This window comes from Lissotriton vulgaris, unplaced genomic scaffold (assembly GCF_964263255.1).
Source record: "Lissotriton vulgaris unplaced genomic scaffold, aLisVul1.2 SCAFFOLD_1554, whole genome shotgun sequence".
Lineage (NCBI taxonomy): Eukaryota > Metazoa > Chordata > Amphibia > Caudata > Salamandridae > Lissotriton > Lissotriton vulgaris.
Window position 1 is genome coordinate 219,938 of NW_028245966.1, and position 72,089 is coordinate 292,026.

A 72,089-nucleotide genomic window follows, 5' to 3' on the forward strand; every position below is an offset into this window, starting at 1 on the left:
GCTGGGTACCCCGCCCGAGCAAGAAAGTGGAGAAGGTGGAGCCCACGACACGTATAGACGCTGTAAGATCAGTGTAGTGCAGGGACCGGTAGGACAGGAAGCGCGGACCAAGATTTCATCTACGTAACAGCACAATAGATAAACCCAGCTTAGGGAGTCAAACACCCTGTCCATGTCCGCGAATAGGAGGGCTGGCTGCTTATCAAGCCCCCGGATAGCTGCCACAGCAACCTGTACGCGGCGAATCTCTTGATCTTTTGGGAACTATGCAAACTAAGTGGACATATTTTACCTTGTGTTTGGCCAGTATACAAAGACTGTTTATTTGTTACAGTTTTGTAAATATATACCCCTTGATTTCTATTTGGGAATTCCTTCCCCTTTTTTGAATGTCTGTTCAATTCATTATACTCTTGAGCACTCTTCTTGCAAGTTCCACTGGAGCAACCCTCTCTCTTTTCTCTGACTCTATTATGCTTCCAAATGTAGTTTTTTTATAACAAAATAAACTACATAATGTTTTTGAAATTATTGGTTGTTGCACATCATGAATCCACAAATGAAAAAAGTTTCATGTAACCGTGAGCTGATCTTTTGTATGCTCCAAAATGTTTAGTGATTAGTGGTTAAAAAGTAACTAGCTTTGAGAGATTGGTCTCGGACCATTGTTTTTGTATCGATTGACACCCAGGTCCAAGGATTCTTTGTTGGGTTACCCCATTGATTATAATGGTTACCTTGTGCAGGGAACCCCTGCAAGGGTTTTTTTGTTTGTCAATTGTCTTAATTTGTATAATTTATGTTCTTCTTCGTCAGGAAGCGCTTTATGTTTATTTATGTTTTAAGCACATTTTTATATTTTGTATTTGCATTAATCTGAGATATGTCTGAAAAGGAAACATTGACTTATAGTGAAGAATACGTAGACTGGTTGCTACAGGCCCTGGGAGGCATTGACTTCCTAGGGAGAACTATGCCTAGTATTGACCTTTCATTGAATGAAAAGATAAACAGACTAGAAAGATTAGAAAATAAATGTATCCGGAAAAGGCTACATGGACATGTTTTAACCAAGTATTTACAGTCCAATGTCATTCCTGTGCGATTACAAGTGAGAAATGAACCCGCTAGCTTTGTCGATAATCTCAAATTCAAGGAGAATTTCAGCTTTGTCTCCAATAATTGCTCCAGGCTCTGGATGGTGCTGGAGATAGAGACATGCTGGAGATAGAGACAGCTCTTGAGGAGGTAGAGCGTTTGATGAAGGAGATTGCTGAATTGAAAAAATAAGTATCCCACGATAAAGCACTCACTAATGCCAAAGAGGCATTAGATAGGCTTCAGAGAACAAATAAGGACTTTGACTTATACATGCAAACCACTAAGCTTGAAATATTAGCCAAAGATATCAAGTTTTATGACAAAAAGCCCACCTACTTGCAGGAAGGTTATTAGTTGAAGGAGTCACAAGGGAGATTTTCAACCAGAGGAAGGGGTGGTTTTAGAAAATACACTACCTTTTCTGACTCCTCAGCTGCAAGTGGGTCTGACAATGAGGCAGAAAGACCTGGCATCAGCACAAGCACAAGTAACCCAGGCAAGGCATACTCAGATTAACAACCCCCTTTTTTAATGGACCACGGTGGGAATACAGAGGGAGAGGCCAGTCGTGGGGCAGACAGAGGGCAATGAGAGAACCTACCTGGAACAGAGGCAGAGGGAGGGCGAAGAAACAGGTACACTACCAACAGTAAACACACAGGGAAATACAGACCCACCAACAACACTACAGGTGGTAGTGAGTACATCAGCCACACCAAGAAACCCCATTGTGAACCAATCCACATACACTTTGAAACCAGATGAACAAAATGTTTTAGAAAAGGGTTTGTCTTTTGTTCGGACTTCATTGCCTAACACCTTCAATCTCAAAAACGAACTGCATCAGTTTTTTAGGAAAATAAGTCTAAACACTATTTCCATAAAGTCCCTTTCCAACTCACTTATTTCCTGCACAGGTCTCTGACCTTCATCTAAATGTATCCCTCCTACTCACCTAATGTCACATAGGATTCTGGCACACGAACAGGTGGTAATGCAGGATGTTACCAAATCTCTTTCCCAAAGGCAGTATGTCAGGTACAATGTCACCAAATCAGAATGTCTGGCTTTAATAACACTTAGTAACAATGCCAATATAGTCATAAAGCCCGCTGATAAGGGGGTGGGTCTATTGTTATTCAAATACACAGTGGATTATAAAAAAGAGATCCTATCCCAGCTGGGGGTACAGGGCCATTACGAGAAACTCAGATCAGACCCTACTAAAGAAATTACTGAGGTCATCAAGCATTTTACCCTTGAAGGTCTAGAGTAAGGCGTTTTGAGCAAACACAAATTTGACTATCTCAGTAATAAACACCTGAGGACACCTACCATTTATACCCTCCCCAAAATTCATAAACGGATGCATGATCCACCTGGGAGACCAATAATCTCTGGATGTGGCTCCATTTTAGAGCCACTATGTAAATACATTGATGTATTTCTCAAGCCAATTGCGGAGAATACCATCACTTACTTGAGAGATACGATGCAAATGATTCAATTGGTGGACAATCATCCATAAAATGGCAATTGTAATCTTCTTGACACCATGGATATTACATCGCTTTATATGAATATCCCTCAGGGAGAGACACATACAGTCGTGAGAAGAGCTTTGGAAAAACGCCCCAGACCACATAGGGTTCCAACTGAATTTATCATTGAACTTCTAGAGATTGCTATGACCAGGAACTTCTTCAGCTTTCAGGGAGACCTCTTTTTACACACAGAAGGAGTCACAATGGGGGAAAGTTTTGTGCCAAATCTAGCTATTATATATATGGACGATTTCTAACACACTTATGTCCTTAACGAAGAGAACCCCTACGGTCAATGTACTGAACTATGTTGTTGGTACATTGACAATGTTTTACTGATATGGCAAGGGAGTGAACATCAACTGAAATAGTTCTATACTTGGCTTAATAACTGCTCGGACGATATAACATTTTCATTAGATTTTAGCAAATCGTCAGTCAACTTCCTGGATATAACGATAAAAGTGGAGCAGACAATCTATACACCAGCTTATAATGAAAAGAAAGTCAACGTAATACCCTTTTACGTTATTCTAGCCATCATCCATGCAACCTTAGGGACAATTTACCATTTGGCCAATTCATAGGGTTGCGTTGGAATAGTTCCAAGAAAGAATTCTATTTTCTGGAATCAACAAAGCTGATATCCTGCCTGACGGATAAGGCCTACCCTCTAAGACTCCTAAAAAAGGCACATAAACGTGCGTGGTTCAACCACAGAGAGTCTCTTTGGGAACCCAAAGAGAGAGATGCCACTGACCAGGATCGGTTAGTATGCGTACCCACCTTTTGTACCAAAAGATATATAATCAAGAAATCATAAATAGCCCCTGGCATTTAGTGGCAGATGAGTTCGGTGGAGTACCACCTCCAATGCATGCTTTTGGAAAAGGCAAAAATGTGAGGGAGTATTTAGTCAAATCTCTTTCACCTATGGAACCCAGGACCCTACAAACGACCTTATGGAATATTTCGCATGTTAAAGGACATTTTAAATGTGGACAATGCACGGCGTGTCCCATGACTAATGAACTTAAAACATTCACATGTAGCAACTATACACATCCACTTCAAGATCACACAAATTGCAATTCGGCTGGACTGATCTATGCCAAATCTTGCCTCTGTGCCTTTTTGTACATCGGCCAAACCATACAAAAGGTTAAGACACATATCCTGCAACACTGCAGTTGTATACGTTGCCAGGTACAGGGAGAACGACACGTCGAGCACTTTAGAACCTTGAGACACACACCTGAGAACCTACGTTGGTGGGTACTAATAAAAGGTCCAAGTTAACCCACGGGGAGGTGATTTTTCCAGGGTTCTAAATTTCTGCGAGTGCAGATGGATACAGCTTTTTGACACGATAGCAAGAAGATTAAATGAGTATGAGGAAATTACCAGGCAGGTATCAGTACTCAATAATGGTTGACAATTTAGTCATTTACCCCTTGACTTGACTCTCTCCTAGCACCGACTGCCGCTCAAGCATCACACACATGGGGTTATGTGCATTCATTTAGTACCCCCGGGTTTGAGGTCAACATTATCTAAATTGCTCAACAAGTCTATTGATATTGTTCCCTCTTTCTGACCTAGGTCTAATGCCATCATTGATCACAATCAATTATTGTACAATGTGGTTTCTTTATTTTAGTATGTTTATCATTGGCCATTTGCCCTCAGGTGAGGTGTCGTATTCGCAATTACATACATAAATGTTTCCATCTTATTCATTGGGAATCCACTGTCCAGGAATATATGTCTAGACACCAATACTTGTCAGTGCACTTTTCCATTATTGTGTGGCTCAAAATTCCTTCATTGTTGTCCTATATATGTTCCAATGCGTCTGTTTTCCGTTTTGTAACTACACGTTCTAAAATGGATGACAATAATGTCTCTGGAGTTATTAATTCAAACTGATGGTCCCCATTAATGTTATGAGTTTCGCAAATATGGACCCGCATCAAGAGGGGCTTGTCACGGCTGGTAGGAGGGTGTGACAATGTGCCTTGATTTTTAGGGATTTCGAGACTGTTGCACAGTGAAGGGCCGCTATCTGAAACTCTATCGTGGCTAAATCACACGGCTTCTGCTAGACTCAATTTTGAGTCCTACGGCTGTACCCGTGGGCACTTTGCCAGGAATGCGCTCGGTGTAGATATGCATTATTTTTCTATTAGTTTCAGTGTGGCTTTAGGGCCTAGAAGTAATTGTCTAGATACCTACACCAATGTCGGTGCACATTTTCAAATATTGTTTGGCTTAAAAACCTCCTTATTGTTATATTATATATGTTGTATTTACGCATTTTTAGAGTGTATGATAACAATTTCACATTGGTTGTTCAAAATGAATAATTTTCTAAACCGCCCGCCCCCCTTTTTGAAATCTTATCTAATCAACCTGTGTGAACATGCACCGTGACGGTTGTAGAATGCGAGCCCATTATATATTATGGGCCGCGATCTGGAATTCTGCCGTGATTCACCTACACACCCTTCGTTATACTCATTTGGAGTCTTTTTTCCATACCCGTGAATTCTTACGGGCGCCTTACTTAGAATATTCATGTGAAACGTCACCGTGTCTGTAAGCTTTTTTAACTCTCCGCAGGTCTGACTCAAGTTGGCTGTTACAGCGATGAAAAAGAGGGAGTCAACACTGCGCTCCTAGGTAAGTGGAACCTCCAAGTTTGTATTAGTTCTACTATTCACTTAAGATCATTTAGGATGAACTGCTAACAAGGTTTCCCTTCCTTTCAGCTAATTAGTTGTTGCTGTGGCCTGAACTAAATTCTTCAGTCTCCACAATATTTGAATTATTGAGCCTTGGCTTTGATTACTCAATTCACTCACTGCAACATTAATGCAGGTAAGTTGTCAGGCTAATACTTGATTCATGATAGCTTTCTAGATGCAGTCCTCGTATTGGTATTAATATTATGGTTACCATTATTGATTTTAAAGGAACTCAATCCATTTATTAATATCGAGTACTTGAGTGTCAAACCACTATACTGAGGTGGGTGAGTGTTCTCATTTAATTATCTTCTCTATTGTCCTGAATATTAGTTCAATCTTCCTCCTGATGTGCGATTCCTTTCGCCCTACATGTAGGTGGTCACACCGGACTTGAATCATACCCGCAATCTTCTGAGATGGGTAAGATAGACATGGTGTTGATATTATTCAAACATTGAGACCTCTTAGGTTTTAGTAATTTGTAACAATTTGCATTCTCATTCTATAGGGTTGCCCTTATCTAGTTTCCCGTCCTGAGGAAGATCTGCGTGGCTGAGGTTGAAGTTTCCCTCTTTTGCCATCAAGTCAGATCGAAACACCAACACTATTCCCCATCAAACCTGGACCATCAACCCCCTGCTGCCCCTCTTCCAACTACAGGAGATATATCTCTCGCTGGCCCATGCATCAAGCAAAATAGTCCTCGCTAAATTAGCGAATCCACAAAATAGGCCGTTAGCGAGTGCCAAACAACATATTCCAATGCATCAACCCCAATAGCGAAAAAACTAAAGAATCGCTAAAAAAAAAAGGTAAATAACTGAATTGCAAAATAAATAATCGGAAACAGCGAAAGTAACAATCGCTATTTAGCATGAGCAGAATAAGGGGAATCTCAACCAGGAAGTAAAGTTGCTGAAACACACAAAAAAAAAAGAATCAACATTTTTCACAAGTGTAATGAATCAGAAACCCTTCTAAGATGGCACTGGAGACCCCGTAATTTTACAAAATGGCAGCCCTCTACATGTTTGCATGGAGAATGAGAATAAATGCAGCAGCACAGTGCAGGAGGAGGATCCAGGAGAGGGTATTCAGAGTGCGCATTACATTGCTGGGCCAAAATGAGGATGAAGTAAATGACAAGAACTGTCTGAATCGTGCCATGATAATGCGCCTAATTGCTGACCTGTAACCACTACTGCAGCACCAGACCCGTAGGACCAATGCCATTCTTGCGCACATCCAGGTCCTAAGCAGCCTGCACCTACTGGCGTCTGGAAGTTTCCAGCGGGTCGTAGCGGTAGCGGGAGGCATCTCACAAAGCGCACTTTCACGCTTCCATAAATTCATTGATGCCATGCTGACAATGATACATACCCACATCACCTTCCCCACAACCTCACAGCAGTTGAACCAGACCAAACAAGACTTTTACCAGGTGGTCCAATTCCCCCATGTCATAGGATGCATTGACTACACGCATGTCCCCATCTGTCCTCACTCAGCCAACGAGTACATCTTCTGTAACAGGAAGTCCTATCACTTGATCAACATACAAGTTATGTTCAATGCCAAGCACATAATTACGGACATAGTGGCACAATTTTCAGGGAGCACACACAACTCATATATATTCCGACACAGTGGTATCAACAGGCGTATGCTCAATAGAGAATTCGGAGTGGACACCTACTTGGTACATACATATACCTATTCATTACATCATTATCACATATGTATCTGCATTACTGCTGCTAAGCCTTTGCTTCCCCCTGTAGGTGGCAGCTCATACGCCTTGCGGGAATATATCCTCACCCCCTACCTCAACCCAGCAACACCACAAGAGCAACGCTACAACGCGGCACACATTAGCACCAGAAATGTGGTTGAGAGAACATTTGGGATCCTGAAAAGTCATTTCAGGATCTTACATAAGACTGGTGGTGCATTGCAATATAACCCTGAGACCTGCTGCAGGATTGTAGCAGTATGTGCCATGCTGCACAACATTGCAACCAGAAGGGGGATACCCATTGAGGTGGATGAAAATGACAACAATCTGGATGATCAACCACCCGCACAACACCGACAGTCACACGTGCCAAACACAGCTGAAGGTTAGAGGAGGCGGACATACATCACACAACATCACTTCAGAGCCAGGTAAGAATGAGCTATCACAAAATGTTGTTGGCTGCAAATGTTTAATTCACATGAACACTTGTCAAAGTAAATATTCATATTTAGTAAACATGACAGTGATTGAATCCTTTGTGAAAAGAAATATATCCGTTAACAGCATGGGAGTTGCAAACGCAATATTTCAGTGGCCCATGGTTACACCACCTTGGACAAATAGGCACAACTGCATGTCTAGCGCCTCTTGCCACATATCCCCAGCCTCCTATTGCATGGCTCCTCAACATCACCACGATGTTTGCCTTTGGCTGTTGAACTGCGTGAACTGCGCCTCCTGCTACTGGTCTCCGGCACGGACATGCAATTCACGCTCGATGCCGCCTCACTGCCCTCCTCCACTCCCAAGTTGGTAGCACTGAGTGTCCCAGACTGTAGATGTTCCACAGCAGTGGTCACTTGGTCTAAGGCTACATCCCCACAGTAATGTCCTAGGTCTAGCTGCAGTGACACAGAGCGGCTTGACAAAACAGCAGTGCTGTTGCAGAGCTTGGTGATGGCCCTAGTAGACACAGAAGAACAAAGCAAGCTCTGCCGATGCCTCATGCGCTCACTGTGTTGTCCTGCTAGGACAGCACGGGTGAAATCCTATAAGGTCTTGTTGATTTCTTGGTTCCCCTCAGCTACAACTGTGGTTAGGTGACGTACAGCGTCTGTCATCGTGTTCAAGTGTTTGGCCAGTTTTGAGATATTGAGGTTCATGGTGCCCATTTGTCTCCCTTGCAGGCGCTGAACACGCAGCATCTGGGACTCTACACCACCGTAGACATTTGGAGCCTGTTCGGATACCGCCACAATCCTGCCCATGGACCTGCGCCACTGTCTGCCTCGGCCACGTGCTGGTGTTGGAGCTGGCGGAGTAACGCGCGTCTGGCTGGGAACTCTTGTGGGTGCTGGGCTTGGCTCTGTTTCCATCATCTGCAGGGCGGGACATGTGCCCTGCGTCTTGCTGGTGGTGGTGGTGTTGGTGGTTGTGGTGGTGGTGGTGTTGTCGGTGGTGGTGGTGTTGTCTGTGGGGGTGGTGGTGGTGGTATGGATTGACGGTCCTGTGGAGTCTCTCCATCTGTCTCTGCCGGTGTCTCCGAAATGATGAGGCGCTCACTGTCATCTGAGTCCACCGGAGATGCATCCGTGTGTGAAACAGTGCATTTTTATATTATTTTGTTGCTCTATCTGTTTATCATTTAGCCTAATTTTCACATAATAAATAACATATTTAGACACACTGTTGGACCTGTACTGCTGGTCTCATTTCTTGTGCATTGGTGATTATACATGCTGGTTAACATGACTACAACTCCCATGATGCAATTTGTATTTGAGGGTATATGTGTAATGCACCTCTTCTTGCACACTGTGATCAGCCTGAGGGGATGTGCATGGGTATACAATACGCAGCGTATTAGCCCAGGCATGCATCTTACCTTGTTGTGTGGTTGCTGTGCCGAAAGTGTCCATTTGGGTGACTCCCACTACTGCCTGTGGCTCAATAACCTCCTCAATGAGGTCCTCCATGGCTGTGTTGGTGGGTACTCTGGATGGCCCCCCTCCTGTGCCAGCTGCTTTCTTCACCCTCTCTGCTATGTGCTCCTTCGCACGTTTTCTGAGCTCATACCACCTCTTCTTCAGGTTGTCAATGCTGCGGTGCGTGACTCCTATAGTATTTACCCTCTCCTTTATGCGCAGCCATATCTTGCGCTTCTCAGCTTCTGGCACCTTGAGAGACTATTTTCCAAACAGCTTATCATGGTTGCTGCTCACCCCCTCTATCAAGTGTTCCAGTTTGCTATCAGAAAACTGTCTCTTCCTCTTCCTGGGCGTGGCAGAGGTATTTGCAGCATTGTTGTCCATCCTAGATAGGTGTAGTGTAGCTGGGTTGTGAGGGTGTAGTCACTCAGGTCAGCTTCTGTGCTCTGCCTCCTCCTCTGAGCTCCTCAGGGCACTGAATGAAGCAATGGCTGGATGACTTCTTGGTTGTGATGTCATCAGTCTACTTCCGGAATGACCAGTTTTTTGCGATTTGGCTATTACCGAAATCGCTATTTCCAAAATCGCTAATACCGAATTCGGTAATAGCTAGTTTTTAATTTAAGGAATCGCTATCGTGTATTCTGATGTTTTTTAGCGATTTTTACTGAATCGCTAAAAAATACCGAATCTGTACATGCAACCCTTGGAAAACGAATCCTTATTTGGGATTCCTTATTTATCGCTAATAAGAACTCGCTTTACCGATTTTTGATGCATGTGCACCTTGATCTTTTTAGAACTATGCAAATTAAGTGTACATATTTTACATTGTGTTTGGCCAGGATATAAAGACTGTTTATATGTTATCATTCCCACATACAGTTTTGTAAATATATGCCCCTTGATTTCTATTTGGTTATTCCTTCCTCTTTTTGAATTTCTGTTCAACTCCTTACACTCTTGAGCACCCTTTTTGCAAGTTCCCCTGGAGCAACCATCTTTTTTCTGACTCTATTAGGCTTCCAAATGTAGTGTTTTTATAACAAACTAAAACACATAATATTTTTTAAATCAGTGGTTGTTGCACATCATGTTTCCCCAAATGAAAATGGTTTCATGTAACCGTGAGCTCATCTTTTGTATGCTCCAAAATGTTTCGTGATTAGTGGTTAAAAAGTAACTATCTTTGGGAGATTGGTCTAGGACCAATCAGAGTGAGTCACAATTTATGAATATTATTGAGGTAGGTTGAACTACAACCCACTCCGTTTCTGAATGTTATGAACCAACCTATTAGTACATAATTCAGTTCAAAAAATGGTTTAAAAAAGACTGATCACAAATTGTGCCCACTTTTTGCAAGAAGAACACGCAGCATCTGGTTCCCCTCAGCTACAACTGTGGTTAGGTGACGTACAGCGTCTGTCATCGTGTTCAAGTGTTTGGCCAGTTTTGAGATATTGAGGTTCATGGTGCCCATTTGTCTCCCTTGCAGGCGCTGAACACGCAGCATCTGGGACTCTACACCACCGTAGACATTTGGAGCCTGTTCGGATACCGCCACAATCCTGCCCATGGACCTGCGCCACTGTCTGCCTCGGCCACGTGCTGGTGTTGGAGCTGGCGGAGTAACGCGCGTCTGGCTGGGAACTCTTGTGGGTGCTGGGCTTGGCTCTGTTTCCATCATCTGCAGGGCGGGACATGTGCCCTGCGTCTTGCTGGTGGTGGTGGTGTTGGTGGTTGTGGTGGTGGTGGTGTTGTCGGTGGTGGTGGTGTTGTCTGTGGGGGTGGTGGTGGTGGTATGGATTGACGGTCCTGTGGAGTCTCTCCATCTGTCTCTGCCGGTGTCTCCGAAATGATGAGGCGCTCACTGTCATCTGAGTCCACCGGAGATGCATCCGTGTGTGAAACAGTGCATTTTTATATTATTTTGTTGCTCTATCTGTTTATCATTTAGCCTAATTTTCACATAATAAATAACATATTTAGACACACTGTTGGACCTGTACTGCTGGTCTCATTTCTTGTGCATTGGTGATTATACATGCTGGTTAACATGACTACAACTCCCATGATGCAATTTGTATTTGAGGGTATATGTGTAATGCACCTCTTCTTGCACACTGTGATCAGCCTGAGGGGATGTGCATGGGTATACAATACGCAGCGTATTAGCCCAGGCATGCATCTTACCTTGTTGTGTGGTTGCTGTGCCGAAAGTGTCCATTTGGGTGACTCCCACTACTGCCTGTGGCTCAATAACCTCCTCAATGAGGTCCTCCATGGCTGTGTTGGTGGGTACTCTGGATGGCCCCCCTCCTGTGCCAGCTGCTTTCTTCACCCTCTCTGCTATGTGCTCCTTCGCACGTTTTCTGAGCTCATACCACCTCTTCTTCAGGTTGTCAATGCTGCGGTGCGTGACTCCTATAGTATTTACCCTCTCCTTTATGCGCAGCCATATCTTGCGCTTCTCAGCTTCTGGCACCTTGAGAGACTATTTTCCAAACAGCTTATCATGGTTGCTGCTCACCCCCTCTATCAAGTGTTCCAGTTTGCTATCAGAAAACTGTCTCTTCCTCTTCCTGGGCGTGGCAGAGGTATTTGCAGCATTGTTGTCCATCCTAGATAGGTGTAGTGTAGCTGGGTTGTGAGGGTGTAGTCACTCAGGTCAGCTTCTGTGCTCTGCCTCCTCCTCTGAGCTCCTCAGGGCACTGAATGAAGCAATGGCTGGATGACTTCTTGGTTGTGATGTCATCAGTCTACTTCCGGAATGACCAGTTTTTTGCGATTTGGCTATTACCGAAATCGCTATTTCCAAAATCGCTAATACCGAATTCGGTAATAGCTAGTTTTTAATTTAAGGAATCGCTATCGTGTATTCTGATGTTTTTTAGCGATTTTTACTGAATCGCTAAAAAATACCGAATCTGTACATGCATCCCGGAAAACGAATCCTTATTTGGGATTCCTTATTTATCGCTAATAAGAACTCGCTTTACCGATTTTTGATGCATGTGCACCTTGATCTTTTTAGAACTATGCAAATTAAGTGTACATATTTTACATTGTGTTTGGCCAGGATATAAAGACTGTTTATATGTTATCATTCCCACATACAGTTTTGTAAATATATGCCCCTTGATTTCTATTTGGTTATTCCTTCCTCTTTTTGAATTTCTGTTCAACTCCTTACACTCTTGAGCACCCTTTTTGCAAGTTCCCCTGGAGCAACCATCTTTTTTCTGACTCTATTAGGCTTCCAAATGTAGTGTTTTTATAACAAACTAAAACACATAATATTTTTTAAATCAGTGGTTGTTGCACATCATGTTTCCCCAAATGAAAATGGTTTCATGTAACCGTGAGCTCATCTTTTGTATGCTCCAAAATGTTTCGTGATTAGTGGTTAAAAAGTAACTATCTTTGGGAGATTGGTCTAGGACCAATCAGAGTGAGTCACAATTTATGAATATTATTGAGGTAGGTTGAACTACAACCCACTCCGTTTCTGAATGTTATGAACCAACCTATTAGTACATAATTCAGTTCAAAAAATGGTTTAAAAAAGACTGATCACAAATTGTGCCCACTTTTTGCAAGAAGTCCATGGATAAATCTTGCCCCAAGGGCTCAAGAACGTCTGTGTTGTCAAGAGTCAGTTTTCTTACTTTACAAAAAAATTATGGATTGTACTCCTGTAGTTTCTTTTTTCTTTTTGAACTAAATAGTAATTACAGCTTAAAATGACTTATTATTTCCTTTTCCAAGAATAGTGAATATTGTCAAATCTTTCTGTTTTGCTCCTTCTATCACATTTGCAATTACTTTCAAGCATTGATGTTTTGCCACTTTTTATCCAAGCCTCCCCTTTTTCTAAGAACATTCTAAAACCCTGTCACAATCTCTTCTCCAAGTCACAAGCCAGTCAATGACCCAAACTCAGGACTTAGAAAATGGGTGGGAAGACATCTCTTTGAGGTGCTTTGGATGCCACTGGTCTCCCGCCTTAGGCTCCTCTTCAGATTCCACAGGGTCCAGTTTGTAGGAAGCTGGGTCTGTATATACTATACCAAAGTAAGGTATAGTTTGCACAGAGTCCAGTGGATCCCCAAAGTAGGCAGAGATAAAAGTAGATAATACCTTACTGTCTATTTGTGGTACTGTGGGTGAGCAGTAAGGCTTTATCAGAGGGTAATGAAGCATTTATTGTACACACTCAGGCAACAATGATGTCACACACTCAAACACTTAACTTTGACAAATTGGTTTGTATAAAACATAATATTTAGATATATTTTATTTTCTAGAACCAAGCCAGTCCTGGTGCAGGTAAGTTGTAGTAGTTTTGCATGAATAATGCGATTGATTACAGTTGAAATGCAGTAGAATGCAATGGTTCTGTTACAGAGTAATTACTCGGTGCTCATAAATATTGGGAATTACTTTTTAGTTACTTTCTTACACAACCAGGTATCTCTATATACTAGGCCGGTACATTTCCTAGGAGAAAGTAAAAAGAGGTAATGTGTTTTGCAATATCAGTCCAGGTTTGCAGTATTACCATACACACTTAGTCCTGGGAAAACAGAACTGGGTTTATTGGGTCTGTGGGGAGGATTCAGTCAGATTGGCATTCGAGTCCCACCATCAGTGGCACAGAGGCGGCCGAGTTCAGAGTCAAAGACCACACGTTAGCCAACGGACTAAGCACAGTTGTGGGCTTGGGGACTGCAGCGAGCTGGCCACTAGTGAAGGACGGGGCACTCTAAGGCCAAGTGGGTTCTTACGACCACCTGCTATGCCTTCCCAAAATGAAGAGTCGGTCAGACAGTAGAGAATGAAAACTTACATTTATTTGGGTATGTACTCTGCGGAGGAGCCCAGTCAGACCTTTAGCCTAAAATCTCTGTCAAGGGGGTCTGACTCCCCAGGGTATGAACATGCATAAACCTTTCTGTAGACAGGGTATTAACATACATAAACTTTTCTGCAGACTTCGGCCATGCCTCTGGAGGAAAATTACCAGCTTGAGCCAGGAATGAACAAAGGAGGTACACAGGGATGAGCTAGCACCTGCCAGAGAGGTGCCCTATCAGTATTTCTAGGCCACTTTGCCGCGACTAAGCATCTCCCAACGTGGGAGAAGAACTACATGAAGAGATTGGAATGTGCAAACAGAATAACAGTTCATTGGCAAGTCGAGTTACAGCCTTGAACAGAAGAAAATAATAACCAAGTACAGTTTTCTGCTGAGGCAAGCGTGTTATGGAAGTAAGGCCCAATGTGAGCACAGCCTAAGCAGTCTTTTAGTGTGATTACAAAATACAAAACAGAGTCACACGGGCTAATTAAGGCCAACATTCAGCAACAATAATTCAGCAGGTTACATGACGTGAATACAAATGGCGCCTATCTTAGCCACACATTGCTAACCTAACATGGCATAACAGGTGCACTGTGGGAAAGGGAATTTTACCCTAACAGACCCTCCTTTTAACATAGGTGGCTAAAGGCTTTATTTCTATCCAGCAGGGACTTAACAATTCTAGCTGGGGAGAGAGATACTACCCAGCAAATGAGAGCATCAAATGAATGTTAGTCAATATTCAAATATCCCCTCATCTATTAACAATATTGACTGTATTTCTTGGGAGAACACTTATTGTCACGCTTAGGCAATGGAACACTAGGAGCGAGTTTGCTTATGCAATAGGTGCAGCAGGCTGGGAAACAATTTATGTATAGACAACATGTAAGGTGACCCCTGCAATGGTTACCAGGACAAGAAGTATCTTCCAACCCCATGACGTCAATAGACCCCAGAGCCATACCGAGGGGGACCATGTACCATTATCTTTGAGAATATTGGAAGCTAGTCTGTGCAATTTCTGTATTGCAGAATATACAGTCAGGGCACTGTCAGGTATGTACACACAGCGACTGCTGCTGTTGACACGGCAGGCTCCACCCCAGTCAGCTAAGATGACATCTGAAACCATCCGGTTTTGAAGCGAGACAAGTCTTGTAGCCTGGAGCTCGACTGTAATATTGGTCAGTATACCTGCAGTGGTTTTAATGACTCCCTCAACTACCCGGGCCAAACGACGAATATTGTGGGCATTGAACACGGGACCCCGGAATGGTATGAAATCCTACATTATATCAGTAAACTGCTGCAAGGAAGTATCTGTTTGGACAATATAGTCTGGATCTATAACCCTTTTTTACACAGAAAACTGGGGGATACCTACGCTGCAGGCCATGTGTTCTGTGGTAGTTGGAAAGAGCTATATAAACTCGATGAAGGAAGTAAGAAAGGTAGAATTAGCCGGACCATTCTTCAGGCAGCCACACATAACCACTATCACCACAAACAAAATAAATATTGGGTGGTAGGATCAATGGTGGGCTCTTGGGTATTCACAATATGAAGTGGTGTTGCATGTTCTTTTCTCTACCTCTATGTCTCCCGTCCCCTGAACCCAAAAGGGGACCAGCACGTCCAACAGTGCCAGGGGTATGGGCTTATCATCAGTGACATTGCAGGCTTGGACAGATTGGAAATATTCAGATATATTGAACTGCAAAAACCTATCTTTGCCCACCCCTGTTCTGCATGCCTTCTTACCTCCATTTGCCGCTCTGAGGCAAGAACACAAGAATACTCTATCAAACCCTCTATATTTCCGGGGAAAAACCATATGGGGATCTATGCTGCGGATACACATGTATTGTCAGAGAACAGGAACTTGTGCTTTTCTTTTCCAAAGAGTCAGGCTGGGAGTGAGCGGATCAAACTAAGCAACGTGAACCAACCATCACAGCTATCAACATAGGACAGAGGCATAGGCAGCAAATTCTCACTTTGATGTGTAACCGAAGGTAACAATCCACACACCCAACATTTCGTTGAGCTATAAACAGCATGTGTTTGATGTAACGTCTGAGTAATAATATTATCTTTATAGGATTTCCAGTGCTCTTCTTTGTGAGGTTGTTAAGTGCCAATAATATGTTCAGAAGGTGTTGGTGTGGTACTTTTCTAAGCATGCACAGGATATTTCTCTTCTAGGAAGAGCAGCACCCCAAATCCAAATAGCAGAGAAAGCAAAATTATTATCATAAATACTATTTTAGTCATGGGGGATCAAAAGGGACCATGTGAAGCGGGACGCAGAGCTGCAAAGGACTGCTCCTCATCAGGAATGGGGTGACCTAAGGGATACATTTTCAGAAAACACTTTTGAGAATTGGACACGCAACACAAATGCCCAGAAGGGTGTTCTTCTTTCCTGTGTCCATTATGAGCCTCACAGGCAGGCTCCTATCATTTACCAAACACTCCTACGGTGGAGCTGCACAATTGCAGCCCTTGCTGGGAAACAACTGCGGCCCTTAATGAGAAACAAATCCTTCTTCTTTCAGGATAGGGCAACCTCCCTCCAGGGCGAATGCCCTCAGTGATCCCGTCCAGTGTCCACGGCAGCACACCAGTGTTCATCACTCTAATCTAAAGCAGGCACCAGAGGCACAGCCCCTACTACTTAAACACAAGTCCTTCCCTAACTCCTAGATTGCACTGCCGGTGCACTGTCTTTCCGTCAGGGCTGCATATTGTACCTGGTGCACCTAGGCTCTTCCTCGTTAACGAACAGGGGCAAAAACATCGATTCAGTTGGGTATCGGAACACAGGGGTTTGCACGCCAGGAGCTTGAGTATCCGGGGCAGCCCTTATCTCAGGGACTACCGCCTTGAATTAGGCCTCATCACTCTCCTTGCTTGTTCGCTCCCCTCTCAGCCTGGAATTTTAGAAAGGGATGAAACGGGGAACCAGATCCCCCTTCCAGATCAGCGATCCCATCTTGCATACAGGCATCATATCGAAGCGTAAGGGTCACCCTGCAGTGTGAGTGGCCAAAAGCACCTGAGCAGGCCCCTTCCACCTCGGCTCCAAACAGGTTTTGCACTGAAATTGCAGAACCATAACAAAATCCCCGGGCTGGATCTGGGCCAGGATCCCTCTGGCACTGGTTTTAGAGCGGCTTAGATCTGTTGATGGAGAGAACGGAGATCTTTAGACATGGCATACAAATAGTGAATCAAAATAGGGCACTCTATCTCAGAAAAACGCTTGGGTCTTGGGACACCCCACACATTGGCAGGCCGTCCGAAGACAACCTCATAGGGTGACAGCAGTGTTATGGAGTGTGCTGTCACCATTGTGGACAATAACGCTAAGGGCAACACATCTGGCCATTGCAATCCTGTGCTTTCATGTATTTTCGCTAGCTTCAGTTTGAGAGTACCATTGTACTTCTCAACAAGACCTGCTGACTGGGGGTGATTTGCTGCATGACATTTCTGCATAATTTGTAAGCCCTTACATGCCTGTTCAATGACTTTTGCATTGAAGTGGCTCCCATTGTCACTCCAGATCACGCGTGGTAATCCGTAGTGTGGGAAGCACTCTTTTCTTTGCAGTTGCCATGGCTGTATTCTCTTTGGTTGGGTAGGCCTTGATCCCCTTACTGAATGCACAAACTACCCCTAGTACATATTTCAGATTATTCACTCATTCCATTTCGATGTAATCCATTTGGAGAACCTAAAAAGGGAAGGACGGCGGTGCAAAATTACCAGCAGGTGTAGCAGTGCCCTTCCCAGGATTGTGCTTTAGGTAAACAATACAGTGCTTTACCAAATGTGCGGCAACCTTAGGGATATTATCGTTCTGCCATACTGGGTCTAATAGTTTACATATCCCTTTGGCACTAATGTGCGCCAGGCCATGAGCCATGGCGATTACAGGGAGGATGAATGTGAGGAAATATAAATTTTATGGTCAAGTAATGTTCCCTAGCGTGTACCCCACCGACTCCATGTACCAGCTTAAAGTGCATGTAACTTCCCTCCTGTGCCAGCTATGAAGACGCAAATACATTTGCGTCCACCGTTAACATGTCCTCTTTCAGACCCACTCTGAATGGGTTAAATAGTCCGTTCCTAAGTATGCCATGCCAACGTCTTTTTGTAGTGTACTTTACACGTTTTTCAGCTCTGGCAAAGTAGGCCCTGAATTTCTGCCATCGAGCCTTTTTTTCGTTGCTTTCTGACTCAGAAAAGCATCAGCCCAGGCAGCCTCTGTATTCACGACCTCTGTCCTACTCCCTGTGCGGCCCACGGCGTTTAGCTCAGCCTGCTGCCTGCCAAGACTGACTACAACCTTCGAATTATCTGTTCCGCTCCTCGAAAATACATTCCTGCCTACTAGTTTAAGTAAACATTCTCCCAGCTGCAGAGCACGAGGGCTGGCCTACTGTCTCCATGCAAGTAATTCATAGCCTCTGTTACCATGCTCCCAGAGAAGGCCCATGCCCCCACGCTTCTCATGCAGACACTTAGGCGCTTATACACGCACTCTCAGTCAGTATAGAATAGCTTCTGCCCCAGAGACCTTTCCCTCTAGATAATATGGTTCCCAAACATCAGATATCAGATATGATAGAAGTACGAGTTGATCTGACATGTCAGACTTCTGTCTCTGTCCGCCAGTGTAAATGTCAAGTCCCCTGCACCCTCCAGTTTCCACGTCAATCACACGTCATGCAGCTGCGCGCGCATCCAAGCTCCAGATTTCAGCTGACATTGCAACATTCTGCTTTGTGCCACCTCCTTTGTGACACCTACCTATGACGTTTCTAGCGCACACCTCTAGTTCACGCCTAGTCCACGCCTTCTGATTACGTACTAGCAACACGTGAATGCTGTTATCTTGTTTCTCTCAGCTGTTACGCCTACTATATTGCTTTCTATGACATGAATTAAGTATATAAGCTATGTATTGTCAATAAAATATTGCTCTATCCCTTCCTGGACCCTGTGTGGTGCCAGGAATCTGATATCCAGTTCCGGAACGATTCCTTTTTAAGGAATAAAACCCCTAAGAACTCTAACACCACGGACTCTGTTTTCTTTCTTTCCGATTGAGTTATTATTGATTAAGTACTTACCTGCATAGAAATTAAGATGGTAAATTAAATATTTACGACATTTTGGCGCCCGAATAGGGACCCCTCCCCCACCCCACGCGCCGGTTGGTGCGTTGCAAGCTCTGTCCCCTGCCATCAGTTAGATGGAAACTACGCGTACCGGCAGGATTTCCTGTATCTCCCTCTGACCCACGGAGGTGACGAAGACTGCAATCAGCGCCCAACCGAGGCGGTGAGGAGTGCGGAGGATCCCGACCAGAGCCTAGCCGAAAGAAGCAAGGTCCGAGGTGTTAAGAGGCCCACCAGTTTTCCGAAGTATCCACGTGTCGAGTCGAGTCGAGTCCGGTCGAAGTCCAGTCGAGTTTTCCGAGGCCTTCAGTTTCCGTGCTTCCCGGTGAGTACCATTGCTGGGACGTATCAAGACGGGTTTGGGTACACAAGTCCGGTCTGCACTGTTTTTAGACAGTGTATCTGTACTGTTTAGCAGTATATCAGTTATTAAAGTTTTTGCATTGTCTCTGACAGTGTATCTGTGCTGTTTAGCAGTACATCTGGTATAAGGGGTAGTCATATATGTCTCAAATGTCTTTTCATGTGATTAATGTCGTGGTATGAGTGTGACTGTTTTTTTATGTGCATTATTGTGTTCTTGTATAACTAGCGGAATTCAGTATTAAGTAGTTAGGATTGAGCATTCAGTATTAAGTAAACAAGATGCCGTTCTTCAACAAGTTAAAGCAGATAGGAACTAGGAAAGGGATACTAGAGGAAGAAATTCCTATCCCCCCTAGGGACACTCCAGGAAATTTTATGTACAACAAGCATGGCCTAGACGCCATATTGTATCTAGATCTATGGGCCGATTATACTAAACATCTAGACGAAAGACACAGATGGCCTGTTATCGGAACATGGGATGCCGAGTGCATCATGAAGGTAGAGGAAGCACTATGGAAAAAGAAAGCCAGACAATCTCAGAAAGACGCCATAGAATTTTGGCGTAAGGAATCACATAAGCGTGCTGAAAGAGCACTCCGTAGAGAAGACAGACTTAAAGAATCAGATAAAGCCCAAGAAAACGAATTAGTTACTGAAGGGATCCGAGTAAAAACAGAGCAAGTAGACCGCGCACGAAACAATCTCGTAAACGGTATGTATCTCGTGGCCGAGGGTTCGCCTGAGACCACATCAGAAATACCGAAAAATCTGCCGCCACCATTGGTTCCAACTAAAGTAAATCACAAGACCACTAAAGATATATTCCTGAATTCCTATCTAGAGGATGTAGCACCCGCTTACACCAACCTGCCTGTCCGTGTCCCGCCTACTGACGGTGACGGAGGTGGCAACCCGCCACAACTGCAACCAGGTTTCCCCGTTTGACCGACTATTCCTCCACCTCCACCACTTCCCGTACCTAAAGTTGATCTACCGAAACCGCTTCTACCTGACCCTACTCACAGACAAATTCAAGTACAGATACAGACTCCACAGAGAGATAATGTTCAAGCTTCCGCCTCAGGAAGTGCGATGGGGGGTCTTCGGACGCCGCCATTAACACACAGATTACACCTTAGGGATATACAGAGTCCTCTCACGTTCAAATCACCCCGTCTCGACATACTCAAAGAACCACTTGCAGTTTGCAGATATGATCCAGTACCCGGTAAAGACGATAGAATGATGATGGCATCACTACGGTTACGATCCGCCACTGACTACCTGCTGCTATTTGCAGGAATGAAAGAGCACCTAGATAGAATATATCACTTTGTTCAGACTGGGAAAGACCCCGAAAGTATTAAGGATGCCATGGCGCATCAGAAAGTTGACACTCAAGCACATATACTACGTTTTTTTATAAACTGCCTAATAAGAGAACGAGACAGGCCTGAAACAGAACAGGATGAATTAAATGCACTCAACAAGTGGGGTCAAAATATATCTGATGGAAAACATGATAAGGGAACTTGCATAGCCAGTATGTACAAGAAAATAAGAAAAGCAGTGATAGAAATACACGAAAAAGAGAAAGAAAAGGCCTCCTCCGAGGAGGAAGAAGAACCCGAAGAATCAGAAAGGACTACAGATACGATAGCGTATGTAGGTAAGAGAACTTACCTTAGGAAAGGCATTCGTCCAGAAAGCAAGAGAGTTTTTCTCTCTGGCTTAACAAACCCGAATTCTCCTGAACATCGGTTCCAGGAGACTGATAAAAGACTTCGAGACCGAATAGGGTACCACGTACTCAATTCTATGGATGAGCAAGAACTAGCCCGGTCAGCGATATTATGGGCTGACAATCCAGACATGTACAATGATGACACCGTAGCACAGACATTCCTGAACCTTTCCCCAGACGAGCAGAAATTAGCAGGTGTATACATGATGCAGCACCTTCTCACGTTATACAGAAACAAACATTCGGATCCAGGTCCCTTACACGATACATTAGAAGCACTACTCACGGATAGATGGAGAGGTCTAAGTACCAAGTTAATACAAATAATTCTAGAACAACGACACAGATATAACACTTCCGTAAGCTCCGAATATGTTCCCGCTCCGCCCCCAGAAAGAAAAATGTATCATATGGAGCGTCTGCATGGTCTTGAAAGTCAGAACCCCTTACGAGAAGTACACCCAGTTATGGGTGAGGATCATACCTTGAAACGTGTGTATGTACACACGCCTCTGACCAAGTTAGAACTGTTAGAAATGAAGAAACTAGTACCGTGCCATGATAAAGACCCTGCAGGTTTTCACAGAGAGCTTAAAGACATGTTACTGATGGGGGATTACACATATGAGGATGTCATGAAAATGTTAAAAGTACTGCTGCCCACGGGCATCTACGAGAAACTCAAGGAAAAAGAATGGGAGGTAGGAGACAAAAAGATTGTATGGGCAGAAATAGAAGACGAAGAGAACAAACGTGTCCCAGGGGTAGGCCTTGGGGATAAAACTAAAGCATTACCAGGTTTGATAGTACAGGTTCTGCCAAGATTACTGACAACTAGAAAAGAAGACTGGGATGCAATCTCAGCATGTAAACAGAAACCAGATGAAGATACTAGTGACTTCTATTCAAGATTCGAGAAATGTTTCATTATTAACAGTGGTCTTAAACCAAGTAGCGAGTCGTACCCGCATCTTTTTGTATCAAAGTTAGTCGAGAGTTCCCTGTTAGCAGTTAAAAACCGTGTATACAAGGTCGAGAGTACGTGGCAAGCAAATACGCCATCACAGATGTTGCAAATGTTACAGTATCATCAGAACAGAATTAGAGAAGAACAGGACCATGAACAGAAACGTATGAAAGACACGAAAATGAAAATGTTAGTGGCCCAATCAGTTCCAGCAGACAGCCAGAGAAAGGGTACGACCCAGACAGGTCACGCCACAGCTTCCGTTAAAGGGACATGCAATTATTGTAAGCAGCCAGGTCATTACGTACATGAATGTCCAGTTCTGAAACACAATATAGCAACAGGTAAAACTAAAGAAAGACCGCATCCACCAAGACAAGACCAGGCCCAACAACAGACCTCACAGAATCCACAGCACACGCATGCTTCATCTCATACAGCACAAGCGGTAGCGGTACCACAGCCACAGCCCATTACCGCGACTCAGCAAGTTTCCCAACAAATGTACCAATATGCCCAATCTGCTTACCCCGATTACCCACGATACACATGAAACAGCCTAGAGAGGGAATTCGGCTTGCCTCTTATTGAGATTCCTGTAGATCAAGAGGGTCCTTATGTACACAGTCAAGTATTGGGAAAAGACAGAAAGTTTTTAATAGATACAGGGGCAAGCCGCACAACAATCAGCCATAACGAAGTCCCAGGGGCACCCCTCTCAGGCTCGTAGAATGTTTCCCTTGGTTTTTCAGGACAGCCTATTGTAAATGAAGTATCAGAACCAGTTCCCCTGGCTGTGGGTCCATTATCACGTATTACAGACTTGTTACTTACGAAATCATGTCCAGAAAATCTGTTAGGTATCAAAACGCTGAAGGCTCTAGGAGCCATAATATGCTGTTCCCCGGAGGGAGTTAGACTCTTTCTGCGGGATTTCAAGGGCCATTATGTACTACGACAGTTCGATGTCAGATTGAAAAATGTACCACATCACTTGTGGGCAAAAGGCCCAACTGATGTAGGTTGTATGCATATCACACCATACCGTGTTACACTGAAATCAGGTGCTGTGTTACCCCGAATCAGACAATACAAGTTACCACCCGATGCTGTAGTGGCTTTACTGAAAATAATTGAAGAGCTCATTGCCCAAGGAGTGGTCGTAGAGACCGACTCCAATATCTGCAATTCCCCTATCATTCCGATTCTTAAACGTACTGATCCCAATGCACCGCCAGTATATCGGCTGGTGATTGATCTGAGAGAACTGAATAAATGCATCATTCCACAGTACCCTGTGGTTCCCGATATCTCTTCCCTATTGACGGCTATTGATTCTGAAGCAACGTTCTTTACTGTAATTGACCTCAAGAACGCCTTCTTTAGTGTACCGATTGATCCAGAGAGCCAATATCTCTTCGGATTCAGTTTAAATGGACGAAGTTTCAAATTTTCCCGCGCACCTCAAGGATTCACAGAAAGCCCCAGCATCTATAGTCAAGCACTGAAAAGACAACTAGATTGTATTCAAATGCCAGTTAACACCGCTTTACTGCAATACGTCGATGATCTGCTGATCACCGCACGAAGTGAGCCCGAATGTGAACAAGCATCACTGACAGTTTTACATTTTCTGGCCGACAAGGGACACAAGGTGTCTCCTTCGAAGCTACAATTCTGTGTTCAGCAAGTTGTGTACTTGGGTCACTTGCTGTCCAAATGGGGAGACAGCTCACTCCCGATCGCATTCAGTTAATTATAAATATGCCACGACCCCAGACACAAAAGGAAGTGCGGGCTTTTATAGGCCTCACCTCGTACTGCAGACAATGGATTCCTCAATATGCATTTCTAGCCAAACCACTCATTCAGTTAACAACACAGGAGGCAGCAACTTCGACTGTCCTCCCTTGGACTCAGGAACACACACAAGCCTTTGAAGAATTAAAGAAAGTTTTATGCCAAGCACCAGTTTTAGCGACACCATGTTACAGCAAACCTTTTACACTTTTCGTTACAGAACGTGATGGTACAGCGTTGTCTGTCCTCACCCAAGATCAAGCAGGTTCACATAAGCCTTGCGCTTATTTTTCAAGTACATTGGATTCAGTAGCTCAGGCACTCCCCGCGTGCTTGAAGTCCGTAGCAGCGACCGCTTTAGCAATCAGACAGAGCGACTCAATTGTTTTAGGACATCAATTAACAGTACAAGTCCCACATTCTGTAGAGGTTCTTTTAAACAGAACCCAGACTCAGCACCTGACTATAGCACGACTGACAGGTTATGAATTAACGCTATTCCAACCACACATAGAAATCAGACGCTGCAGCATTCTGAACCCCGCAACATTGTTACCTTCCATTACGACAGATCCAGCTCCACATGATTGTATAGAGATCATTAATGCAGTAACAAAGCCTCGACGAGACTTAACAGATGTTCCGCTGACAAATCCAGACCTGACACTTTATGTGGATGGTTCATGTATGAGAACAAGTACAGGAGAATTAGTGGCCGCGTATGCCGTGACCACTGAAACTGAAGTTAAAGAAACATATCGTATTGACACACTGTCCGCTCAAGCGGCAGAGCTTATTGCTCTGACCCGAGCCTGTATACTAGCCAAGAACAGAAATGTTAACATATACACTGACTCCCGTTATGCGTTCGGAGTTGTACACGACTTCGGAATGTTATGGCAAGAATGAGGTTTCTTGACCTCTCATGGTGCCAAGATCCAACATGGTCCCCTCATTCAAGCACTGTTAGAAGCAATACATCTGCCTTCAGGCATATCAGTCATGAAGTGTAAAGCACATACTAAAGTTACAGATTCTGTTTCCCAGGGTAACGACCTGGCAGACCAGACAGCAAAACATACGGCATTGACTCACACTCAGACAACTGATGTGACAAAGACAATAGTACCGACACATTGTATGACAGTCAGGGATCCCGCACTAGATGTAATTGATATTCAGACACATGCTACCTCAGATGAAATAAAGAAATGGACTGAACTAGGAGGGATCCAGACAGATCAAGGTTGGATGACGAAGGGAAAATCTACATGGTTTCTCCCCGACTCTATGGTTCAAGTCATAATAAATACAGCACATAGTCCAGCACATCTAGGAGAGAAAGCAATGTTAGACAGTTTACAAAATCTCTGGCACAATAAACACTTACGAGCAGCAGCAAAACAGAAAGTGCGTACTTGCATGATCTGTTGTCAGTTCAATCCAGGTAAAAGTGTCCCTGTAGAGCAAGGTGGATTTCATCCTCCTGATCACCCTTTTGAAGTCCTCCAGATGGATTATATCCAGATGGACCGTTGTCGAGGATTCAAATATGTCCTCGTAGTTGTTTGTGCACTTTCCCGTTGGACCGAAGCATATCCAGTCCCGGATTATACTGCTCCGACCACTGCCAGACAGCTGGTTCGTGAATTCTTCCCACGATACGGCTTGCCTCGTGTCGTCTACTCAGATAACGGACAGCCATTCTCATCCGAATTAATGAAGCAGGTTTCACTTCTGCTAGGATATCAGTGGAAATTCCATTGTGTCCGACATCCCGAAGCCGCAGGCCTTGTAGAGAGGCATAATCAGACATTAAAGATCCGCCTTGCTAAAATATGTCAAGAGAAAGGGGTCGACTGGATAGTCGCCCTGCCAGTAGCACTGTTCTATATGAGAATGGTTGCCCATTCGAGATCAGGACTATCCCCGTACGAAGTGGTTTTTGGCAGACCACCGAATATGTGGGGGACGCCCATTCCTAAGAAAATTACTGATGTTGATTGTAATATGTTGACAGATTACCTTGCCTCCTTGATGTCTGCACTCCAATCATGTCGTTCACAGGTTGCCGCAGCTTTCCCTGACAACACTGATGTAAAGCCGCATGATGTCCGTCCTGGCGACCTAATCTTAATAAGGAACTTTGACAGGAAAAGTCCGCTGGAGCCCCGCTGGAAAGCGCCGAAGACCGTCCTTCTTACTACGAGGACCGCAGTGAAGGTGGAGGGAAGAAAGGGGTGGATCCACACGAGCCATATTAAAAAATACAACGAACTGAAACCAGACCCAGACTCGTCCACCCCTCCCAAAGACTGTATCGAATCTAGTGACTTTAAAGTTTCAGAACGAGAAAAAACTCCTCAAGAAGAATATAAGTTAAAGCTCCGATCTAGCAAGTCAGACAGTTTAATTGTTTAAGTCCTCCCCTAGGTGAATCGGTTAAATAGTTTCTGACATGTAACCCCTAGATCGAGATAGAGAGAGAGAGAGACAATTCAAGAAGCATACATATTGTAAATCGCTCCGCAGTCACTGTATAGTGACATTATTAATTATGTTTTTTCTAAGTATTCTGATCATTATTGCAAGTATACTGCTTTCTCTCTACTACCCTATTTTCAAGCGTGAACAATCTGCTTACAATGTTTCTGCTGAACATTCTTTTAGCAAATTACCTCCACATGAACTTTCTTACAGACTCGCGCTGCGCAACAACACGTTCATTAGTATGTTACATCACTCCCATCAGACTAATAATGCTACAAACTGCTGGATATGTGGCCGACTCCCTCCCTACCAGAAATACAAGGGAGCTCTGCCCCTCTTTCCGTATCCGTTCACCCACAATGGTTCCTGTGGAGCCTGGTTTAGAATAATAAATTCCGTAGATCCTGATATTGCTGTTTACAAAGGGAGCTGGGTTTGGGGAAACTTGAACTTAGTTCTGCTTAAATCCTGTTATCCTGACAAGAAGGGACTCCCCATTAGAATAGGAACTGATCTAGAAAATGAAGTATATGGATTAGGAAATTATACAATTAACCTTATGATTCTTACTGTTGAGTCCGAAGCTGCACCAGTTCTACCCGCTATGTCAGTATTACCAGTCACTGGTGAATTATGTGTCAGTAAGAAAGGTTCAGTACACTTAGGTCATAGTAAATGTACTACTGTGGTCGAATTCAGTGATCAAGGCAAGTCTTCTTTTAGAACTACCCGTCATTCCTACTTTGTTTGTGGTCATACCGCATACATACGCTTACCTCCAGATTGGGATGGTACCTGTTACATTGCATTCCTTCTGCCACCTGTTTTTCTAGCTCCTCCTGATTATCACAGAAATACGAATCTAGTAAAGAATAGACTCCGAAGAGGTCTCTCGCTTGTCGACTATACAGAAACGGCATGGGAGCAGTACACAGATTTCAATAAAGGATTCTTTTTCTTCTTAGGCCCCGTCCAAAATAGTAAGCTAATCCGCAGATTAACTAGAACACTTGAAGCAGTAGTGAATGAAACTGCCTCCGCCCTGGGTAACTTAACAGAAGAACAGTCCGCCATGCGGGTTGTTGTCCTTCAGAATCGTCTTGTTATTGACGTCATCTTGGCAGACAGAGGCGGAGCTTGTAAGGTCATCGGGTCAAGTTGCTGTATTTTCATTCCAGAAAACGCGCCAACAGTATATCAAGCCATTACACGTCTTCATAAAATTGCAAATCTGATACATCAGAATCCAGGCACCTGGACTTGGTCCGGTTGGTTCTGGACAACGTTAACTGCTTGGGGATGGAAGATCCTATCCTTCCTAGGCATTGCCCTCGTCATAGTATTCAGTTGTTGTCTGTGCCTACAGTGTGGGCCAGCGATTTGTGGACTGTGTGCCACCTCATGCATTGAACATTCCAGTTTTTTCTCAAAACGTGAAAGAAAGAAAGATGAGCGAATAATGTTACAAGAACAGACTGATCGATTCATGAGGATCGATATATCATGAAGGGTCCGTAGGGAACAAGGAGGGAATGAGGAAATATAAATTTTATGGTCAAGTAATGTTCCCTAGCGTGTACCCCACCGACTCCATGTACCAGCTTAAAGTGCATGTAACTTCCCTCCTGTGCCCGCTATGAAGACGCAAATACATTTGCGTCCACCGTTAACATGTCCTCTTTCAGACCCACTCTGAATGGGTTAAATAGTCCGTTCCTAAGTATGCCATGCCAACGTCTTTTTGTAGTGTACTTTACACGTTTTTCAGCTCTGGCAAAGTAGGCCCTGAATTTCTGCCATCGAGCCTTTTTTTCGTTGCTTTCTGACTCAGAAAAGCATCAGCCCAGGCAGCCTCTGTATTCACGACCTCTGTCCTACTCCCTGTGTGGCCCACGGCGTTTAGCTCAGCCTGCTGCCTGCCAAGACTGACTACAACCTTCGAATTATCTGTTCCGCTCCTCGAAAATACATTCCTGCCTACTAGTTTAAGTAAACATTCTCCCAGCTGCAGAGCACGAGGGCTGGCCTACTGTCTCCATGCAAGTAATTCATAGCCTCTGTTACCATGCTCCCAGAGAAGGCCCATGCCCCCACGCTTCTCATGCAGACACTTAGGCGCTTATACACGCACTCTCAGTCAGTATAGAATAGCTTCTGCCCCAGAGACCTTTCCCTCTAGATAATATGGTTCCCAAACATCAGATATCAGATATGATAGAAGTACGAGTTGATCTGACATGTCAGACTTCTGTCTCTTTCCGCCAGTGTAAATGTCAAGTCCCCTGCACCCTCCAGTTTCCACGTCAATCACACGTCATGCAGCTGCGCGCGCATCCAAGCTCCAGATTTCTGCTGACATTGCAACATTCTGCTTTGTGCCACCTCCTTTGTGACACCTACCTATGACGTTTCTAGCGCACACCTCTAGTTCACGCCTAGTCCACGCCTTCTGATTACGTACTAGCAACACGTGAATGCTGTTATCTTGTTTCTCTCAGCTGTTACGCCTACTATATTGCTTTCTATGACATGAATTAAGTATATAAGCTATGTATTGTCAATAAAATATTGCTCTATCCCTTCCTGGACCCTGTGTGGTGCCAGGAATCTGATATCCAGTTCCGGAACGATTCCTTTTTAAGGAATAAAACCCCTAAGAACTCTAACACCACGGACTCTGTTTTCTTTCTTTCCGATTGAGTTATTATTGATTAAGTACTTACCTGCATAGAAATTAAGATGGTAAATTAAATATTTACGACAAATGAATTTAGCAACAACCATCTCTGCATCCCTGAAAAATCAGTCCAGCACCCATCCTCATCCAAACGTCCTGTCCTCTCCTCTCCTCCAACATTTCTAGTCATCTACAGTCCCCTATCTTTGTATTTCCTTTCCACTTTCCACTGTATTCTCAAAACATCCCATTGTGTGGAACCCATCTAGCAGGACCTGCCACAAACATTTTATTCATTTTTTATCTATCTGTCTCCTTAGCTGTTTGGTCAGCAAAGGCATTACCCCTTCCAGCATCTTCTACCACAACCTTCTGTGTGCTGTACTTGATGATAGTCAATCTGTTTAGAAGCGTCAATGCTGACAACAACCTAAGTATCAGGGTACCATGCTGTATCCTTTGCCCATGGGATGTCAGGAACCCTCTCTCAGCTGAGAGGTTTCCAAATTTATGGGCCACTCTGAAGGCATACTGACTGTCAGTGTAGACATTAACAGCAGTCTCTCACTCAGCTCACAAGCTCTCAGAAGGGCAACTAACTCTGCTGCTTGGGCCGACTGGTATGGAATTTGAGATGTCTCTACAGTGCATAGCGTGTTGATCGCATAGGCTGCAGTCGTAGTGCCATCCGGAAATTTGAAACAAGAACCATCGTCATTTAGTTCCCCTTGGGTTCAGCTAAGGGAACATCAGTCTGATCCACCCAACCCTACATTTCCTCTTTGGTCCAGAATAAACAATCATGGACATCATTGTCCTTTTCTTCTGAAGGGAAGGGTAGTAACGTGGCTGGGTTCAAGGTAGCGCATCTTTTGATGGTAATGTGCGGAGCACTTAATGTTCGCTCATATCCAGTGAGACGTGCACTGGTGAGGTGCTGTATCTTTGTCTTGTTCAAAAGCATGTCCACAAGATGAGGTACCATAACTGTGAGGTCAGTATCCAGAACGAGCCCTGCCAATTGCCTGATAGATACTGCCGCTGCTGCAGCAGCTCTCAGACAGCTCAGGAGCGCTCTGGTGACTTTATCCAAAATGGCAGAGAAGTAAGCGCAGGGTCTCTGCTTACCACCAAAACCCTGTGTTAGTACAGAGAGCACTGAGCCATCCGAACCATGTACATAGAGCACAAAAGGCTTCTTGTAGTCAGGAGTGCCAAGCACAGGAGCAGGCCAAAATGCAGTCTTTAATTGTTCAAAAGCTTGCTGCCTTGCAGGCCTCGAAGGCACAGGTTCATGCACGTCTTTGGTGGTTAGGTAAAGAAGGGGTTTTGTTAGTAAGGAAAAATTCGGGATCGAGTGCCGACAATACAAAGTTATTCCCAGGAACGCGCGTACCTCGCGTTGGGTTTTAGGAACAGGCAGGTTAGAGATAGCAGCTATGCATTCAGGTGTTAGCTTGCGACCCTCCTTCGACAGTAAGTGACCTAAGTAGGTGACATCCAGGGAGAACGACCTTTACAACGCGGTAATCACACCGCAGTATTTTACATCGTGGTCATTACAACGCAAGTTGTTACAATGACTTGCGCTGGATGGCGCTATAAACTAAGTAATAGTATGATTTACTATTCCAACACCTTCCCTACTGCTTCGTAGGCTGGAGTTGGAATAGTAAATCGGACTATTCCTAAATCCACCACCCATGAGCGCAAGTCGTTGTAACAACTTGCGTTGTAACGAACACAATGTAAAATATCTCTGTGTGAAAGTATGCAATGTAACATCATACATTGAACCTCCTTTTGACAATGCTGAAATTACGAAAGTAACACCTTGTGTCCATGATGTGCCAAATGTAACAACAATTTAATCGTGGCATCTTTACAGCCTGTTTCAGTGTCCAAGGCCACTAGGGGATCATCAACATATTACAGCAACACATTACCAGAGGGGAGTTCCAAAGCATCTAATTGTGTTTTCAAAGCCTGACTATAAATACTGGGGCTTTCTGTATAGCCTTGTGGAGCACGACAGAATCTAAAGCTCCAACCGGCTATTGCAAATACAAACAGATGACCGCTGTCGGGGTGTATTTGGATGCTAAAGAAAGTGCTTTTCAAATCAATCACTGAGAAGAATTTAGCTGTCAGGGGAATCATTGTCAGGATCGTTGTAATGTCAGGGACCATGGGATATTGGGGAACCACGATGGTGTTGACCTCTCTGAGATCAATAACGAAACAGTTAACATCAGGGTGGGTGTTAGAACAGTCCAAAGGTGCCAATTTAAGAATAGGGAGAATAGGGTTGTCGCACACATTTGCCGTTGTCTCTTCAACCACATCAGGTGTAATCAATTCCTGTATTATTTGCAACAAGGCCTTCTCCCCTGCCTGGGATATCTTGAACTGGGGAATTCAGGGCAGCCTGGCAATGTCCTTTACCTGTATAGAGACTGGTGGGATCTAAAGCAACCCCATATCTGTTTCTCCTGTAGTCGATAATGAACTTGAGAGGGAGGGGATCATCCTTTATGAAGCATTGCTTGGCATAGGCAACTCGCGGGCCAACAATCATGTAAACTCCGTTGGAGAACAGTAAATTGTCGCATGCAATCTATTAAACAGAACGAGTCCCAGTAAGATCTCCCCACAATTGGGCGTCAGTAGGAATGGTGAGTCAACTGTAAAGGGACCAATAGTCGAAGCAAGGAGCTTGGAAATGGGTCTAATGACCGGTACCACTGAGAAACCCACCAAAATATTGTTTTGGCCAGACAGAGCCGCCCCTGAGACTAGTGAACAGGAAACAGAGATATTCATAGCCCCTTTGTCAACTCGAAACTTCTCGGAGGTAACTTCTAAATCTGCAGTAACGTACAGTCCACGCTGATCTACAGGTACCAGAACTGGTCCCTCACCCTGCCATTGGCTGTCCTAGCTGTGAGACAAACCAGTCACTTCGTCCATATCATAGCCGTCATGGTAGTACTGTCTTCCTTGAGGGTCGTCAAAATAGTTCCCGCTCTATCTGTTGTAAGACGCGCCCTCTGACTGCGTCCCCCCATGGCCTCCTCCTCCTTGCCCTTTGCCTCCAAAACCCTGACTTCTCGGAGCCCCACCTTTTTGCAACAATTCCAGACACTTGTCCTGCCAACATCCCTCCTTTTTATAGTACACACATTGCTTTGGTCCCACAGGAACACATGAAGCACCCGCCTGTTTATCGGGGTGGCCGTGGACGCAAACCCGAACCTTGTCCCCACCCTTTTCCACTCGCACTTGCTGCATTAACACCATTGTCTTCAAATCTTTTGACGTCTTTTCCACTATTTCTTTGTCCTCGTTCTCTCTATGCTCATAGTACTGTGCCATACTCAGTATTACTGATGGGGAGGAGGTAGTCCAGGTACTTTCCGAGGCCAGCAACCTAGTTGCAACCTCAGGGAGTAAGTTAGTGTCAAATTTGTTCACAAACAAATGGACGCCACCCTCCTCTGACAATTCCTGACCACTAAAGAAGAGAAACACCCCTTTAAATCTGGTGAAGAATCCGACACACTCTCATCTTTTTTCTGACGACACGCATTCAACTTATCCCAATCTACTTTCTTCAGAGGGAGAAGGGAGTGCATATAGGAAATAATACGCCCCCGTAAAGCCAAAAAGTCTGCCTTTGGCTCCACTGCCGACTCTTCTGACCCACACGGTCAACTCCAAGGTTTCACCTTCTCATGACCCCAGCCAGTGACTACTAGCCGAGGATATGTCTAATCAGATTGGTGGGGCAGCTGCGAAAACCAAGCTCGGTCTTGTGTGTGGGCCCGATCTGCCCGACCATCCAGACGCCACCCCTGCCCCTACAACTTGATTACGGGTCAGGGGGCGACACTTTGTGGGGTCCCAGTTTGGGTGCCAACTGAAGGACGGGCCCTCTAGGGCCATGCAGGTTCTTACGACCACCTGCTATGCCTTCCCAAAATGAAGAGTTGGTCAGACAGCAGAGAATGAAAACTTACATTCACTTGGGTATATGCTCTACAGAGGAGCCCAGTCAGACCTTCACCCTAAGATGTCTGTCGAGGGGGAATGACTCCCCAGGGAACGCTAATACATAATAAACCTTTCTGGAGACTTCGGCCACTGGAAAATTACTGGCTAGAGCCGGGCATGAACAAAGGAGGTACTTAGGGATGAGCTAGCAGCTACCAGAGGGATGCACTATAAGTATTTCAAGGCCACTATGCCGAGTCTCAGCATCTCCTAACATGGGAGCAGAACTACACGAAGAGATTGGAATGTGCAAACAGAATAACAGTTCATTAGCAAGTCGAGTTACAGCCTTGAACAGAAGAGAATAATAACTAAGTACAGTTTTCTGCTGAGGTAAGCAAGTTAGGGAAGTAAGGTCTAATGTGAGCACAGCCTAAGCAGTCTTTTAGTGGTTAAGAAATACAAAATGGAGTCACAGGGGCTAGCTAAAGCCTACATACAGCAACGATAATTCAGTGGGTTACATAACGTGAATACAAATGGCGTCTATATTAGCCACACATTGCTAACCTAACATAGTATAACGGGTGAACAGTGGGAAAGTAAATTTCAACCTAACACTAGGTTGTGAAAACAAAAGCTCCTGGGGTCAGGGTCAATACTGTAGGGCTAAATGGTCAACACAAGAACTAGAGCGGCACAGGGGCACCTGGGTGTAGGATGAGGACTTGGCTGATGCTGCAGATTTGATCAAGGAGCCTTTGGAGTCAGTCAACAGGTAATGAGGCAAATGGGGTCTTTGGTAGTCATCATCTTGTGATCACAAGCTTTCGGAGAAGGAGTTGGTGGGACAGTCGCGGTTGATCTTTTTTGGACCATTTTGGTTATGGAGTAGCTCAGGGTGTCACCTTTGGTCGTGGTTGAGGGGACCTTCCAGTTGTAGGCTGCAGGTTTGGCTTAGGAGCTTCTAGTGGTTCAGGGGTCACTGGGATCCAGGCTAGGATCACCGGGGACCTCTTAAGGGTATTTGTTCACTTGGGCTCTGGGCACCCGCAGGGGAGTGGTGGAGACTCACGGAATCGGCCGGAGTCAGAGTTGGTTGGTTTTGAGCAAGTCAGGTGCTCACAGAATCCCAAGTCTTTTGGTTTGTTAATGCAGTACAGTCTCTCTGGGTTTTTGAGGGCTGCTTGCTGCAGGACATGTCGAGGTTCTGATGGAGTATTCTGGGGTCAGGACAGGCCGGTAGGGATGGGGCCAAGTCAGTGGGTGTCCTCGTCTTCTTCTTTCAGAGCGGCTGTTCGGTCCTTCTTTATTTTTTTAGGGGTGTTACAAGTGGGTACATTTAAAAAATAAGCAAATTCCTCCCTTAATCCACAGTAACCAGCTCAACACATGTCTTAGAAGCCTCATTCAGACCATCACTCTACCCACCCAAGCCGGGGGAGTATCTCTCTCTGTAATATCATCCATTGCCACACTCTAGTTGAAATTCCTCTCTCTCTCACTGGCGCATCATGAAAGTCAGTGCTCACACGGAAACCTGCTTTCCCTACTGTCACACTGAGAATACGCAGAACAAGCCTGAGTGTATGGTAAGCTATATCCTACGCTACTCTTATTGTATTAATGATTGTACAAATGTTTTTCTCTATTTTATTCTCTCCTCGTCTCGCTTGTCCTTCAAGGTAACGACATTTATAGGTCTCTATTGCAATGTTTAATACTACAATGCTATATATATATTTTTGAACCGCTCTAGAACTGTTTAATACGACTTTTCTTTGTATATGCGAAGCACTCTGATACCCTTTTCTGGGTCTTGTTCGCGCTATATAAAACACTAAATAAATAAAAATATATATAGGTACAGGTTGGCAACAATTGGTCCTTTCCTTGGGGTGGGTATACCCCCTATTATACTATTCAGGTAGCTTCATAGTTGATGGTGCTATCTTTAAGCTACAAAGTTGCCAACGATGACGTAAGGAAGCGCTCATGTAGATGGCTACTACTAAAAGTTGTGTTACACTAGACGAGTTACTGGCAACTTTGTAGCTTAAAGATAGAACCATCAACTATGAAGCTACCTGAATAATAACAATTTTCTATTTTTACTATTATTCTTATGAAGCACTCATGTAGGAAGCGACTATTTAGAGATGTGGTACTTACAAACATTTACTGGCAATCATGCAGTTTAAAGATGGCCATATTAACTTTTAAGCCACCTGTAGGACAACTATTTTCATTACCCAATATATATTCTTATATGAGTTTTTACTTGTTATTATAGGACGCGATCGATGGTTCTATATTTGCACTACCGTTCGGATACAAACTGACATTGGAAGGACAGAAGTTTGGATGAATTAGGTATTGAATATCATCTTTGAGTGAAAATTATTAAAAAGGGTCATTGTGGGAATAAGAACTACTAGAGATGGCTAGTTATAATTTTACCGTAATAGTATACTGTTATCTAGCACTTGAACATTGTCCCAAAAGTATAAAAGGAGTGAGTAATTAATGAATTTTTATAATGTAAATGTGGCGTATTTGATTAGCGCGAACAGTGACCCAGAGGCATCCTGGCGCTTGTACTCCTACCACAAGGGAACCCCTCCTGGCTTTTCCTTGTGGGGTGTCCACTCCTGGGCATCCCATGGTGAAACCAGGCATCCCTTGAGCATCGGGGGCCTTTGTGGAGACTAAGCAAGCTATTGCCCAGAGTTGCAGCGTGGGACCCATTCTTAGAATCGGCACTGAGGCGAGAATATCCGGTCAGAGGAATTTAAGCCCGAAACCCGCTGAGGCGGGAATCGAACCCTGGTCCCTGGCCAGCGTTATGCATTAAGGTCTGCCGCTCTAAGCATTGAGCCACACTTCTCCACTTATCAGGTAATATATAAAAAATCTTATAACTAAATTAAACTTATATATTTCCTTAGGATTCAAAGTATTTTATCACCTTTTGGTTTCGCCAATCTACAGATCATAGATATAAACCGGTAAGTCTAGCATCAATTCGAGTATGGTACAAATAGATGCCTAGTAATGAGACAGAGACATTTAGTATCTGTTTTTCATCTTTTCCCTGGCACAACAAACTGGTGTTCTTAAATATAAATAAACATAAATAAATAAATAACTGTGTACTTTTTGCTCAAACTTGTCTTAGATCTTCCTGAATAGATACGAAGAAATACTGTACAAGCTTCAATTTTAGTAAATCTGAGCCAATAGAAATGTACAAACTTCAATTTTGGTAATTTTTGAGCTAATTGAAATGTTATATGTTTTTGTTGGTACTATTTGGATAATTGGGATTTCACTGAGTTTAGTGATTGTCCTCTATCACCTGCTATACATATCCGTTAACATCGTTTAGGATATGTAATAACTGTTTCATAATATAAAGAGCTTTATAGTAATCAAAGGTATGTTTAATTTGTTTTTAGCCCTGACGAAGTCCTTATGCTGTAAAGCAGGACGAAACACGTGTTGGCAGGGCAAAGGCTATGAACAATATATTATGAAAATATGGAAGAATAGTACTGAGTGACTGAAAGAATATGAAGAAATAAAGAAGACTTATTGGAAAATACTTGCACTGTTATCTACTGTTATTGAATTGAAGAGTATTGTTTGGTGGATTGATTCTTATACATTTCCCTTATTGAGAACCGATTTTTGTGTGTCTGTCAGTGTGAAAGGGGTGATGTTGACCACTAGGTCCCCCTCTTGCTGGTTAACGGTTGGTTCTGGACGGCGCCTGTCATGCTCCTTGTTGCCACTTGTGGGTCCTCTTGGTCGCCTGTTTGCCTGGTCACGTTGTTGCCCCTCCTGTTCCTGCCTCGCCGAGGTCCTTGGCGTGACCCTAAAAAAGGCAGGGGACCACAGAAACTCCCATCGTACTCAGGAGCCCATTGTTGAATTGGGGTCCTGTAGGGTGTGGTCCATACTGATATGGTTGGAAATATGGTGGGACCTGGTATCGTTGGTACACCAGGGGTCCTTGGTAACCTCTCCATCCCCTCTATCTGCGGTAGAATGGTTTCTGTTGTCTTTGTCCCCCTCTCTGGTGTCTTTGGGGCTGATGCCCACTTGAGTTTGACCCGTTAGAAATGCAGTCTGATGTATCACTATCCTGGTCACTGTTGTAATCTCTCTGAGATAATCTTCTCTGGTGTACAGAAACGCTTTTTCATGCATGAAGCGTGTAGTAAATCAGTACAAATCCATTATTACAAAAGAGGATTTATTCAGGAGAACACAGTACAGCAAATGCTCAGTTCAGTTGCTCCATGAAGTCTGTTGCATGGAATCTAGAATCTCCACACCATGGCAACAGATCACAACAACAGCTTTAAGAGTAAATCTCTAATACAATGACCTTAAAGAAAAAGTATACAATATAATGCTAGGTACAACTGTAATGAAAATACAACACATCTTATCCCTTAAAAAAAAAAAAACAAAGAGGGAAAGAATAACTTATCTCTAAATCTAGCTGGAGTTTTAATGACTCTGTCTGATTTAACTCTTGAGGAAATTGTGTCTTTTTTGGGCACAATATTAAAATGACCACTACCATTCCCATTAGAAGAAAAAACATCTCTGGAAATATTGTGAGATTTAACAACACGTCTGACATTCCAGACCTTCCCATCATTAGTCACAATGCTGTTAAGATGAACCATCACAACTTTCCGAATGGGTCCAAACTTCGAGGAACCTTTAATCAAGAAACCAGGTTTACGTATCCTCACTATAAAGTAAGGAATCTTCACATTATGTTTAGCATCATGATACGCTTTCATTCTATCTTGGTGATGTTTTACCCTCAATGAGGTGCTATGAATGTCAACCGGAACAGAAAATTTTAATTTCTCCTTCATCCACCAAGGACACAATTTTGATACCTGTTCTCTTCCTCTTAACAGGCGGAACGGACTAAGTTCGGTGACAGAATAAGGAGTAATCCTATACATCCACAATCTCTCATGAAGTACACTTTTCCACACACTAGGAGTCCTCCTGGCCCATTCCACACTGTCCTTTAACACACAATTAAATCTCTCCACCTGGCCATTACCTTGTGGTTCATATAGAGTGGTGGTGATATGTTTAATTCCACAAGATCTAAGAAAATGTTCCACTTCTTTGGATATTAATTGCACCCCATTATCCGTAATTAGTACTTCTGGACTACCTTCTCGAGCAAACACTTCTCTAAAAAATTTCACAATAACTTGTGAGGTAGCACATGAAACAAATGTGACCTGAGGCCACTTAGAATGATAGTCTATCAAAACTAAAGCAAAACGGGCATTTTGGGGCAAACCATTAAAAGGGCCAGAGACATAAAATGCTAACTTCCTCCGTGGATTTTTCAGCCAGGAAATAGGTATAAGCGGAGCTGGATGAGTCTTTAACATCTTGTCACTATCATACAACTAGGACACTCCCTAACTACTCCGTCAACCATTTTATCCATACCAGGCCACCAAAAACTAGTCCTTACTAACATTTCATAGAAGACAAGCCCAAATGGCATTCATGAGCCAGTTTTATAATCTCCTCCTGCATCTCCTCTGGAGGTACACATTTTCCACTCTTAAAAATTAAATAATTAACCACTTCCAATTCACTCAAAACTTGATGAAAAGACTTCAACTCTGAGGAAACCATATTACTTTTAGGCCAACCTGTCAGAATATAACTTTTTAACACACCCCAACGTTTATCACCCATGACACAATCCATCCAAGCAAGTCCAGAAATTGCAGAAAATTTGTCAGCCACAAAATCCCCTAGGGAAAAAACAAATTCCACATCATCCTCTTCTTCCTCAATTCTTCCAGATTTAAGGTCACAAGGTAATCTGGACAAACAGTCAGCCGTTACATTGTTCCTTCCTGGAAAATACTCAAAGTCAAAACTGTACTCTTGCAATCTGGACATCAACCTACTGATGCATGCAGTGGCATTGCGGCCACCACCTGGAGATAAAATAGAAACTAACAGTTTATGATCTGTCTTTAAAAGAAACCGACTTCCCCATAAAAATTCTGGAAATGTTCTATTCCCCACACACGTCCTAACAGTTCTTTTTCAATGACAGAGTACCTTCTCTCCGTTTCACTCAAGGTTCTAGAGGCAAATGCTACACACCATTCGTCCTTGCCGCATTTTTGAGATAAAACTCCTCTTAATCCATACTCACTGGCATCAACAGTAACTACACATTTGTTGTTGATACAAAATGGCTTCAAAGTAGGAGCATTAACAACTTCATGCTTAATAATTTGAAACGCAGACTCTTGTTTCTCCCCTTAGTGAAATTCAACCTTCTGTCTAGTCAGCTCTCTCAACGGTTCCATTTTGGTTGCAAAACCCTTGATAAACTTGCTGTAGTATTCACATAAACCATTGAAAGATAGAAGTTTTTCTTTGTTGTCAGGACACAGTGCTTTCACAATTTTTTCCACAAGAGATTTTTTGGGAACAACTCCATTCCCTGATAGAGTATGTCCCAAGTATTCTATGGATTCACAAAACATTTTGCACTTATTGTCTTTGAGCGGGAGCCCATGCAGCTCCAAACGTTTACATACCTCTATTACATGTTCTTTATGAGACACATCATTGGGAGAAAGCACAAAAATATTATCTTGGAAGCATCTAACAAAACTTTGAAGATCTTTAATAATATGATGCATTGTGCGTTGAAAGACTGACGCCACAGAGGCTAATCTGAATGGCATTCTTTTATATTGAAAGAGACCCTCTGGTGTAAGAAGAGCAGTTAATTGTTTAGATTCTTCGGCTAACACAATTTGGTGATATGCTGAACGCAAATCAAACTTGGAAAAAACTTTTGCCCCTTCCAACATACATACCACCTAGTTTATATTCGGCAAAGGATGACAATGAGGTTGGCATTTAGAGCCCTCAAATCCACACATAACCTTAAGCTTTGAGCAGACTTCGAGCCAAAATAATGGGTGAAACCCACTCTGAGGATTCAATCTCCTCGATAATATCTTCTTCAATTAGATTTTTCAACAATACTTTAAGATCCTCCCTGACATTGATAGGAACATTCCTCAGTTTCTGTCTGTCTGACAGGAACAGTCCCTTGCCTAAGCCTAATCTTATGCTGAGTTATGTAATTTTCCTAAACTCTTAGAAAACACTTTTGGAAATGATTTGATAATTCCATTATTGCACTCGCTGCCATTAACCACACCTTTGACAGTTTGACACTCATCACTCTCATTATCTATCACAACCACAGGATCGGACTTCCTAGGATTAAGGCTTATTTTATAACTCCACTGATCTCTCCACCCAAGAACATTCACACCTCTCACTGCCACATAGATTTTCGCAAAAGCAACTTGACCTCTAAAATGCATGTCCACTCCTAAATAACCTTCCATCTCAAAAATAGATCCATCAAAAGCTTTGGAAATATTATCTGATCTCTTAAGATCTTTAAAAGTAACTAATGCCTCAAAAACATAATTTAAGTACTCTCTAGTAATTATGGTCCAAGGTGACCCGGAATCTGCCATTAAGTTGAGATCAACCCCAAGAACCTGTACACAACATTCAGGCTGCTTAAGAGAAAAGTGAGAGTTATTTTGTTCCCCAGAATCAGTAATAGACACAACTATTCCTCTTTCACAAACAGTCTCATCATCATTTGTACCGTTCCCATGTTTCTCCTCAAAATTCACATAAGAAACTCTACTTCTACTGTTGTTCTCTGTAGAAGTATTACTTCCCACATTGGTTTTGCACACGTTGCTAAAATGTCCCCGCCTACCACATTTTTTAGGGAAACAACACTTACAACACAACTTTTACAACGCACTACCTTTACAACAAAACTTTTACAACGCAACATCCATTACAACACATACCATTACAACGCAACCATTACAACGCATGTCACTACAACGCATACTACTACAACGCATGTCATTACAACGCAGTTCATTACAGCGCATACCATTAAAACGCATACCTACACTATCCAACACTTACCCTACTGTTGCACCCCCTGGAGTTAGAATAGTAATTTTTACCCCTACACTATCCAATACTTACCCTACTGGTGCACCCCCTGGAGATAGAATAGTAATTTTTACCCCTACACTATCCAACACTTACTCTACTGCTGCACCCCCTGGAGTTAGAATAGTAATTTTTACCCCTACACTATCCAATACTTACCATACATGCAATGTAATGGTATGCGTTGTAATGGTATGCGTTGTAAATGTAGTATGCGTTGTAGTGGAATGCGTTGTAAAGGTAGTTTCAAAGAATTCCTTGTAATGGCATGCGTTGTCTTGGAATGCGTTGTAATGGATGTTGCGGTGTAAAAAAATGTGTTGTAAAGGTATGCGTTGTAAAAGTATGCTGAAAATCTATCTCCATCTATTGCTTTTAAGAAAGTTAAAAATTCTTCCTTCCAGCGATTCCACGGAATAGGAACTCTACCATATCAGAACATTTTACTCAGGAATTCTTCTAAGTCTGAAGGTAAGTGCTGACCAGGCTCAATCCACTTCTGGTATACAAACAACGCTCTATTGCGGTCGCCTTATTGTTTGACTTTGATCTAGTCTCTCGCTACAAGATGTCTGTGGATGGCACTTTAGCCTTTAAGGTGCTAGTTTTCAATAGAAACAAAAATTCATATATATGGTTCTACTGATTAGATTTGTGTAATTTTGTGTATCAAATAATGTATTAAAATGTATTATATTTTTCTACATTGTTATTGGGATTTTTCTTGTGTTGTATGTTTGCCTCATACAGGGTCTGCAACAGAGAACAGACAACCAGAGACCAGGCTCATATGTGGCTGCACCAGATAACAGACAACCAGAGACCAGCCTCATGCAGGGTTTGCAACAGAGAATAGACAACAGAGACCAGCCTCATACAGTGTCGGGAGCAGAGAACAGACAACCAGAGACCAGCCTCATTCAGGCTCTGCAACAGAGAGCAGACGGCCAGGGACCAGGCTCACACAGGGTCTCTAACAAAAGAGAGGGACCCAAAATCCAAAGGGGTAGGGTACAAAAAGACAAATTGTCAAAAAAAAATTCCCTTTGGGTGAACTTACAAGTAGCCAACGCTTATATTCACATTATTGTTTGCTGTGTAGGGTTTTCTGCCAAACAAGTCGTACATAAGAGTTACTGATTTATCGCCTTAGTATTAACACAGCAAACACATGTCCTATTTTAATGGACTAAATGGAATCCCTTTATCCCCTATATAGGTAAATGGGAAGCATATTCACTTATCACCTCGTACTGTGCCTACTTTGAATCCATAGGATCCACAAATTATAATTAGGTTTGTAAGTTGTAAGAAACCCTTTAATTCTCAATAAGAGTATGTTGGAATAACTGATGCACAGTATAATATCATGTACTTTTTTAACTTTAATGTTTAGATAACCATTATATGGTATCGTGGACAAGTGTGAAGGTTTGAGGTCTCTGTCTGACCCGCTTAAAGGTAAATCATTTTTGTTAATAATGTTAGGCAGGATCATTGGAGAAAAATAAATACCTTTTGCCAAAACTTAGCCGCTAGGATGCAAGTTCGATCATCCTTGGTTGAAAATATCTGTAGACCTGACATGGGGTTACAGTGAATGTATAGTGAAGCTGTCCCCTATTCCTCTGTGTAATAATCTTGAGAAGGGGTTCATTGGCCATGATGCACTGAGATTTATGATCTAGTGTTTATCTGTTCTGATTGCTATGCAACTGATACATATTTATAAACCTTTTTTTGACAGTGTATAGAATGATTGAAAGTCTTATCTTTATTTTATTTATTTTTTAATTTTTTTATTTGAGTCTTATATAGCGCATGGTTACCCTTGGGCATCCCAGCGCTTATCAAGGAGTCCGTTAGGCCGATGCGAAGCTATCCAGCGTGTTAAGATGGAAAAAGGTGTGTTTTCAGAGACTTCTGAAAACGAAGGATGCAAGTCCCACGATGCAGTTGCATAGGGAGCGAATTCCAAAGGGTGGCTGTATGCACCGAGAATCTTCTGCCTCCAGTGCGAGCTTTGTGGACTCTGGGGACCTGTAGCAAAAGTTTTTGATCAGAGCGAAGAGCTCTGTTGGGTTTGTAAGGCACCACCAGCTTCCTCAAAGAAGGTGGTCCTTTCCCTTGAAGAATTTTGTGGGCCGTACAGAGAGCCTTAAACTTGACCCTCTCTCTTACCGGGAGCTAATGCAATGCTTCCAAGGCGGGCTTAGCTGATTGTCTCCTTGATGTGTTAGTCAGCAGCCTAGCCGCAGCATTTTGCACCTGCTGCAGCTTACTGAGCGTGGCTTCCGGAGCACCAAGGAATATGGCGTTGCAGTAATCAAGCCTGGAGATAATTAGCCCCTGGATGAGTAACCTCCTCGATGGCTAGGGGAGGAGGGGCAGGACTTTACGGGCTGAACGAAGAAGCCCAAAGCAAATCACGCCGTTTTCTTGGCCTGAGTTTTAAAGGAGAGATCCTGCTCCAACCAGACTCCCAAGCTCTTGATCTCCTGCTTGGGGCTGGGGTGCTCCCCCAGAGAGCTGGGCCAAACGGTCAAGGGGAGAGAGGGAGTCTTGTGCCCTAACAACATTATCTCCGTCTTGGAACCGTTTAGTTTAGCCGTCGACTATTTGGTCACACTTCCGGATATGAAAGAACACCTAGATAAAATATACCGTTTCATTAGGTCGGGGGAGGAACCCGAGTGTATAGAACAGGCCATGGAACACAGAAAGGTAGGGGTTAAGAACTACATCCTACGCTTTATGATTAACTGTCTGATCAGGGAACAAGACGAAGGAGACGGAGATGTAAAGCCAGGTTTGTTAGAATGGAGTGATAACATAGATGCCGGTCGGCATGATAAACAGGGACAAACAGATAGCATGACAACGAAAATACGAAAGGAAATATTAGCGATACACAGAGCAGGGTCTGACGAGAAGGGTGAGTCATCAACAGAAGAGTTAGAAAACGAGGCGAAGGACAAGATAAATTATGTAGGCAAGGCACGACAGTTTGACAGGCCCAAGTGCCTCGACTACCGTAAACAGGGGCAGGCTATAAAAGAAAGATATTCCCTTGAAAATCTATTCCAAGCTACTGAAAAAGCACTGAAACGACGGATAGAGAGCGAGCGATCTCACACCCCACACGAAATGGAGTTGGCCCGGTCAGCCACCCAGTGGGTGTCCAATTCCAATATATATAGCAATGATATAGTGGCCCAGACATTCTTTAGCCTTCCGCCGAACGAACAGCGTTTGGCCGTTATTTACATGGTCCAACATTTAATAACGTTGTATGAGAGTCAATATTCTGATCCTGGTCAATTGTATAAATTACTGGACGACATACTTCTAGACAGATGGACAGGCCTGGGTACTGACTTAATAAATGTCATCCTGGATCAATGACATAAGTACTTAAATTCTCTGGCCACATGCATGCTTCCCGCCCCACATCACGACAGAAAGCACCTATACATAGACAGACAGAATCCCCTACGAAAGGTACATCCCGTTAAAAATGCAAACAATGAGCTTCAACGAGTGTATGTTTACACCCCCTTAACGAAATTAGAAATACTGGAAATGAAAAAGATGCTGCCCTGCCATGATAAAGACCCGGAGGGGTTTCACCGAGAATTAAAAGACATTCTCCGCATCGGAGATTATACGTACGCTGACATTCTGAAACTATTGAAAGTACTATTGCCTGCAGGTATTTATGAAAAGCTTAAGGAAAAAGACTGGGAGGTGGGAGAGAAAAAGTTAAGTTGGGCAGAATTGGAAACAGAGGATAAAGATAGAGGCCCGGGGGTTGGTCTTGGAGACAAAGCTAGAGAACTACCTGAACTCCTAATACAGGTTTTGCCGAGACTATTGACTACTAAAAAGGAAGATTGGGATGCTATTTCAGCCTGCAAACAGAAACCAGACGAGGACACAAGTGATTTCTATTCTAGATTCGAGAAATGCTTTGCTATTAATAGTGGCCTTAAGCCCAGTAGCGAGTCATATCCACATCTTTTCGTGAGCAAATTAGTAGAGAATTCCTTACCCCAGATTAAAAATAGAGTACTGAAGGTTGAGAGTACTTGGCAAGCAAACAGCCCTTCACAAATGTTGCAAATGCTACAATATCACCAGAACAGGATTAGAGAAGAACAGGATCAGGAAAAGAGACGCATGAAAGAGACAACAATGAAGGTGCTGGTTGCCCAAACAGTACCGGCAAACACGAACAAAAATGGCAAAAATGGCGCGACACCTGTCAAAGGGAACTGTAATTATTGCAAACAACCAGGTCACTATGTAAATGAATGTGCTGTCCTGAAACACAATATAGCTACAGGCAAGACAAAAGAACGACCACACGTTCCTAGGCAAAATAGCACCCCACAGAGCACACAACAGACAGTAGCGACTTTTCCACCCCCACCACCGCGTGTTAATGCCACGCAACAAATGTATCAGTACACACAGTCAGACTATCCAGAATACCAATCGTACTCATGAAACAGCCTTGAGAGGGAAGTTGGCTTGCCCCTTATTGAGGTTCCTGTAGATCAAGAGGGTCCCTATGTACATAGTCGTGTATTGGGACAAGACAGAAAATTTCTGATTGACACAGGGGCGAGCAGAACTACCATCAGCCATGACGAGGTTCCAGGGGCACCCCTCTCGAGCTCACAGAATGTTTCCTTGGGATTTTCAGGAAAGCCTATTGTTAATGAAGTATCGAAACCAGTTTCCCTAGGGGTTGGTCCACTGTCATGTACCACAGACTTGCTACTTACTAAATCATGTCCAGAAAACGTACTTGGTATAAAGACGTTAAAAGAACTAGGAGCAGTTATATGTTGTTCTCCGGAGGGAGTACAACTGTTCTTACGTGATTTTAAAGGACATTATGTGTTGACAGATTTTGACCACAGACTCCAGAATGTACCACAGCACCTATGGGCACAAGGTCTGACTGACGTAGGTTACATGGACATAACACCACACCGTGTCACTATCAAAGTAGGAGTAGTACTACCACGCATACGACAATACAAGTTACCACCAGAGGCCGAAGAGGCCTTATTAAAAATTGTTGACGAACTCATTGCACAAGGGGTGGTAGTGGAGACAGACTCGAATGTGTGTAACTCACCAGTTATTCCTATCCTTAAGCGAACGGATCCTAATGCACCACCAGTTTACAGACTAGTTGTTGACCTTCGAGAATTGAACAAATGTGTAGTCCCACAGTACCCAGTAGTCCCAGACATTTTTTCATTACTGACTGCTATTGATTCTGAAGCAACGTTCTTTACTGTCATTGACTTGAAGAATGCTTTCTTTAGTGTTCCAATTCATCCAGATAGCCAGTATCTCTTCGGATTCAGTCTAAAAGGACGTAGCTTTAAATTTACGAGAGCTCCCCAAGGTTTTACAGAGAGTCCTAGCATTTACAGCCAAGCATTAAAAAGACAGCTGGACAGTATTGACATGCCTACCAACACTGCACTGCTCCAGTACGTAGACGACATCCTAATTACAGCACGATCAGAACCAGACTGCGAAAATGCATCACTGACAGTTTTACACTTTCTGGCAGACAAGGGGCACAAAGTGTCCCCTTCAAAGTTACAATTCTGTGCACAGCAAGTGGTGTACCTTGGACACTTGCTGTCCAAGAGGGGTAGACAGCTGACACAAGAGCGTATTCAGTTAATTGCTAACCTTTCACAGCCCAAGACACAAAAGGAAGTACGGGCCTTCATTGGCCTCACTTCATACTGCAGACAATGGATTCCCCAGTATGCCTATCTAGCCAAACCACTCATACAGTTGACAACACAGGAGGCAGCGTCTTCGACTGTCCTCCCTTGGACACAAGAACATATTTTGGCATTTGAAGAATTAAAAAGAGCCTTATGTCAAGCGCCAGTTTTAGCGACTCCTTGTTACAGCAAACCCTTTACGCTTTTCGTAACTGAACGAGATGGAACAGCATTATCTGTCCTCACACAAGATCAAGCAGGAAAACACAAGCCTTGTGCTTATTTTTCTAGTACACTGGATCCAGTGGCCCAGGCTCTGCCTGCGTGCCTGAAATCAGTTGCAGCAACAGCCCTAGCCATAAGACAAAGTGACTCCATAGTGCTGGGACACCCCCTGACAGTACAGGTACCACATGCAGTGGAAGTTCTCTTGAACAGGACACAGACACAACACTTGACTGTAGCGAGACTGACAGGATATGAACTGACGTTGTTTCAGCCACACATAGAGATCAGACGATGTAACATTCTTAATCCTGCTACACTTTTGCCCTCAAGTACAGTAGATACCGCACCACATGACTGTGTGTAAATCATGAATATAGTGACAAAACCAAGACAAGACCTGACAGACATTGCACTGCCAGACCCTGACCTGACACTCTATGTAGACAGATCATGCATGAGAACGAGTGCAGGAGAGTTAGTGGCAGCATATGCCGTGACCACTGACACTGAAGTCATAGAGACACAAAGAATAGACACACTGTCAGCACAAGCAGCAGAGCTCATCGCTCTGACACAAGCCTGCATAAGAGCTAAGCACTTGAAAGTGAACATTTATACAGATTCACAGTATGCTTTTGAGATTGTTCATGACTTCGGAGTATTATGGCGGGAGAGAGGTTTCCTGACCTCCCATGGGACCAAAATTCAGCACGGCCCGCTTATTCAAGCCCTGTTAGAAGCAATACATTTACCTGCAGCCATAGCCATCCTGAAATGCAAAGCACACACCAAAGTTACAGACACCATTTCCCAGGGTAATGACCTGGCAGACCGAACTGCTAAACTTACAGCCCAGACACCAACAGACACGACAAAGACAGAGGTACCATTACTGACAAAAAGTATGACAGTCAGGGATCCTTCTCAAGATGTACTCGACATACAGACACATGCCACTTCAGATGAAATAAAGAAATGGACTGAACAAGGAGGGGTCCAGACTGACCAAGGTTGGATGACTAAGGGCAAAGCAACATGGTTTCTTCCAGATTCCATGGTACAAGTGATCATAAACACAGCACATAGTCCAGCACACTTGGGAGAGAAGGCAATGATAGACAGCTTACAGAATATCTGGTTTAACAAGCACCTGCGTGCAGCAGCGAAACAAAAAGTAAGAACATGTATGATCTGTTGCCAGTTCAATCCAGGTAAAGGCATTCCAGTGGAACAAGGCGGATTTCATCCTCCTGACCATCCTTTTGAGGTCCTCCAGATGGATTATATCCAAATGGACAGATGTAGAGGTTACAAGTATGTCTTGGTAGTTGTGTGTGCACTATCTAGATGGACAGAAGCATATCCAGTCCCAGATTATACTGCTGTGACAACCGCCAGGCAATTGGTGCGAGAATTCTTCCCTAGATACGGATTGCCCCGTGTCGTTTACTCAGACAATGGTCAGCCTTTTTCTTCTGAATTAACGAAACAAGTGTCACTTCTGTTAGGATATACTTGGAAGTTCCATTGTGTACGACACCCTGAAGCAGCAGGCCTTGTAGAAAGGCATAATCAGACAATAAAGACGAAACTAGCAAAGATCTGTGCAGAAAAAGGCGTGGATTGGATGGTAGCCTTGCCGGTTGCCCTCTTTTACATGCGTATGGTAGCTCATTCCAGAACAGGCCTATCTCTGTCTGAAGTGGTTTTCGGTAGACCGCCGAATATGTGGGGTACGCCTATGCCTAAGAAAATAACTGATGTTGACAGTAACATGCTGACAGATTACTTGGCTTCCTTGATGTCTGCACTACTCTCTTGTCGTTCACAGGTTGCCGCCGCCTTCCCTGACAACACCCAAGTCAAGGACCATGCCATAGTACTAGGCGACCACGTCCTCGTGAGGAATTTTGATCGATCAAGCCCCCTTGAGCCGCGCTGGAAGACGCCGAAATTAGTGCTACTGACCACGAGGACAGCGATCAAAGTCGAAGGAAGAAAAGGATGGCTCCATGCCCACCATTGTAAAAAGTACTTTGGAGATTATGGAACTTTGATAAAGACAAAAGACAGTACAGACTTTGAGCCCCCTTTGCTAGAAAAGACTCCGCAGCAAGAGTACAGGTCCAAATTACGATCTAGAAAGTCAGACAGCGTTTAATTGTTTAAGTCCACTAGGTGGTGAATCGGTTAGACAGGTTCCTGACATGTATAAGATCGTAGACCAGAATAGTAAAATGAGCAAAATGAAAGAGAAATACTGCAAGATATTACGCAGATGCATAGTATCACTGATTTTTCTGTCTCTTCTGTGCATCACTATAATCTGTATCAGCTTAATACTACATGTTTTCTTTCCTTCTATTGCCTCACATATACACTCTTCTTTCAATGACACCGTAGAGCATACATTTAGTGATCTGCCATCCCATGAACTGTCATATCGACTAGCCCTGCGCAACAATACTTTTATTCGGATGTTGCACCGTTCTCATCAGACCAGCAACGCGACAGATTGCTGGGTATGTGGTCAACTTCCCCCTTATCAGAAAACGAAAGGAGTTCTTCCCTTCTTCCCTTTTCCGTTCTCCCACAATGGTTCGTGCGGAGCATGGTTTGCCTTAATGTCATCACTAGACAGAAAGTCCACAGTTTCCCAGGGTGACTGGATATGGGGAAACTTGAATAAAGTAATGAAGGAGGTATGTTTTCCAGACGAAGACGGTCTTCCCCAAAGAAAGGTGACCGATCTAGAAAATGAAGAGTACGAGCAAGGAAATGCTTCCCTTAGCTTTATGATTCTAAATGTTCAGCCCAAGCAAAATGCAGGTCCACCGACTATTACAGTCCTACCAGTTAAAGGTGATTTGTGCGTTAGAAAGAAAGGATCAGTACATATGGGACACAGCGAATGTAATGCTGTAGTAGAGTTTAATGATAAAGGAAAGTCTTCTTTCAAAGCATCTCGCCATACCTATTTCATTTGCGGTCAGACAGCCTATGTACATCTGCCCTTAGACTGGGGTGGGACGTGTTATATAGCGTTCCTGCTGCCACCCGTCTTTCTGGCCCCATCCCATTATCATCGAGATTCACGACTAGAACACGTTAGACACAGGAGGGAGACCGATTCCCCCGTGATTGATCAGACTGAGACAGCTTGGGAACAATATACAGATTTCAATAGAGGATTCTTTTTCTTCATAGGTCCCGTCCAAAACAGTAAACTCATACGCAGGTTAACAAGAACTCTAGAAGCAGTAGTGAATGAGACTGCATCTGTCCTGGCTAACTTGACCCAGGAGCAGTCTGCCATGCGACTTGTTGTTCTTCAGAACCGCCTTGTTCTTGACGTCGTCCTGGCAGATAGGGGCGGGGCTTGTAGAGTGATCGGCTCCAGTTGCTGTGTTTTCATACCAAATAACGCGCCATCTGTGTACGCAGCAATAACAAGGCTCCACATAATTGCTCATGCTATACATCAAGACCCAGGCACATGGACTTGGTCCAGTTGGCTCTGGAGTGTAATATCAGCATGGGGATGGAAAGTGTTGTCGTTCCTAGGAATGATACTGCTTATGATATTCAGCTGCTGTCTCTGTCTGCAGTGTGGCCCGGCCATTTGCGGCCTGTGTGCCACTGCCTGTGTTCCCCATCCACGTATACAAAAGATCAAAGATGAACAAATGATGCTGTATGATCAGATATACGGTCTCATGAAAATAGATGTGTCCTGAAGGGTAAAGTAGGGGACAAGGAGGGAATGAGGAAAAGGAAATTTTACATGGCCAATGTGTCCCCTGCTTGCACCCCAACGTTTAGTGTATATGCATGTCACCCATGCATTTTTCCTTTGTGGCCTGAATAATGAGGCCTCTACATTTGCGTCCCACATTAGGACGTCAGTTACCAAGTCTTTCCATGAAAGAAATGTTAATTCTGCACTGAGGCCCAGGTGGCCCATGTGTTTGCATTGAGCACGTTTAATATATCGAGATGAACCCATTTTGTGGCTCAGCCTGAGCCAGGACCCGAATTAAGGTTTCATGCCTCCAGACACTCTGAGGGCTGCAGCTACGTATCCCTGACCTTTGCATACTTTTGTCTAAGCCAAGAGGGGCCCAGCCCGGGGTGCCAAGACAGTATTTTGCACACAGTTATCTGCTTGCTCTACAGAATCACATTCCTGCCTAGTGAAGAAGGTAAACAGAACCCGTCTGCAGAGATAGGGCCTAGCCTTTCTGTCTCCGTTTAAGTGATTTGCACAGCTCGCATCCATAGAAAGCCCAAAGCCCCCACGCAATGAACGTAGAAATATATGAAATATATCCCCACACTGGCTCTTGGTATGAGCAACCTTTGCTTGAGCGACCTTTACTTCAGATAATACATCCCCGGACATAAGATATCAGATAATACCAGATGTGTAGGTCGCCCTGACACTGAAGGCTTCTCTACTAGACCGAAAGTCAGCTCCCCCAGCTTCCCCCAGTTACACGTCAATTGCACGTCATGATCAAGTTGCGCACACAAGTAGGGAAAAGTTCAAGCTGGCCATGCAACCCCCCTTCATGTATCCACCCACCTATGACTCACCTATGACTCCTCAAGTGAACGCCCACATGTACGCCCTCATGCACACCCACATGCTCTTATCTCTCTATTTCTCTTGCTCTGCCTGGAGCGCTCATCCCTATGTACAAGATTGAATGTATAAATATTGTACTCTGTGAATAAAGTTTAGAAGACCCTTCCTGAACCTTAGTGGTGATGGAACCGATTCTCCCTTAACTTGAGTTACTGAAATAAAGCCCTTTTGAATCGGACACCACGGACTCTGCCTCTCATTATATGCATGACCCTTTGTTTAAGTATAGAAATTATGACAGGGTAATACTTTATTTACCACATAAATCTGGCACCCGAATAGGGACAAATCCCCTTCCCCACGTGCCGGAGATGTAGGTCCAGCCCTAGCCCCCTTCTACAGCCGTGACGGACTGCAAAGTGTACACGCCAGCGGGACTTCCTGCTTACTCCCTCAGGCCCACGGAGGAGACGGACTGCGACAAGGCATCCACACGAGGCGGTGAGGATCGCGGATCATCCCAACCAGAGCCCAAGCCGTGAGAGAGCAAGGTCCGAGGTTTCCAGAGGCCCACCTGTTCCGCAGCGCATGCGCAGTATCAAGCAGTATCAAGCAGTATCAAGTTTCCGAGGCCTTCAAGTTCTGCTTCCCAGTGAGTACCACTATTGGGAACGTATAAAGATTCAAGACGGGTTCATTTATATGAACTCGGTAGAGACATGTCCGTTCACGCAACAGAAATATGGGACCTCCTCGACAGCACCACCCCAGACGTAGCATTCTTCTCCGAAACCTGGACCAACACCACCTCGGGACTGGACATTGCCATCGCCATCCCCCAAGGATACAAGATCTCCAGGAAGGACCGCCCCATCCACCCAGGAGGAGGAATCGCCATCGTCCACAAATCCAGCCTCCGTCTGAGCACACTCCCTGACGAGTCCACAGAACTGATGGAACACCTTCACTTCAAGATACTGGCCAGCCCCACCGCCGCCCTCCGAGGAACCCTCATCTACCGACCCCGCGGACCCTTCGCCAACTCCATCTCAGACATTATCTCCCCGCAGGCCATCGCATCCACCAACTACACCCTGCTGGGAGACCTCAACTTCCACCTCGACAATCAACTGGACCCCAACACCACATCCCTCCTGGACAACCTACACAACATTGGACTCCGCCAGATCGTGACCGAGCCCACGCACTCAGCAGGACACACCCTCGACCCCCTCTTCACTACAGGAAACTCCATCACCTTCAGCCACACCACCAAACTCCCATGGACCGACCATCGTTGCGTCCACTTCACCTTCAGAACACCCACCATCCACAGACACCAGCACCTGCTTCCACAAAGAAACTGGACCAAAATCACCGATGACCAGCTCACCTCCTCACTCAACAACTCCACCCCAACCATCGCGGAAAACGACGACCCCAACACCGCAGCCAGAACCCTGCATAGATGGATCTCGGACAGCACCAACACCATAGCCCCCCTCAAGAAAAACAATACCCGTGCCAAGAAAGCCAGATGGTTTACCACCGAACTTCGAGAGTCCAGGCGCACATGCCACCGCCTTGAAAAGGCCTGGAAAACACCAAATCCACAGAAGCCCACAACATCTTCAGAGCCGCCAACAACGCCCACCATCAACTCATCAGAGAAACGAGGAAAAAAGCGATTGAAGACAGAATCTCCACCCACACACAAAACAGCAAGGAACTCTTCAGCATCATCAAGGAGTTCGCCCAACCCACCAGCGAGTCTACCGACATCCCTCCCTCACAAGACCTCTGCGACAAACTCAGCATCTTTTTCCACCACAAAATCAAGAGCATCTACGACAACTTCGATGAAGACAACCAACACACTGAACCCTCACCAACCACCCCCGACACCCGGAAACCAGCGATTGATGACTGGACAGCCCTCACCACCGAAGACACACTGAAGACAATGAAGTCAATCCACTCAGGGGCCCCCACGGACCCCTGCCCCACCACATCTTCAACAGAGCCGCCAACACCATTGCACCCATGCTCCGCCAAACCATCAACCGCTCCCTGGCGACCGCCTCGTTCCCCGATGACTGGAAACACGCCGAGGTCAACCCCCTCCTAAAGAAACCCTCAGCGGACCCCACCGACCTCAAAAACTACAGACCCATCTCCCTGCTCCCGTTCCCAGCGAAAGTCATCGAGAACGCTATCAACAGCCAACTCGCCACATTCATTGAAGAACACAACATCCTCGACTCCTCCCAATCCGGCTTCAGAAAAAACCACAGTACGGAAACCGCCCTCCTCGCCGCAACAGACGACATCCGCACCTTACTGGACAAAGGAGAAACAGTAGCCCTCATCCTCCTCGACCTATCAGCGGCGTTCGACACAGTCTCCCACCGCACCCTAATACGCAGACTCTACAATGCAGGAATCCAGGACAAGGCCCTCGACTGGATCTGCTCCTTCCTCTCCGGCAGGACGCAGCGGGTCAGACTCCCCCCTTTCCTCTCGGACCCCACACCGATCACCTGCGGAGTCCCCCAGGGCTCCTCCCTCAGCCCGACGCTCTTCAACGTCTACATGGCTCCACTTGCCCCCATTGTCAGAACCTACGGACTCAACATCGTGTCATATGCAGACGACACCCAGCTCATCCTCTCCCTATCCAACGAGCCCAACACCGCCAGACGCAACTTTCGAGAAGGCATGGAAGCCATCGCCAAATGGATGAAAAACAGCTGCCTTCAACTAAACACCAACAAAACAGAAGTACTCATCATGGGCCCAAACCCCGACGCCTGGAGCGATACCTGGTGGCCCACCGCCCTCGGAAACCCGCCAACCCCCACAGACCACGCACGCAACCTGGGAATCATCCTGGACTCCGAGCTCAAAATGGACGGCCAGATCAACTCTGTCTCATCTTCCTGCTTACACACCCTCAGCCTCCTTTGTAAGACCTTCAAATGGATCCCCCTCGAACACCGAAAGACAGTCACTCACGCCCTGGTCACCAGCAGACTCGACTACGGCAACGCACTCTACGCTGGAATAAACAAAAACCTCATCCGCAAGCTACAGAACATCCAGAACGCCGCCGCAAGACTGGTCCTCAACCTGCCAAAACACTGCCACATCTCCCAGCACCTGCGCACACTCCACTGGCTCCCCGTCGAGGCGAGAATCACCTTTAAGATGCTCACCCACGCACACAAGGCCCTCCACGGCACCGGACCAGCATACCTGAACAGCCGACTCAAATTCCACGCACCCCAAAGGACCCTACGATCAGCCCAGCTTTCCTACGTTATGGTCCCCCTCACCAGAAAGACCAGATCGGGAGGCCGCTCCTTCTCCTTCCTCGCGGCCAAAGCATGGAACGCCCTTCCGCTCCACCTCAGACAGACAACATCGCTCCCCATCTTGGCAAGAAACCTCAAAACCTGGCTCTTCGACAGACCCCCTCCTTGATGGAATGGAACCTGCACCCCCCAACCCCCCACCCCTAGTGCCTTGAGACCCTTACGGGTGAGTAGTCGCGCTTTAACAAACTCCTGATTGATTGATTGATTGATTGATTGATTGATTGATTGATTGGTCAGGCATAGGCGCAGCGCATCTGGGTTCTTCTCCAGTTGAGACAATGCGACCACCAGCTGGGTATCGTCAGCATAGCTGATGATTTTTATCCCAAAAGGGGCCACCACATCCTCCAGGGGGGCCATATAGACGTTAAACAACGTAGGGCTCAACGAGGAGCCCTGTGGCACACCACACTGGAGGGGGATAGATGGAGACTTCTCGCTGCCTTCCCAGACCTGATAGGTACGGCCATGCAGAAACGACCTAAGCCATTGCAACGCCACTCCTGTGACCCCCACATTGGACAGCCGTTGGATCAACACTTGATGGTTTACAGTGTCAAAGGCAGCACTGAGGTCCAGGAGGATCACTGCCACTGACCCTCCTGAATCCCGAATGCTCCTTGCTTCCTCAACAACTGCCAATAGGGCGGTGTCTGTGCCCTGTCCTGGCCGGAAGCCGGTTTGAGAAACTCTCAGCAAGCCATTGGATTCCAGAAAGACGGATAGTTGTCGATTAACCAGTCTTTCAGCGATCTTACCAAGACCCGGCAGCAGAGAGATGGGCCTGAAGTTAGCCAAATCTGACGAATCCAGATTGGGTTTCTTCAGAAGAGCCTTTACAACCGCTCTTTTCCAGCTCGGCGGCACCACACCCTGGGTAAGTGATGCATTAATCAGGTTCGCTATAGGAGCTGCAACCACAGATGTTGCCTGTTTCAAAAATCTCATTGGAGCTGGATCCTCTGGTGAACCACTCTTCATGGATCTTAGCTCCTTTGCGACCTCAGCTATAGGGATTGGACCGAAGGTATCCAGGCGGGGGCCTTCTCCTGCTATCTGATTGCCTATCTGTGCAACCTGTACGACTTGGGGCAGGGCAGCTATGATGTTTTCAATTTTTAGATGGAAAAATTCTGCTAGCTCTCTACACTTCTCAGCAGGATTATCCTGAGTTGGTGGGGGCTCCGGGATTTTGAGGAGTTCCTTTACCACTGTAAAGGTCTCTCTCGAAGAATTAGAGGCACTCTTTATCCTTTCTTCAAAGAATTGCGCCTTAGCACTGCGAAGGGCGTTTTTATATGTTCTTATTGCAGTGCGATATTCATCCCAGCTTGCCACCTCCCAGTTTTTTCTCCAAGTTCTCTCCAGCCTCTTGCATCCTTTCCTAAGGATGCGTAAGTCCGGCGAATACCAAGGGGTGGAAACCAACCTTTTACCCCTCTTTGCTACTCTTTTTTTGGGGAGAATGACGTCCAGGGAGTTGGTTATCCACAGCTCAAAGTCTTTATCTCAGATTTAAGCACCTTGTATAGGAGCAAAATTGTAAATAATGATGTAAAAGTGTATTTTTATTATTATCTGTATCTTATGCTATGTACTGTATTTCTTGTTTCAGATTTTTATGAGTTGTGGGAATTGAATTTTTAATCCTGAAGAAGGTGTTGGCTTAAAAACAAGTGCCAAACCGAAATGCGTCGATGCATTTTGAGCTGTGACACATTATGTTTCTAGGATACAACTACTCCAGTTACAATAATAGCATAGGATTTGGAGTCTGATTAGATTCTTTGATTAATGTATTCACCTGATTTTTAATTGGAAGCATTTTCCTTATTATTTTTCCCACTATATGTGTATAAATGTATGTGTATTTGTACTGGTATAACATTGTATACTATGTTTTTTAATATATTGAAATAAACTGTACACCTTTTAATTTATTATTATTGTTGTTATCAATTTGCTCCATATTTGCTGCTTAAACTTATATGTGTGACATGATGTGAATATAAGCGTTGGCTACTTGTAAGTTCACCCAAAGGGAAACTTTTTTTGACAATTTGTCACACAGGGTCTGCACCAGAGAACATAACCATCGTTTTTGGGCTGTTCAGATATGTGTTTCCTTGGGTTGACATAGACTTGTGCATAAGAAAGTACTGTGATTTTGATTCTCTCTGCTATTCCGCAATGCTCAGATTATAGATCAATATTTTATTTAAACAATTTCAATTTTCAGATTTTTTCTGTATCATGAAACGATAAGCGTTTGTGTCATTTGCAATTTGATAATGAATCATGCTGTTATCAGTGGGGAGGACCAGTGTCCTTGAAATATATAAGCGTATATCTAATCCTTACGTAAGAATCAAGCTTATTATCTGACCGTGTTTTCATTCTGGATTGTTCCAATGTGGCGGATGTTATCGATATCTCTTTGTTGAGACTTTGATGGACTTTCCTGTTATAGTCCTCATTCGTATTACATTCTAAAGCAATATCTCTGGACATTTTGCACCATCACCTTTTACACCTGGGTCATGATATGATCGGATGATGTACTACTCATGTTGTCTTTGAACGTGGTAGGTGGATTAGCCATGCATTTTACCTACTCCTGACATAGATGGTCTGCATACACAATTAAACAAAGCACTTACGCGAAATGTTGTACGATAACTCTCACGTGTCCTCCAGTCCATGTTGTGATGCAAACAGGGGAAAAGCTGTCCCATCTGGATGCAAATCTATAGCGTATCTTATTACGCTAAAAGCACAGTGGCAAGCAAGCTTGTTTGATTGCTACTTGGACAAGAGACACTCATAGCGATGTTCATAATGCCAGGTGCTCTTGATTTATACCCAGCCAGATGATGGAAGAACGAGACCGAATCGCCATGCAAAGAAATACTTTATGGAGCTGAGCCAAACCTGTTGAAAAAGAATTGTCTTGGAAAATGCTTCAAATACATCAGTAATACAAATAGATCTAGTCGGTGTTCCACATGGATGGATCATTTAAAGTATACATTTTAGGAAGATCACAAAAAATATTGGAATTCTTTTACTGATGTACAAGTACATGTCAAGACTCTCACCTGATCAAATTCCTGTCTAGCCAATCTACACCGTCTCTATCAAGGTAAGGGATGAATGTAAAAGTAAGTAGAACAATTTACTCCAAAAGCCATAGTGTCGAGAAACTACAAAACAAAGATGAAAATAATATTTTAGTAACATATAGCGTCAGAGGAGGAGAGTGAAATTTGTGTTTTTCATGTAAAAGTGGTATGGTAAAGGTGTGACTCTGTATTGAAAGAATGCTTGCGAGAAGTGATGTGTTATGTTTCTCAAACAAGAATTGAGCAAGTATTCATATATTCTTGTGTTACTAGTATAGAGAGCTATAAAGCGGCAATAGAAACGCTGAAGAAGCAATGGGTCGATGTGGCAGAGCTTGAGGCCTCACAGAACAGAACGAATAGAGTATTTGTTTCTTAGGCCAATGTGATAGATCACTATCTAATGGCTGTCTCCCACCTTCAAATGCTATGCATTCCAAAATAACAACCCAGACAATATGTTAATACATACGTGTTGTTTATATTTAGTTGCCCTCATGGAGAGAAATAGAAATGTTGTTTCTTCAATGTGACCGTTCACAAATTGTTCCACATTTGGGACCTAATGAATGAAAAATCAGTCACTACTTGGTTGAACACCTGCTTGTGACTGCTGCATAAGGGTCTGACTACCTACAAAGATTTAAAATGTAGGAATCTGAAAAATTGCATGGCAAATCCATTAAATATGAAATCGAAAAAAACCCTCTTTTTTAGATTTCCCGAATATAAATCGGTAATAGTGATTCTTAATTTGAATGTACAAATAGTAACCAAACTGCATGTGCAAATCAGCACCAAGTGGAAACTGATGGCTCTAGAAGGAACTCAGTGTTGCAACAGCCACTCACTGACGCGGCATGGGCTTTCGCCCTACAGATGGCAAAGAGTGTCTCGCAACCCCAGGTTCCGTTTCACACAGTTTCATTATATTCACCATACCTGCCTCTCTCCAAGTCACATCCAGCGCATGTTTCTGACGCGTTCCCTGGAATGCCCCTAATGCAAATTGCGGAATGCAGACTTTATCCACATAATGTGGGCCTGCACACTACTGCAACTGACGTGGAGAAACATCGCCACAATAGTGACTGTACTCAGAGCACACCCTCTCACTCACACTTCCGAATCCTGCTTACTGGGACTATCATCCTAGGCAAAGGGGGATAAACGCCTGCACCATAGACCTGGCCTTTGTCTTGTTCAAATATAACTTAGCCATGGCTTGGAAGTCCACCTCTCCCCCGGAAATCTAAGGCTTGTTTTGGATTTTGCTTACATGGACCAGGCCTGAGGTGCACACACTCAGACTACTCCACAAGAAGGGCGATTCCCGCACAGGGAGGGTTGAATGCTGGGAGATTTTTCTGATTAAAGTAGAAGCCAAAGTAAATGATGACCACCATGAATGAAATGAAATTAAATGAAATTTACACTTGTATAGCGCATAACTACCCGGAGGCCTCACAGCGCTTGTGACTGAATGCTTGTGGCGAGCTCGGGGTTGTTCAGCAGGCTTTAGCGAACAAGTGAGTTTTTAACGCCTTTCTGAAGGACATAAGGTTGTTATTCTCTCGAAGAGGAAGCGGAAGAGAGTTCCAAAGCAAATGAACACATGACATATCACACACACCAACCAATGGCACATCAATAGATGACATTGTGACTGCTCCATCGTAAACCCCTGTGCACAACCTTCTGTCTAAAGGGTCCAACCCCGGTGACCCAGTCACCCTTCCCCTCTCCTTCCTGTGGCATGTAAGGTGAATACAAAGCCCAACAAACTTGGCACCCCTATGTAGTTGCACACAGACTTGCATGTACGCTGCACCGGGTGTGAAGAACACGGGCTGACTCCATATCCTGCTGTCTGTCACTTGTTAAAATTTTCTTATTGGATTGTTTCTTTTTCTTATTTCTTCCATCTCAGATTCTGATTCAAAATGATTTATTCGGTATATATAAATATAACCATATAGCAACAAATACAAAATAAAAATTACATGTACATCATTATTTTACATCAGACCCTAATTTACAAGTACCAAATACAGGCATTATGTGCTCCTTCTTGGTTCTTGGGAACACGTAGTAAGGGGTTTACTTTTCATGATATATGCATCGATCATGAAAATAGCATGTATTCACTATTCAATGAGGGACAACACTCATAATGTACGATAGCTAATTTAATCAGATGTTCAAAATTGGCAAACACAATGTAGAATACTCATTTTCCGACGCATGTGCAAAATGGCAATGACAAAGTGCATATCGGTTAAAAACAATGTATACCTTCATCTTAAAATACAAGTGAAAACTGACAGTGGTAAGGTATGTATAAGTTAAAACCATGTAATAAGTTCATACAATAATTGATTTCCGTGCAAAAATGCCTTTTAAAATATATGTAGCCACATGGAAACATATATCTGGACTCCCTAGATTAAACATCAGCTGCATCGCTGTTTTAGTACTACGTATATCATATTTTAAAAAGATGGGTTTCAGATAAAATTTCCTATGAGGAGTATAAAATTTGCAAAACAACATAAAATGACAGCTGCTCTGCTTGGAGATACCGTCACAGGGGCATAGACATATGCCATGCTGCTTAATCAGTGGGTGTGCGATTCCTAGATGTAAGCGAGTTAATACAAAGCGATGAGAGCTTCTGGTGACAACAGTAAGGTATGATTGAAAGCCTTCGCTAACACTGTACTCTTGATAGAAGTTGAACGTACTTTGTTTTACACATTCGGTCATTCTGGTACTTCTTTTATGTTTCAGGAAAGTGACTTTAAGCCCTTTCTTTGATAGACCTGCCCCCATTATCGGTTCTTTAAAAATATCGAAATCATAAAGTGTTTTATACCAGAGTTGAATGTGGCATAACCAAGGTATATTTGAGCAGTGGTCAAGCTTTCAGCAGTCGTTTATCACATCCTGAGTGAATTTTGTTTCTTCTTTTGACCAGATTGACCGCCATAGGGCGCAAGGTGATTAAGTCCTTGACATAGTTTAGGCCCACTTCCCTGTGTATTAGGTCATTTGAGGCCGCAGCCGGGACACAAAGCAATCGTTTCAGGAAGGCATTCTCCTCATACTGGATTTGGTTACCACTCTGAGTATGGTAGCCCCATATCCCTGCCCCATACAGGGCTGATGATATGCACCTAGAGTTGTAAATAGACACCATCTCTTGTATTCCATGGCCCCCTAATTTCGCTGCGAATCTAAAAATGCTACTAGTGTTCCTGGCCATTTTAAAACGAACACTCTACTGTTCATTAGCCCACCTTCCGTCTCCTGAGAATGTAATACCCAGATAACAGAACTTTTTTACAGTTTCCAGTTTCTCCCCATCTAAATAAAAAGTCCTGTTTTTTTCTTTTCTTCCTTCCACATGACATTATAAATGTTTTTCCTTTATTAATTATCAGTTTTCTACTTTCTGTGAAGGTCTGGAACTTATTGATTAGACATTGCAGGCCGCTTTGGGTCCGAGAGGGAAGGACCGCCTCATCCGCGTATAAAAGGATTGGAATGGGGTTACCATTTATAGTGGGGGCATCTACTTGGATTGTTCTTAGAATTTGATCAATTTGGTTTATAAATAAAGAGAATAAAAGTGGGGCAAGAACACATCCTTGTCGAATGCCTCTGTTAATTCTAAATAAAGGAGTGCATTCGCCAGCAGTACCAAATCTGACTTTGCTAGACAAATTATCATAGAGTCTGGCCAAGAAATAAATAATTTCAGTAGGGGCACCCATTTCCTACTAAAACTGGCCATAAAAGTGAATGTTCTACCAAATCAAAAGCCGAACTTAAGTCAGCAAAGCATAAGAATAAATTACCTTCTTTGGCTTTTGTATATTTGCTGATGATAATTTCCAGGTTCACGCACTGCTCCATCGTTCCCATCCCCCTTCTGAAACCGTACTGCACTGGGGATAAGATGTTGTTTTCCTCAACCCAGGCTTCTAGTCTCTCTAGGAGGACTCGACTGAGAATTTTAATTGACGAGTCCAGAAGCGAGATGGGGCGGTAGTTACGTGGCTCTGACCTGGGGCCTTTCTTGTAAAGAGGTACACTAATGGACTGGCCCCATGTTGGTGGAAGCCTGTCTTCTATGGCAGCATTAAAATATCGTGTCAAGATGGGTGCCCATAAGTTCATTTCATGTTTGTAAAAATCCATGCACCCCATCGGGGCCCGGCGCTTTACCGCCCTTACTCTTTCTAATTGCCTTGTGACCTCTGTTAGGGTCACAGTTAACTGCTTTTTTTGCCATTTTGAGCCCGGCACTATATCTGTATCTAAAATCAGCCCATCTGACTTAAAAATCCCAGTAAAATGGGCTATCCAGGCGCAACAGCTTACATGGGAGGTGATTTCAGGGATGTTATCGTTCTTTAGGAGAGGGCTGTTAATAGTTTCCCAGAATAATGTGTGGTTTTTTGTTGCCGCCGCCATGTCCAGGTTAGACCAAGCCTTGTTTTGTAATTCTTTTTTCCTGTTGGCCAACGAGATCTTATAGTTATGGCGCTCCTCTCTAATTTTTACTATATCTCTGGGCTTGGTATCTAGAGCTAATTTGAGTTTGTTTAATGACAGGGCACAATTCTTATCAAACCAAACCACTTGAATTTTCCTCAGCTTTCGACTCCTAACTGTAAGTGCATCGTCAATCACTTTAGTTATTTTTAAAAAGTTAATGAGTAAATTGCCAGGGGTCACTGTGGGACCTAGGCAGTAACCTATTTCCACGCTACATTTTAGGAGAACTTCCATCATAAATTGGGCAGGGTTAATTCTAACCCACTTTATTCTCATGCCGTTTGGTCTTTCGGCTGTGATCCCTTGAACGGGTCTCCCATAAGCGTGGGTTTCTCGTCCCCAACCAAATAGTACCATCGATAGGCTGCTGTGATCGCTCACAGTCTGCTTGACTACCCATAAGTTGGAATAGAGTGATCCATTGGACACCAAGATATGGTCAATATTGGAGTGGGCGTCCCTCCCTCTGAATGATGTACACTCTACGGTATCTCTGTTCTTTGTGCAGTATAGCAACTCTATATCTAATTTAGCAACTAGGTTATTCAAGGCGCTTCCGTAGTTGGTATGGGGAAATTATTATAAACAGTACTACCTCCACTATGGTACTCACCTTGATGACCACAAACACCCTTCTGTGCATGGCTGCACGCTTGAATATTGAAATCTCCCACCCAAATTATTACAGGGGGATCGCCTAGTTGTTCTAATAATCCCTCTATTGCCCGCTCTATGTCTTGTACGATCATACCCCGGTTCGCTCCAGTGATGTTATTGTAAAGGTTTACTATAACTAAGTCCCTACCTTTACCATGTACCAGGCGTAGAATCTGCGCGTACGGGGCCACCTCTACACAACTACCAAAACTGAACTCAGTTAGAGTAGTTGATACCAAAGTCAAGAGTCCACCTTTTGCCCTTCCTGCTAAAGGGATTGCTGCATCCACACTATATGATGTGTACCCCTCAACTTGAATTTGGGCTCTATGCCACGTCTCCTGTAGACAAATTATATTGTCCCCTTGTGTGATAAAGGTGTTCCAGAAAGGGGTGGTTATTTTACCGGCAATACCTGCTATATTCCAGGTAATGATGTTGAGGCATTCATTGGTATTATCATGTGCATTGTCATAAGGTGCAACTGTTTCTAGTCTCTCAACCGGGATAGTATCTGAAACTGAGGTTACATCAGTATGTACTATTTTGGCAATTGAGGGCAAATCGTCACTTGCTAGCCTTTCTACAGTGTACCCGGCTACCCTCTTTTTGAAAGACACTCCTGAATCAGTTTCAGCCATTCCCCTAGTAACAGTTACATCAAGTGATTGAGATGATGTGGTTTGTTCCCTCAGTCAGTCATTTTCATCCAGTGAGCCAAACACCTGGAATCTGTTGTAAATCGGGATTACAAAGTTGTCCCAAGGATTATATATTGGAGCAAAGTCATAAGCTGTATTATATTGATTGAAATGGGTAGCTCTGTGGTGGTCGATTGGCCGTGCTTTGGGGTGTTTCCCTGACTGGCCCCTGTAAAAATAGTCTAAAGGGAGTAGGGTTGTGTTATATTCCCATTTGGAGGGCACAGGTGCATTTAAGATTGAATCTCTGGCCCAGTCAGATGTCCTAAAGTTTATAACTATACAATCACCGTTTATTTCCTTTTTTACTGGGTCCCACCCAACCTACTCTCTGTGTTGAAATGATCTGATTTGCACCACGCATCGGAAACCCACAGTTTCTAGTGAGCCAATGTAGTGTTTTGTTCTTTAGTGTTTGATGGTTTTCAAATTGGGTGGGCTTTAGCTTTGGTACATTGGTGAGGATAGCAACATACGCACTGCTTTCCGGTGGTAAGTTTATCATTGCGGGGATTATATTATTGATGTTCCGGGCAGGTGCTACCCTGTCCATATTATTGGGTTCTAAGCTGCCTTTCTCCCTTTGTTCCACAGCAGATTTCTGCCCTATTGTTATGGTAGGGATGTTGGCAGTTACTTTTTCCGGAGCAGTGACTGCAGTTGTTGGTGCAAGAGGACTAACTACTCTCATGTTGCCACCAGCCAAGTTGTTGTTATTAGCCTTCCCCTTTAGGGCATTTTTTGTAGGTTGCTTATACTGTGTGCTGATGTGTTCTAACAAATCTAGATTAGCTATTCCCAGCTTTTCTAAATTCTCTGCCTTATCCGTTAAGACCCTCAATCTTTCAACTATTGGGGTAATAAGTGACTTTACTAAATGCTCGAACTGTGTTATGAGACCCTCCATGTTAGCAGGTAATGAGTCTTGTTGAACAGTACCCTGGTTTTCATTTGATTGCGGGTGGCTGCTCTGTAGCGTTTTATTTCCCCCCCCCTTGTTTCGTGGAGATTTGGGTTGATCTCTTCTGTTTACTTCTATGTCTCCCCCCGGGTCTGTTTACAGTTACCAATTTCCTACTAGGTACCGGTCTACCTATGGGTCCACTAGGTCCGTTACCGCTTGTGCTTTGTAATGGGCTCATATCGACTATCTTATCTGCTGCATCGTTGTTACCACAATCATCTAACTCCTCGCTGACATTAGACACATCAATCACATCAATCACAGGAGGGGGAACCTCACTTGGCTACAAGTTAGGGGGTTAGTGACAGCCTGCTCTCCCGAGCAACAAAATCAGTTGGTAGTGACTGTTGTAATATATCAACACAGTTCTGATCGTTCCCCGGTAAGTCCGCATATGAATGTGATAGAATGGAGTCCTGTGACAAAGTTGTTCTTATGGAGGTGTTTACAGGTATGTTAGTTCCTTGCGTAGGCTGTGTTATCAAACATATGCTTGGCGGTAGTGAAAGACGCCTCTCGGTGCTTTCTATGGCAGTGACAACAACCCCTATTGTTTTTTGTAACATTTTATCGATCTCAGTCAGACTTGGAAGTGGGGTTGTTGCCTGTGCTAATTTCCTTGACGTGGATCGAGTTGACATTGGTGTCTTTTTGACCATGATGCCAGTAAGCGCCTAGGCAGGTACTATGTAAAGCCACAATCTATTCACATGTAAATCAGGGAAGTTAAATTACCTTTGGCGGAGACTTGATGGTGTAGCCAAGAGACGTGGCCCAGACCAGACTCTTCAGGCCTCTAAGGGCCTAGGAGGGCCCGCCCTTTGCCCGGGCTTAGCCCGGCGTTGCCCGCGCGCGTCCCGTGACGCGGGAATGAAGCCTCGCCTTTAGAGCCTCAGGGCGCGGAAGTGGGCGGGAGAGGGCGGAGTGAGAGAGCAAGGAGACCTGGGGGCTGTAGTCCCCCCCCCTCGGCGGCTGTGAGTTGTTGGTAGCAGCGGCGGGGGAGACTTCCGGTGGAATGCAATGGCCCCCCCAATGCTAGCGCAGGTGAGAAGTATTCCAGCAGCAGCCTACGGTTCACTTAGAGCGGCCCCCGCTCTGCCAAAATGAAGCCTCGCCTTTAGCGCCTCCGGGCGTGGAAGTGGGCGGGAGAGGGCGGGGTGAGAGAGCAAGGAGACCTGGGGGCTGTAGTCCCCCCCCTCGGCGGCCGCGAGGTGTTGGTAGCGGCGGCGGGGGAGACTTCTGGTGGAATTCAGTGGCCTCCCAAGTCCAGCGCAGGTGAGAAGTATGCCAGCAGCAGCCTCCGGTTCACTTAGAGCAGCCCCCATCTCTTTTCTCCTCTCTAATTTCTTCCCATAGTTGAAGGCTGCACAGTAAATCCTATCACTATTATTATGATCTGCACAATCTTTAACCCTGTTACCACATTGCAGCCATGCATCTCATGGGGGTAGCTCTACTGCCATTTGCTGTACCAGGAAAACTATGTTGTCAAGAATTTTTTTTTTCAAAATGTGTGGAAAATCGTGGTAACCAGGTGAAAAATATAAAAGCACACCTCAAATCCAGCGCAAACAACATAAGAAATTAAGGAAAAACCAGTAGAGGAAATAGAGAAGAACAGAGCATCAACCAATCATTAGAGCCATAAATATGTTAATAATGATGTCGATGTGTAAAATGATATGCGTCTGTATAAAAACAAAATTGAATCACTGTTGTCGAAATCCCCAGGTAAGACCTCTCCATGAACCCCGAGTCAGAAATACATAGTCTGGCAGGCCCTACGCCCTAGGCCTGAGGCTACTGATTGACAGATCACAATTGGGGTGGCAGGTAGCCAGCAGGACAAACGCATGAACAGGAAAAACACAGATTGGTCCCACAGATAGGCAGTGGCACCACAATGGTCCGGGAGATTGGCCCCAATAACACGCACATGGCCAGAAGGGCGCGTGTTCCCAAAACACCATAAAGTTAGATGCCACATGAAGTTAGGAACACTCAGCCAATCAAGACACGGCAGCCACAACACAAGCAGTGATCACACGCTCCCCATGTTGCACATCTGTATATGTTACCCAATATCCCTCGTTGTGTCCAAACAAGGTCAGGACACAGCTGCGGTTGTCATCAGGTTGGAGGTATTTTTGTCCCCATCACAAAACCCACATTCCACTCCCAAAACATTATCTATGTTATGATGCCTCGAGAAGTGTATAAATGGACATTCAAAATGATTGCACTTTGAGTCAGTCCTCAGACCCATTTCTGTATGCTGCACTCCCGGCCTTATTGGTTGAATAAACCAACTGTTCTTTATTTGCCAAATGCCTCTTGTCTTTTTTTGTACGTAAATTCATATTCAAGCAACAAATTTGGACCAACAACAGAACGAAGAAGGAGGAAGAAGAATGAGGAAGAACAAATGTTGAAGAAAGATAAACCTTTGGATATGGGGAATTGGGACAAGCAAGAAACTGGGTACAGGAGAGAATCTATAGGTTGAACTCCTCTAGTACAACAAAGAGAAGACAGAAATTATACTGGACCTGGATGAGGAGTGAAACTGGAGGTATCCAAAGATTCCTCAGGAGAGGCCGTTGAATCCCTTTCTATGACCCGAAGCGAGGACAAGCCCTGGACAGGTAAGTGACTCACAGAAGGGACTGTGGTAGCAAAATATAATCCTCTTGGGAAATTATGGGGGTTTTATGGAAGCATGATTAAAAAAGGAGCAAAATATCAAAGGTTGAAATTAATTACATAAGGAGCGAAACAGAAATGCTTGAAAATAATCAATTTTGAGAGAACAGAATTAGAAATGTTCATCTGTAATTACTTTTCAGTATAAAAAAGAAACAAGATATTATTTGATAGCAATCCGATTGCATTTTTATTTATTAAGAAAATAGACACTTTAGAGAAAAATTACTTGTGTTCAGGATAACACAGAAACTCTTGATTTAAAAATATTTAATCTGAAAAGTCTCAATTTCAACATTCTTGAACGTTATCAAATGTCATCCCACGTTTTAGATGTATATAGGATGCACCAGTGTATCAAAATATCTCCATTTTCTATTCATTGTCCTTTGTAATTCATAAGATTCTGCATATCTGTGCATCACCAAACAGTCTTTCAACATTTCTTTATAGATTTTTACTTTATCATCTTCAATCAATTTGCTTCTGATTTCCAACAACTTTGTCATAACTTCAAAGACCATCAATTAATCAGCATCTTTCACTAATATCAACGTAAGCCAATAGAATGATAGCCTCTTAACTTTATCATGTACTCAAATTATCAGTCACACCAGTCCTTCAAAAATTTTAAATACACGTCACCATATTTCTAAACTTCAATCAATAACTCAAGGTTTCTATTAGAAATTGTGTATATGGTTGGTAGAGGCATGCACCATGTCAACAAATGAACCATAATCCAAGTCAGGGTAAGTCACAAACACACACGAAATCAATCTGTGCTCATGCCCTGGTAGGTTGGCACAGAGCAGTCAGGCTTAACTTAAGAGGCAGTGTGTAAAGTATTTGTGCAGATTAGTCAGGCGTAACTTAAGAGGCAGTGTGTTAAGTATTTGCGCAACACTTCAAACAGTAAATCAGTGAAATCACAACACATAAAGATAGCACATCTGCTTTGAAAAATAGACAATTATTTTACTGAACACAACAAAATCAAAATGACAAAAATCAAAGTAGAAAAACCAGAGTTATGATTTTTTTAGGCAATTGTTGGAAGTGGGGGTCCTTGTCCCTCACTGCCGCCACCAAATACTGGAGGCGGGATTCCCCTACCCCTTGTTTCAATGTTAGGCTAAGTAAGGAAACCGTCTGAGATAGCCCTGCTCACCCCCTTAGTAGCTTGGCACGACCAGCCAGGATTATCTCCAAGGCACGAGAGTACAATATGTGCAACCACACTCACAGCAACCCAATGATGTCGCCACAAATAGACTCCACACAAGTTTTTATAAAATGAGTATAAACTTTATATAAGAAGTTATACAATATGACCACACAATACAAAATCAACATATAAGAATGGGTATTATTCCTTCCGGTAAGTTGGTAGGTTCTAATTCCAACCACCACTCACTACTAACCGTTTCTAAAGGTTAGGCAAGTCGTATTGCTAGAATCACACATGTTGCAACATAAAGAAATGCTGCAATGCTGTAGTGTAGTTCCTATATTCCCAATAAGCTCTGCGCATTGCAATAATATATCCTATAGCTTAGACATAGGACTGAGGTCGACTAGGTCTCTATCGAATATACTAAACTTAATTGTGTGTGCCAGCTAGCTCAGAGGCCACTAGAAACTTTCTCGAATTCACAAGAAGGGATTAGTCTCTGACAACTGCATAAACATGGCAACTTTGTTTCCCCAAGATAAAACTGATCTTCAGAGTCGTGGAAACAATACATAATTATTTCACTTAGTCAATCGTGCATGCTTCGTTTCACCAGAGGTGCAGAGAAATAGATAGACAGGGGTTTTCAATATAAAGGTTTTATTGAACAGTCTGCTTTCTCAAGCAATGAACTGCTACAATCGTAACACTGGTTGTAAAATATAATGCATCCAGTATAAATAGTAGAATAAAATAATACTGTAAGAGCATTGTATGGTTCGTAAACCATAGATAAATACATAGATAAATAGCAGAGGCTAAAAGTACTCAACTGGTGCTTCTAAAATAAGCCTACTCCCGGTGTACGTGACCTAAGCTTAGTACGAGGGATGAAGTGAGGTGTAGCATAAATGTAGTATTCTTTTGCCACGAATCTGCGCAAGATTTCTCTAAGGGACTAATCAGCTCCGTACCTTAGTTTAGAATGAAGAAGGCTGGTCTTGGGACTTGATTTTCCAACAACCCACAAGGGTAGCTTGGAAACACTGGAGCTGGATTTCTTGGCAGGAGAAAAGACAGCATCTTTCTCAGTGCGTCTGCTGGAGGATTGGCTTCCTTCGGCACTTGCTGTAGCAGGGCCCGTCAGCCAAGTAAACAGTCGAACTGCTCCAAACCACTGTGTGTTTGCTTGGGCAAGTGTGGGCATATTTATACCTTGAAGGTGCCGGGTTTGACGTATGGTTGGACATAATAAGGTTATCAAAAACTCCATGACTTCTTGGATAAATCAATATTCAAGCAAGGGGAAGTCACTGACTGCTGAAGGTGGGTTTTTCCAAGAAATCGTTGTGGATTTTCAGGACTAGAGGAAGTAGCCCAGCCTTATTTGAGCTATGCCTAAATATGATTATGATTTCTATGCCTATATAAGGATATGGTGAGTTTTACCTATATAAGGGCATGAATCGGGAAACTTACAATAGGGTCCTAAAATAATACATAACCCCCACTCCACGCTATTATGTTCATCTAAGAGTAAATACTAAAACATATAATCAAGAGTATGTGTTTACAACCCCCAAAAATCATATAAAATGCATTTAGAAATGGTTGCACACGAACAAAATGAGCATTTTTGTATAGTACATAAGTAAAGAAAATGACTTCATTGTAAGCATATAAAATGATAGTAGCAATGCTAACTAAATAAAACACGAAAATTACATTTATGAAATGGCTCTTAGTTACAGAAGAAAAAGAATAAATGTCGAGACCATCCCATAGCAGAATGTACAAACTGTTTTGGTTTGTGGATTAGGCTAATATTGTTTCTAGGAAGTGTTCAAGGAATTCTTGTTCTCTAAGAATAGTTCTACTTTAAGCAGATTACTTTTTGTGCCAAAGTTCAATTTTGGAAAAAAGTAAAATCAAATCGTAGAAAAAATACAGTTCCAAAGTTAGAAGCTTATGTTTTGAAAGAAGCGAAGGTCGAATTTGAGAGTTCGAAAGAACGCTATGTGTTTAACTTCAAAAGTTATTCTCGGTGTCAGGAGAAAACATTAAGTCATCAAGGCTGGCAAAGAAATTGTCTACTACAGTAGATAAACGTTCGACTACTTCATTAAGAAGGTCAATTGAGCACAGATGTGAAGCATCGCCATCAGCGTCAGTTGCCGCGTTAGCAATGTTCATAGCAGATGGTACCTGTGTGCCTGTTGATCCGTGTATCTTACCTCCAGTTGAATTTGCTGGTGAGATCTCTTTTTTTTTTTATCTTTATTTTAAAAAGGTTTGTTATACATATACATTTCCATCCAGTGTTACAGCACACTATATCCAGTCATATTTCAACAGGTTTCCAACAAGAAAACAAAAAGGAAAACAAAGTACACCTTTATATAAAGGAAAAAACAATTTGGCATATTATTTTAGTCGCTTTTTACATATTCCTGATAGCTCTCTGCTACCTAACAGTCCCTTGACACTAAACAATAGTAAAGAGTTAGAAAAACAGAACAAGAAGCAAACATTGCAAAAAGCCCTAGAAAAGCATGCTACAGGAAGAATCCTGTCTAGGTGACACAGTTCATCCCCCTTTTCCAATGTGCTATGGGCCTCCAAATTTTGCACCCCAGAGCTCTGGGTCTGCGACCCTTCCTGTCATAAATTGCTTTCTCTAAATTGTATGTAGATAGCAGCCTGGTGATCCAGGTTTGGAAAGTTGGAGGAACCTTATCTAGCCAGGCCTTTGCTATACATATGCGGTATACTGCCATGGCCGTAAATAAGAACTCTGTAGCCTGACCATCTGCTACTCCCGACAAACGAGGAACTTTTAATTCTGGAGACAAGGTTACCCTAACCCCTAGCGAGGTGTCCATAAACTTCTTGATTGCAGTAATAAGGGAATACAGTTGTGGACAGCCTGCAGATATGTGGATTATATCAGCATCAGTTGAGTCAAACTGCGGGCAGGTTGTACCTGTGGTGCCCCCCCCCCC